This window comes from Schistocerca serialis, chromosome 9 (assembly GCF_023864345.2).
Source record: "Schistocerca serialis cubense isolate TAMUIC-IGC-003099 chromosome 9, iqSchSeri2.2, whole genome shotgun sequence".
In the NCBI taxonomy this organism is placed as follows: domain Eukaryota; kingdom Metazoa; phylum Arthropoda; class Insecta; order Orthoptera; family Acrididae; genus Schistocerca; species Schistocerca serialis.
Genome location: NC_064646.1, coordinates 169651588 through 169723676, shown reverse-complemented (window position 1 = coordinate 169723676; position 72089 = coordinate 169651588).

Sequence of the window (72089 nt, the reverse complement as noted above, 5' to 3'; positions counted from 1 at the left end):
AGTGATACCATACAGATACGAGGAAACGCACAAAATAATGTTTGCAGATGCCATAGAAAACAGAGCCTCTAAAAAGTATCCATACAGTCTATAACGGCCGCTGTATTTTAAATGAAGGTCATTTTCTACTAAATTCTTCTTAATTATTACAGCAACATCGAACGACATGGTGCAGTGATAGAGCACTGGACTTGTATTCTAGAGGACGGCAGATCACATCACCGTTTGCCCATTCACACTCACCGTTAATTATTGTGAATATTTAGAAAAAGAGTCGTTCCTAGTTTATACCCAAAAGGTAGGTGTTAATGCCTCATACACTGTGCTGACGGGAAGTACTTCGATTCTCTGTGGTTGACGTACGTTTGAGTCACGTGCAGTTTACAGCAAGTGAAGATGTTACAGAAATTATTACTTTTTTTCCACATCAAATGACGAAGCACAACGGCGTATCGCACCTTTTAGGGGACCATTGAATTCTTACGTGTGGTTGCTTACACTGAAAATCCTAAGTTACTTTTGAACGACTCATATCTACTGCGGAAACGTTCTTTTTAGCTGTACTTAATTTTGAACAGTGAGTCGGAATTTGAACAACAATCCCATCTATCTTTTTTCCTTGAGCTACTTTAAATGCCTGCAAAGCAAACTACGCAGCCAAAGACAGCACAGTTATCTATTCACACGTTTAGCACGAAAGCGCAAAGATTGAAATATACAGCACGTGAATCCCACAAGTCAGCGTAGTTCTTTCTCTATGAAACCGCCGTTAATGAATGTTAAACCCTAATCTTCCCTTTTTTTTCATTTTCAGTGACGATATTTACAAAACAAGGAATACAATTAAGAAATTAGTATTTTCCAAAATAGTGTTAGACCATATATTGACCCGTATGGTGCAGGGTAACCTAATGTACCAATACATATTTCTCACCTTTCTTATGGGATTTACGGCTGGTGCGCGAGAAGAAAGACTGACGGTACTGCTGTTTACGAGCCCGGGTTTCTCCACTTTCAGCGCCATCATCAGTACGTGGTATTTTGAAGAAAGCAATATGCTTCTCGGATCGTTTTGGAACGGAAGCCAACGAAATTTTGTCTGTAAAGCTCTCGCAATGCACAGAGTAAAGGGCTCATTCTGCATGTTCTTCACGTTTCAGAGTTTACGTCCCATTTTCAAGATTTCTAAAAACGTTGACAGTCCATCTGCGACGAAGACAACGTACAGTTTTATTTAATGTCTACGATATCGATGTCACTCTAAGGGACTACTGTGCGATTAACAATCAGTCCTAACATATCCGTGAAGAGTTGTGAGTGAGGGAAAAAGTCAAACGCCGGAGGAAAAAAGGAAAAGGCTGTCAACAGTCTAAACATAGCCACCAGGGGGACACAAATAATGGCCGTACTTCCTGCACGATAGCGCACACCGATACCACTGTCTTGCTGCCGTCGTCCGGCGAACGTGGCCCCCCGTGCCCAATTTCCGCCGACGGGAGTGCCCGGAAAGTAAAAGCGGAAAACACGATAAAAAGGAACGAGGCGGAACACAACAGTGGCCAGAGTAAGGCGCGTTTTTGCGCGCTGTGTAGATGGTAATCGCTGATGGTATTACAAGACACCTGTAACGCGATATTAATTACGGGCGGCCATTCTTTTTCTTTCTCCTCCTTTCGTTTTAATTTCCGCCGGCCTGTGCGGTCGGCGCTGCGGCCCGGCCGGCTGCAGGTGTGTGTCTTTGCGGGTTGGGATTACCATACAAAAGCGGCCGAGATGCCGCCGCTGCGACAATCACGTGCTGCCCGCGACCGCCTTTTGTTTCCGCGGCGGAACGTCTGCAGTGCTGACAAAACACGGCGATTGTGCTCCGCGCCGGCTGCTACAGCGAAATCTGCAGGCGAGCTGGCGTTCGCTAGCGGAGCGTACCGCCGTGAGGTCGCAGTATATTTCATACAGACGAGCCTCATCCAATATGCAAAAGGATAGTGTCGCGCGATGTAGACATATCGTCGGTTCTGATTTCGATTTCATCATCTATGTCCTCTCATCTGTGGCTGACGATAATCGTCCTCAAACATCGATGTTTTTCACATAGATGTTAAATGGTGAATATTTAGTTTGGCGTAAAAAGCAACAAACAGCTATATCTAATATCCTTTTTTTTTTCCTTCCAAATCTGGCTATGGATGGCGGAGAATTTAAGTTTTCTTGTCCTTCCTTTTCCTCACATCCCAGCAACTCTTCATTCTTCCTCTTCTTTTTTTCTCTCCCCTCCTCGGCAATATAAAGTCTGGATCTTCTTTTTAGTAGGTTCTCTTCAAATTATATTGTAATGTTGACTTTGCTACTGAATATTTCTCTGTTTTGGATGACCTCTATTGTAATACCAGTTCCTTGAGCATCTCTTTTGACCTCTTCTACCTACTTAAAGGTGTGGTTTAATGATGTAATTCAGCCGAAAATCTTTTTGGCCGGTTAGTTTTCGTCCATTCTTACTAGATGTCCATAAAATTCCAAACACCATTTCTGCGTTGTATCCGTGATCTTTTCTATGTGCTTGTAAACCTCCTTGTTTTTGCCGTGAGTAGTCTTCTGGGATCCCAGGATTTTCCGGAGAATCCCCCTTCCTTTCTTTTCAAATTCTTCCAGCTGTTTCTTTTAATTTAAAATAGGACACTGCGAAGCATGAAGTATTTCTGGTTTTATAAGTGAAATACAGTGCCTGATTTTGGGCTAGCACGATATCGCTCGCTTATTGTACAGCCCTGTCATAGCTTTTAGGCAAAGCCTAATTTTCTCCCTTTGACTGCCTCTTTGTCCCGTCCCCTGGGTTTGAATATATTTCCCTAAGAACATGAATTTATCTGTCATTTTAATCTTCAGCAGCGCGGAGTGGCTTCGCGGTTTGAGGCGCCATGTCACAGATTGCGTTGCCCCTCCCGCCGGAGGTTCGAGTACTCCCTCGGGTAAGGATGTGTGTGTTGTTCTTAGCATAAGTTAGTTTAAGTAGTGTGTTAGTCTAGGGACCGATGACCTCCGCAGTTTGGTCCCTTAGAATTCACACACACATATATAATGTTCTCATAGTTTACCCCTAGCATTTCCCTCCTTGGTGTCTGTGTTCCATATATTCTGTATCTTCATATAAAACTTATAGACGCGTTTTCCCAAACATTTCATGCAAGATCTCCATTATTCTTCTGGTTACTGTCCAAAAGGTTAAGACCATCGGTAAAAACTTAACATCTGATTTCTTGGTTGTTTCCTTTCTTCCACTTATTCCTTCGAACTTTAGAGATTATTCGGATGTTTCCATTATTTCCTCCACGATCATATTAAAAAGTGAACAATAATTAGTATTACATATCCCACAATTTTTTGTCTGCAGACTCTAACACTGTTCCTATATGTTGGTAGTTCCAGTGATGATCCAGGAATAAATCGATTCCTTCTGCTCACTGCTCGTTTAAAGTAGCACGTAATTCTATTGTAATAGCCTTCGTAACAAAGTTAGGAAAGAAATAAAGTATCAACAATTCGCTGATATTACATGCTGGCAAATACGACATTTCTACCGTGCCGTGCCATTTCGTAAACTTATTTAATATTAACACAGACCACACAAAATAATTCGAGAAATGACAGAACAGAAATATGTGAGAAACCTTAATTTTTCGAACGTTACTTTCCTTAATATAACATATAATTACAAAGTACATTTAGGAACAGATTACAAAATTTGGAAGGCTTTAAAGTCGAAGGAAGAACAGGAAAAAAAGACAGAAGACCTTGAACAGGAGAAGAAAGGAACTAGTGAACATATAAAACTGTATTGGATGTATTCATTGCCTGCACGCATTCGAGGTGAATGGGCGTCGAACTAGCCTGTTCAACACTCCTTAGTTTCGTAAACCACCTGAGACGAATAGCAGTATGGTTCTGTGAACTAGGCCACAGGTGGTTTCCTTCCCTACCATTGTCTCTTGACAATGATGATTGGTTTGTTGGGCCCCTAACTGCGCGGCTATCAGCGCCCGTACGATTTCCCAAGTTTGCTCAGTCTAAACTCGTCTCTTTCATGAATGATGATGAAATGAAGAGGACAGCACAAACACCCAGTCATTCTCGAGGCACAGGGAAATCCCTCGCCCCGCCGGGAATCGAACCCGGGACCCCATGCTCGGGAAGCGAGAACGCGACCGCGAGACCACGAACTGCGGACACCTTTGTCTGATTCGAGTGTGTACTATACCTGTACTGACCAGCACGTAGACGGGTCGCAATGCGCTAACACCCCTTCAGTCGTTTCTTTGTACATGAACTATGTGGTTAAAATGGTCCAGATGGCTCTGAGCACTACGGGACTTAACAGCTGAGGTCATCAGTCCCCTAGAACTTAGAACTACCGTAGCGGTCGCGCGGTTCCAGACTGAAGCGCCCAGAACCGCTCGGCCACTCCGGCCGGCCATGAACTATGCGGAGGTGGATTATAAGATCGGTAATTTTTTTCTTTGTTACACAACTGAGTTATACAACGTCGACTATTGTTAGGTGGACGAACACAAATATGACAAATATGAATTTTTTTTCTTTGTTACACAACTGAGTTATACAACGTCGACTGTTGTTAGGTGGACGAACGCAAATTGACAAATATGAACACAATATGACAAATATACTCGAATTTATGCTGCTGCAATGGCACGAAAATTGGAAAGAACAATGCATAACAGTACTGCTTTTTTATGAAACTTTTGTCTTTTAACTGTTACGGACACTCTTGTATGACATTTCGTGAAAACAAGAAAAATATATCCTGGCTCTAATTTCATAATTCTTAAAGTAAATGACAAGAAACGGTTTTTTCGACTAATCATTCAAACAGCTCTCTTTTTACACGAAAACGCAACGCGCAGACGATGAAGGACAGCTATTTTACAGAAACCGCACAATATTTAGCAAACCCATTGGATGAAGGACCTCAGCAGAGTTCGATAAGAGTTACATTCGTTATTCACACGCAATCTTGTTCCTCTAGTACGTTCTCTGGCATCATTTGTCCACCTTCCATCAGACCGTCGTCTCGACCTTCTCGGCCTTAACCTTAGGAATCCAGTAAAGACCATCCTTTGTCAAACTAACAGGCATTCCCCAGGATACTTTTCCCGACCACCTCCACGTAGCTTCCATAATAGTTGTAATTGCGTCTTCACCATCTGTCTATCCCTTGATACATTTGTTGTTTCATGCATCTTTCAGTAATTCCTTGCTCCTGTAGTCGATGAACTTTAGCTGCATTGCAGACAACAGAACGGCGTCATTAGATTTCCTTTAAGGTATTTCTCTGTATACGTATATTTATATTTAGAAAAGTGTTTCGCATAAATTTCAGAAAAATCTTCCGTTTGTTTTACCTTCAAATTATATGTATGTCATATCATCACGTACATGCAACAAAAACACTATTTTTAATTACAAATAGGGTCTCTAGTTTTTTCCCATTCCTTTTTTAAGTAGTCCTCCGTTTCGGTGAACTTGTACAGCAGTTCGAATTACAGACAATAGAGACCCACAATCCCATTCAGCTCACTCTTGCTGCTTTACCTACTACTTTTTTTAATCCTCTCGCCGGTCCTCGTTTTATCTTCGCCGAGAGGAGATCTTACTTATCTTCTAACGGCTCATGGCGCTTTCTCTTGCACTTGCCTTCCACATCTCTTCTGCTCCTCAGCACACTTTGAAAAGCTTTCCTGTTCAGGCGGCCAGTGTCCCATATCATGCTTCCTCTGTCTTGCTTCTTTACACGCATGCTGCTGTGTTTATCGCCGTCGATAACGACACAGATATCACGGGACGGTTAACAACAAAGGGGCAAGACCGCAGGAGCGAGCCATTCAGTCGGCCCCGCTGTGATATGAGACAGGTCGGTAGGGAAATAGTTCAACCGACAGAACACGGCTGTACTCAAAAAAAAGAGGAAGGAATACTTCAGGCAGTTGGACACAATGCAAATTGGTGAAATTCACGGAACAGAGGCAAAAAAATTCGTCATGAATTTCGTACTGACGCCATTATCATTTACTTATATCATTCGCTGCTATAAGATGACTTTATCGTAACTCGTATGAGCAAGTAAACAAGAGGCGTTGGTTTATAACTTGCAAACACTCGGTTAGCGTATAGCGAATAAAGTTGATGAGAAAAGACAGCGATCTAGAATTTGTTACGGTGAAGGAACACTATTTATTCTCATTTATTGCAATCTTTGTCTCCAACCGGGTTTACTTACTGACTTCTAATGGTCTTCAAGACGAAAAAGTTTAAACTTCGTACATTTAGCGTGCTAATCAGAGTATTATACATCTGCAATTGTATCAGGTCATCGTTTAAGACAGAACCATCTCGTTTGGCTCCATGCCATGGTTTATTTTCTTTATTCTCTTTTATTTTACCTTTGAAATCGATCGCAAATATACGAAGTTAATAAACAAAGCTGGTTGGAGATAAAAATGAATGTATGCGGTACTAAATGATTTTTATTCTCCTTCACAAGAGATATATCAGCTAACATCTTCATATCTGCTAGAACTATGAAAGCAACAACAGTAATCTACATGTTCCGTTTTCAGTCGTTTATACTTTCGGTCTGTGCAAATTTTCCGAGATGTACTGTGAAAACATATGGGCGTAGCTGAAAAGTAGCCTACAAGACCAGGGCCATACATTAATATCAAACTTCTGCTGGGGCTAGCCTGCACTGACCATGAGAAACTTCTTCGGCCCAGTAAAATCGTTACTCGATTATACAACACAAATAATGTTAATTGCCGATTACGAATGTAACGTCTTGGAAGTTAACTTTCAGTAACACCTTACAAACGAAGGATTTTCGGGCTTATTTTAGTTCCCTTTTTGCATTGTTACGGAGTTAGGAATAGGAAATCAATATTACTAAAAGTAAGTGTATATTCATCCAGTATTTGAGAATGAGAAGAATTTCAAACCTTTTCGAAACTCCCTCCCACCCCCCTCCCCGTCCCCCATCAACTAAAAGATGAAAGGAATAACTTCATTGCTTACTACAGTTTCTCTGTTCATGCATAAGGAATGGCCTTTTAATTTATTTCTTTTTTATTACTAACTATTCTCAAATTATTTTGCAGATGTTATTCAGGAAATCCACTAAATCTACATGAAAATTATTTCATTGTACGTCACATACTTCAGGAGATATGACGGCATAAAACGTTGAGATGCACGGGCAGCTGACTTTTGCTTAAAACAGAGCGTAAATTAACCCACACTATACCGATACAGTGTATTTGCAAAAACAGACATAACGTCTCATAGGATAGCCGCAATCAGTGATTTTACAATGTTACGTCTAATCCATATTGGTTGCACAATTTTTATTCATATTACCGGTTTCGGTTCATCTAGAACCATCCTCAGATCTGTAACGATAATGATAATAATTTACTATTTCACGAATGCAAATCTTTTTCATCCTATCTAACGTTCTGGTACATTTGATGTTGATTAGATAAGATGAAAAAGGTTTGCATTCGTGAAATAGTAAATTAGTATCATTATCGTCACAGGTCTGAAGATGGTTCTAGATGAACCGAAACCAGTCATATGGATAAACATTTTGCAATCAAGATGGATTATAAGTAACCAGTGTTTTTTAATGAGAGACCTTAGCGACTTCGAATCCTGCCTCGGGCATGGGAGTGTGTGATGTCCTTAGGTTAGTTAGGTTTAAGTAGTTCTAAGTTCTAGGGGACTTATGACCTAAGATGTTGAGTCCCATAGTGCTCAGAGCCATTTGAGCCTTAGCGACTTCCAACAAAATTTAAACATAATTTCAAACCGTTTCTAAAGTTCTACTAGCTTCTCTGCTTAACGTGAAAATTTTACACATTAACTCATTTGTAAGGTAATCAGACATTTTATACATGGGAGTTCGATTCTTTAATGACTTGGTGGTGCGAGGAATGTTACTGATTTATACCTCACTCCCAAAGAGTAACGCAGATACAATGGCAATTTATTTTCCATTTAACGCTTTAAGATTACAGTTATCTACCCGACTCACACTGTAGCGCCCAAAGAAGGATTTAGTACACTTTCGCAGCAGCATCAGTTTTTTTACGCTGTCGTGATACGGGATTATGAGAAGGCGAATTATAATTTAAAAAATCAGAAGGTGGAGGCGTGATAAACTCGCACAGTTGAAAATTAACTCAGTTTTACTAAGCGGCGCCTAAACAGGGATTAAACGCCGAACCCCGACCGTGGCTTGTCTGCAAGTCGGACGCAGAGACGTCAGTCAAGAATTCCCCGCGCCTGTCCGGCCGGGGCATTGCGTGCACGCGGACCGGAGCTAAGTGCCGTGAACTTAAAGCCGCTCGCCTGTAACCGGCCTGCGGTTATCTAATAGCCGATAACCACCGGAATCGCCGTAAAAGCGTGTAATTAGCGCACCGAGAGGAAGCCGGCGCATGCGCGGCGACGAGCAGGTTGAAAAAAGCGCGTGGCGCCCGTCTAATTATCGCGGGCAGCGCTAAACGGCGCTACTTAGACGCGGCAAACGGAATGATAAAAAAAGGGGAATCCCCGTATTATGGAAATGAGGTGGCGGCGCCGCAGCGTCAATACTAGGAACTGCGCGGCGCGGCGCGGACACGTCGACTGCTTGTCATCGCGTGCGCGGTTCGACGCCCGAGTTGCCTGCTGTGTTTCTTGCGTTGACCGTTGCAGATTACCATCCTACATTCACGTTCGACACCGGATGTGTTGAACGTCAAAGAGTGAGTAACAGAACTGTTAGCTCTGTGTTTGTCGAAGAAAGAGAAGGGCTCGCTATCAGGCTTGGAGATGAGAACTAAACTGTCGTAATGAAATAGCTTCAATAACTATGAAGGCTAACATTTCAGGTTAGACCCAGTACATCCACACAAATTATGTGGTAATCAACCTTCACTAAATTCTCTGAGTGCAAGGAAACGTCTATTTTCCCGAGCCTACAATCTACAGGTACACTATCGTCACAAGTACAACATTGAGAGCCGGCCAGTGTGGCCGAGCGGTTCTAGGCGCTACAGTCTGGAGCCGCGCGGCCGCTACCGTCGCGGGTTCGAATCCTGCCTCGGGCATGGATGTGTGTGATGTCCTTAAGGTTAGTTAGGTTTAAGTAGTTCTAAGTTCTAGGGGACTGATGACCACAGATGTTAAGTCCCATAGTGCTCAGAGCCATTTGAACCATTTGAAAACACGCAGATAAGTGTAACTATTGTACTCTTCCGCCTCTTCTCGCTATATTTCGATCGTTATTACTGGTCGCAATTTTAATTAAAGACACGCCAATATTATTTGGTTGGGGTGAAGAACTTACACAGAGCTAATGAAACGCAGATTTTAATACAGTTTGATTATACTGGAGAGGCTGGAAATTATTTAGCGCAACAGGCGAATGTTTAAAAAATGACTGCTTCTCTTTTGTGTGTTAAAAACGGACGATCTTTATGTGAGATTTTCTGAGCTACATCTGTCATTGTCTCTCAGTGGTCGCAGGGTGCTTTTCAGAGCAGTATTTGCTTTACGCACTTCACTTTTTACACACATCAAAAAAAGTTATGCATCTCTCCGGTTCCCAGAACACTTGAAGATAGACGTTGGCGGTGGATATTGTATCACAGGCACAGTCCCTTTAACTGTTCAGAGATATCACTAAACCGGTCCAAACATGTAAACAACTATGCATGGGCAGCGCCTATTAGACGGAGGGGGTTCAACAGCCGATCAGTTCCAGTCATTCTACCAGGAAGGAGGTACACGGCTCGTATTGTCTGTAGTTCAACCTTCCCTAGACGGTCAATAGCGCGGTTCGATTGTGTCCGCATTGTTACTTTGTGCCAGGAAGGGTTCTCAACGAGGAAGTGTCTCGGAGTGAACCAAAGCGATTTTGTTCGGACTTGGACGAGATACAGAGAGACAGGAACTGTTGATGACATGCCTCGCTCAAGCCGCCCAAGGGCTACTACTGCAGGGTATGACCACTACCTACGATTATGGCTCAGAGGAACCCTCACAGCAACGCCAACATGTTGAATAATGCGTTTCGTGCAGCCAGAGGACGTCGTGTTACGACTTACACTGTGCGCAATAGGCTACATGATGCACAGCTCCACTCGCGACGTTCATGCGAGGTCCATTTTTGCTAATACGACACTATGCAGTGCGGTACAGATGGGCACAACAACATGCCGAATGGACGGCTCAGGATTGGCATCACGTTCTCTTCAACGATGAGTGTCGCATATGCCTTCAACTAGACAATCGTCGGAGACGTGTTCGGAGGCAACCCGATCAGGCGGAAAGCCTTAGACAAAGTGTCCAGCAAATGCAGCAAGGTGGAGGTTCCCTGCTATTTTGGGGTGGCGTTATGTGGGGCCGATGTACGCCGCTGGTGGTCATGGAAGGCGCTGTAATGGCTGTACGATAAGTGAATGCCATCCTCCGACAGACAGTCCAACCATATCGGCACCATATTGGCGAGGAATTCGTCTTCATGGACGACATTTCTCTCCCCCACGGTGCATATCTTGTGATTGACTTCCTTCAGGATAACGACATCGCTCGACTAGAGTGGCCAGCATGTTCTTCAGACATGAACCGTATCGAACATGCTAGGATAGATTGAAAAGGGTTGTTTATGGACGACGTGACCCATCAACCACTCTGAGGGATCTACGCCGAATCGCCGTTGAGAAGTGGGACAATCTGTACCAACAGTGCCTTGATGAACTTGTGGATAGTATGCCACGACGAATACAGGCATGCATCAATTCAAGAGGACGTGCTACTGGGCAATAAAGGTACCGGTGTGTACAGCCATCTGGACCACCACCACTGATGGTCTCGCTGTATGGTGGTGGAACATGCAATGTGTGGTTTTCATGAGCAATAAAAAGAGCGGAAATGATGTTTATGTTGATCTTAATTCCAATTTTCTGTACAGTTTCCGAAACTCTCGGAATCGAGATGATGCAAAACTGCCGGCCGTTGTGGCCGAGCGGTTCTAGGCGCTTCAGTCCGGAACCGCGCTGCTGCTACGGTCCCTGCCTCGGGCATGGATGTGTGTGATGTCCTTAGGTTTGTTAGGTTTACTAGTTCTAAGTCTATTGAACTGATGACCTCAGATGTTAATTCCCATAGTGCTCAGAGCCATATGAACCATTTTGATGCAAAACTTTTTTTGATGTTTGTATAAACTATAATTAACTCTGGTTATTTAAGCTTATAAAAACTGAAGTAATTGATGCAATAGTTGGGAAGAAAGGGGAAGATTGTGCACTATATAAACACTTCACGTCGTTCTCAGCATGAGAGATTGGTCCTGCCTTGCCATGAATACTATGACAATTACGTTAAATTTCTGTTACACGATAAATTGCAAGAATATAAAATTTGTCGATTCAACTACAGATCTAGGTACCATAATTACAAGCAACGTAAATCGGAGCCATCACACAGAAAATGTTGTAGGGAAGGCGAACCGAAGATTGAGTTTTATTGGCAGAACATTTGAAAGGTGCAACAAATCTACTAAAGAAACTGCCCAGACTATTCCTGTCCAACCTCTTCTGCAGTATTGCTGGATGATATTGTATCCTCATCAAATAGAGTTTGCGGAGGATATCGAAACAGATCAAAGAATGGTAGTTCGTTTTACATTATGACGAAATAGGGCCCATGGTGTCAAGCAGGTGGGATAGCAATCATTAAGATAAAGGCGGATTTCGTTTTGGCGAAATCTCGTCACTAAGTTCCAATTACAAATTTGCTCCTAAGAAGGTACACATATTTTGTTGATTTCCACGTACTTAGTCAGCAACGACTAACACGATAAAATAAATCAGACCTCGCACGGAAAGATTTAGGTCTTAATTCTTTCCCGCTTGTTATTCGAGACTAGAACGATAATGGGAAGTCTGAAAATGGTCTAATGCATCGTCCGCCAAACGTTTACGTATGGATTACAGAGTCATCATGTAGAATTGGATGTAGATCTCCTCATAATTCTTGTTTACATATTTTCTCATATTTATTTTAATTTCTTGTTAGCTTTCCTTTTCATCTTAGTTAAAAGGTAGTAGGGGATACTACATACTCAGCTTCCTCCCGCCTACCTTGAAAATGTAAGCAAGTGGCTATAAGAGAATTTTCTTACGCGGTTCGTCTTAAAATTTTTCAGTTCGACATCAGCCAACTTGAACCATGTATTAAGCTGCGTCCTATTATTTTAAGTCAATTTGCATTCAGGCGTCTACAATAACACCCGTGTAGATGGAGCGATGCTAGTAAAGGTAATTCGAATACAGGGATTTGTAATCCGGCACAATACGGCGCTGCGGTCGGCAAAGCCTGTATAGGACGAAAAGTTTCTGTTGCACATGTTAGATCGGTTACTGCTGCAACAACGGCAGGTTATCAAAATGTAACTGAGTTTGAACGTGGTGTTATAGTAGGCGTACGAGCGATGGGACACAGCGTCTCCGAGGTACCGATGAAGTGGGGATTTTCCCGTACGATCATTGCACGAGTGTACCGTGAATATCACGAATCTGGTACAACATAAAATCTCCAACATCGCTGCGGCGGGGAAAAGATTCTGAAAGAACAGGACCAACGACGACTGAAGAGAACCGTCCAACATGACAGAAGTGCTACCCTTCCACAGCTTGCTGCAGATTTCAATACAGGGCCATCAATAAGTGTCAGCGTGCCAAACATTCGATGAAACATCATCAATATGGGCTTTCGGAGCCAAGGGCGCACTCGTGTACTCTTGATGACTGCGTGACACAGAGCTTTACGCCTCCCCAGGGCCCGTCAACATCGACATGGAACTGGTGATGAGTGGAAACATGTTCCATGGTCGGACGAGTCTCGCTTCAAATTGTATCGAACGGATGGACATGTACGGGTATGAGTACAACCTCATGATCCATGGACCTCGCATGTCAGCAGGGGACTGTTCTAGCTGGTGGAGGATCTGTAATGGTGTGGAGCGAGTGCAGTTAAAATGATATGGGAGTCCTGATACGTCTAGACAGGACTCTGACAGGTGACACGTACGTAAGCTTCGTGTCTGATCACCTGCATTCATCCATGTCCATTGTACATTCCGACGGACTTGCGCAATTCCAGCAGGACAATGCGACACCCCACAAGTCCAGAATTGCTACAGTGTGGCACCAGGAACGCTATTCTGAGTTTAAAATCTTCCGCTGGCCGCCAAATTCCCCGGAGATGAACATTATTGAGCGTATCTGGGAAGCCTCGCAACATGCTGTTCAGAAGAGATCTCCACCCCTTCTTACTGATACAGATTTATGGACAGCCCTGCAGAATTCATTGTGTCAGTTCCCTCCAACACTACTTCAGACATTAGTCGAGTCCACGCCACGCCGTGTTGCGGCACTTCTGCGTGCTCGCCGGGTTCCTACACGGTATTAGACAGGGGTACCAGTTTCTTTGGATCTTCAGTGTAGATAATAATTGAATTGGGCAAGTTGTAGCAGTGGCTAAGGGGGTGAGATCGCATTTTGAGTACTGACTTTTGAATACCCACCCAGTTACTCAGATTTACTTTATCCTTGTTTCCACTAACCTTGTCAAGCGAATGACGGTATTATTGTGTTGAATACACCACTGACGATTTTCTGTGCCATAATCGACCAATAACGAGCGATCTCGCGGCCTTTCTGAGCTCCACTCCACCAGAGTAACAAACACTATTCTGCCGACGTCCGCAGCTTGCCTGCAAGCGTTTTGCTGGAACGAAACGTCTCGATCAGTCGGACTGGGTGACGACGCTCTCAGAGAAGAGTGTCGGACTTAGAGCACGTGCCGGCTGTTCGGCTGAGCTGGCCTCGCGAGCTCATGAATGAGCCGTGGAGGCTGTCCCTCTCATTCATTATGCAAACATAATTTCCTTTTATTAAGCGACATTTGTATACGTGAGGTATTGGCAACTTGTTTTGTGTGTGTGTGTGCGCTTGTGCACAAGGTGTGCAGGGCGAACGTCAAGTGAGAGTCACGAGGCCTCAGAGGTGGCAATAACCTTATCGCAGCTCATTTGCCATCACTTAGTAATGCAGTCACTTTACAACCTCTCGCGGCGAGCGGCGAATGAAAGACGCTGGCTGGACCTGTGAGCGGTGGAACGGAATTCCCACATTACTCGTCCTTTTTTTCCCCCTCTCTGCCTCTCTGTTTCTTCGTCGTCACTCCGCCGCCTTGCTCCCCATCGCGCCTTTCTCTCGGCATAACTGCGGCCGTGTACGAAACAATGGTAGAGGGGAGCCCATAAAGGTGACGGGACACTGTTTAGGACGTTTGGTGTAAAAGCAACAAAGCGCATTGCGCCGCATTCCGATGAAAGTCATTCCGAGAAGCCGCCTGCGGGTCGTAAGCTTTTACGAGCCGGCGAGCGGCGGGGACCCCGTGTCGCCTGTCCGCGCTGACCGCACGTGGCGGCGTACCGTGGCTCGGCGTGGGCCGTCACCGGAGACCCGAGGCTCCCCCTCAGCTTTACTGACTCTCTGGGCCTCCTCCAACGACAGAGATTTCTTAATTCCAGTCTCTGTACCTCATCCCCCCCTCCCCCTCCCCCCCTCCCCCGTCAGACGCGGTATACGACCCCCAAGGGGAGCATACACCCAACGGGTAACTGATCGAGTTGCGCACGATGCTTCAAGTTTCACATGATTATACACTGATGTGCCAAAGAAACTGGTGCACCTGCGCAATAGCGTGTAGGGCCCCTGCGAGCACGCAGAAGTGCCGCAACACGATGTGGCATGGACTCATCTAATGTCTGAAGTCGCGGTGGAGTAATCGACTACACGAATCGTGCAGGGCTGTCAAAAATGGTTCAAATGGCTCTGAGAACTATGGGACTTAACATCTGAGGTCATCAGTCCCATAGAACTTAGAACTAATTAAACCTAACTAACCTAAGGACATCACACACATCCATGCCCGAGGCAGGATTCGAACCTGCAACCGTAGCGGTCGCGCGGTTCCAGACTGAAGCGCAGGGCTGTGCATCAATCCGTAAGAGTCTGACGGAGTAGAGATCTCTTCTGAACAGCACGTTGTAAGGCATCCCAAATACGCTCAGTAATGTTCATGTCTTGGGCGTCTGGTGGCCAGCGGGAGTCTTTAAACTCAAGTGTTCCTGGAGCCACTCTGATGAAACTCTCGAAGTGTCGGATGTCGTATTGTCCTGCTGTAATTGCCCAAGTCCGTTGGAATGAGAATGGATGCAGGTGATCAGACAGGATGCTTACATACGTTTCACCTGTCAGTGCCGTGTCCTAGACGTATCGGGCGTCCAATATCACTCCAACTGCAAACGCCCGCACCATTACAGAACCTCCACTAGCTTGAACAGTCCCCAACTGACATGCAGGGTCCATGGACTCATGAGGTTGTCTACATACCCGTACACGTCCATTCGCTGGATACAATATCAAACGAGAATCGTCCGACCAGGCAACATGTTGCCAGTCATCAACAGTCCACTGTAGGTGTTGAAGGGCCCTGGGGAGGCGTAAAGCTTTGTTTGTGTCGTGCAGTCATCAAGGGTACACGAGTCGGCCTTCGGCTCCAAAAACCCATATCGATGATGTTTCGTTCAATGGTTCGCACGCTGACACTTGTTGATGGTGCAACTTCGAAATCTGCAGGAATTTGCTGAAGGGTTGCACTTCTGTCTTACTGAACGATTCTCTCCAGTGGTCGTTGGTCCCGATCAAAAATGTTCAAATGTGTGTGAAATCTTATGAGACTTAACTGCTAAGGTCATCAGTCCCTAAGCTTACACACTACTTAACCTAAATCTTCCTAAGGACGAACACACACACCCATCCACGAGGGAGGACTCGAACCTCCGCCGGGACCAGCCACACAGTCCATGACTGCAGCGCCTGAGACCGCTCGGGTAAACTCGCGCGGCTTGGTCCTGTTCTTTCAGGATCTTTTCCCGGTCGCAGCGATGTCGGAGATTTGATATTTTACCGGATTCCTGATATTCACGGTACACTCGTGAAATGGTCGTACGGGAAAAATCCGCACTTCATTGCTACCTCGGAGATACAGTGTCCCATCGCTAGTGTGCCGTCTATAACACCACGTTCAAACCCACTTAAATCTTGATAACCTACATTGAGGCTGCAGTAATCGATCTAACAGCTGCGCCAGACACTTGTTGTCATATATCCGTTGCCCACTGCAGCACCGTACTTTGACTGTTTACATAGCTCTGTATATGAATACGCATGCTTATACCAGTGTCTTTGGTACTTCACTGTAATACGTTCACTATCCGATCAAAGGTTTCGGGACTCGCCAGTGAGCTCAGTACTAAACTGGAGAGACTACTACAGGACGCCGAGCCGTGACGCAGTACATCACTGTCGCCGTGACAGGTCGGGACGGGCTGTCAAATTCTTCTATTCAAAAGGAGAAATGCAGTTACTGTTTACTGATTCTACGTGACGATGTCTAGGTTTAGTTTGTGATTCAATGAAATAAAGTCTCGAAAGTCGCAAGCACAAGCAGTAGTAACAACCTGGAATGCCTCTTGCCAATGTCGCGTACCCGGAAAACATCGTCGCAGTTTTCTATCCAAAGACGCCTTGTAGTCTCCCCAGTTTATTCAGCTAACTGTGACTGGCCACTAGATTTCACGAGAGGCGGCCCCGCCGCTATGAAAGCAGGCGCGGAGTAGAGTACTGTCAGCAGTGAAGCAATAACAGCAAACTGGGTTGGTCGGGAGAGTTCAGTGACCTAGTACGTAAACTACTCATTGGATGTCGGCTGAAGTTTGGATCAACCAGGGTGGTCTCAATACTTCTAAAGGTGCGCGAGACTACTGCCGGTGATGTGACTGTGAAATGGAAACGCAAAGTAACAACCACATCATAGGAGAGACCCGACACACTTCTTGTAGTAACGGACAAACACCGTGGAGCACTGCAGAGGGCGATTGTAGAAAGTCGTCTGGAATCAGCGGAAGGAATCACTTTAGAGTTACGAAGAGCTACTAGACAGCAAAATGATCGCGCGTACAGAGTTAAATCGCGAGCAGTGTTGGGGTCAGGTTCCCATATGCCATATATTTCTGTAGTCAGTGCAAAGCGAGGATTGAAGTGGTATAAAGAGCGACATACTGGATACTAGATTACCGGAAAAGGGTGACAAGGACTGCAAAGCGAGGACTGAGGTGGTATAAAGAGCGACATACTGGATACTAGATTACCGGCAAAGAGTGACAAGGACTGGTTCAAAAAATTGCTCTAAGCACTTTAGGACTTAACGTCTGACGTCATCAGTCCCCTAGACTTAGAACTACTTAAACCTAACTAAACTAAGGACATCACGCACATCCATGCTCGAGGCAGGATTCGAACTTACGACCGTAGCAGCAGCGCGGTTCCGACTGAAGTGCCTAGAACCGCTCGGTCACAGCGGCCGGCGACGAGGACTGGTGAATCATGCTATACCCGGAAGCATTCGGATGGAAAGTTGTGTTTCACGAATGCATCGAGGATGTTATGTGCATCATTTACAGAGCAAACAGTGAAGTACAGAGGAGGTGGTTTTACAGCATGGCTGTGTTTATCGTGGTAGTCTGCGGGCCCGCTGTTGCGCTTAAGAAAACGATAAATGCGGAAGGATACGAACGATTTTTTCAGCATTTCTACAGTAGAGGAACATTTCGGAGACAATGATTGTATTAGCTTGACAATGCACCCTTTTAATAAAGCACCATCTGTGAGGCAATGGTTTGTAAATAATAAGAGACTTGAAATGGATTAGCCTGCACTGATTTCCGACCTGAACCAAATGGAACACGTTCGGGACGAGCTAGAGCGTCGATTTTGCTGCAGATTCCAGCGAAACACAGCAGTACCTCTTATCCTGAGGACCAATGGGCTGCCATTACTTTACAGACATTCAGAACAACTCATTGAAAGTGTCCGGAGCAGATCTCCAGCCATCCTAAATTAATGTCCACTGATAGGTATCGGGATACATCTCAACAGATAATGTGTAATAAAAGCATGGACAGCAATAATATAGTACCTCAACCTCTCGTACTCCTCCAAGTGATAGAGCTCTTACCAGCAGATTTTACTTTCCATAAGTTTGTACTTTTTCTGGGCATTGTCCAAGTGCGTCTGAGAAGTGCGAACGGCGATTGGCAGTTCCAACTGGCCGGTCAAGTCACGCACGGGTTTACCTTGCGTAGGCATTTCGACCATGCTCGCGTAAGCTGGCTCTAAGTTTCGTTATTCATTCGTTACTTAGTTCTGTTACGGTTTACTATGAAGTACAGAATGGGCAGAGCGCAGGACATACGTAAATGGTATCGGAACCCAGTTATTATCAGCTCTTTTTATCTTTGAATCCAGCTATTCAGCCCATTACCATAATGGGAAAAACTAACTTTGATGAAGACTATGGTCAGAAACAAAATAACGGAATAAACGGGTGTCTTTGTTGTGAATCTGTCTTTCGATTAATAACGAGATGTCTAACTAACCCGTTTCTACGGGTTATTACGTTGAGAGTGGGAATGGAAATGCTTATTGAGTGTGAAATTAACGTGAGAAGATTAGGGTCGCCACCGACTGTAACCATACAACTAATCAAAGGTTTGGCCGAGTCGGAAAAAAATTAATTTGATCACAGTCCAAAAACTCATAAAAATACGTACGTCGTGGTATCGCTCATAGGGGATGCGATGTAACGGGTATTTCCCGTGCACTGTCCACGAGAATCAACCATTTAAAATAAAATAGTACATGCATGAACACTGTGCAGAAGATCAGCTCCCAGCAACACAGCTGAAAATAAGACTTAATATAAAGCATTTGTTTTAAAATAAAAGGGGAAACTAATCACTGGACCTGTGCGCAAGAAAACCCGTTGGATGTGCTAACAGGAAAGCTACGAGGTGAGTGGCTTAGGTTAAAAAACGTAACCTCGGAATGCAAGAGAAAATTGTGTATAAAATCATTTATTCCTACGATATGGATGTGAGGCATGCACACAATTCCTGATAACATTAATTCCTAAAACATTAAAGAAAAGCACCGAAACATACACCGTTATAATCTACACCTAAAATCATTGGTGTGAATCATTCATACAACTGCTGTTGCCTGATAACTGATCGCAATAACTCGTGAAACGGTACACGATTCGCAGTACACCCGCGTGCCCACGTGGTTCGTGGAGACGCAATTTCTAGGTATCGTGGCCAAGTTGCAACAATGTCTCATCACACAATCATGAGCAGTTAACATTCTTTGAAACAAGCATGAGACCGGACAGTTGGTGATGACGGTAGCCCAACAAACTTTAATGTTCAACCACGTGGTCGGCTCCCCACGGACGAAAGATACATAAAGCAAGGCAAATTTACGAGAAGGCAAAGCTATTAATATTTAGAAAAATGAAAGCTTATACAGGCACAGGTGAAGGCAAACAGACATTCATACAGAAGCGAGTGCTAACTTCTTATCGGCACCTTTGTGTGGCGCTCTTCCGGTGGATCCAAGTCTGCTATAGAAATTATCTAAAAGAAAAATCTGCCAACGTTTTGCATTCCTCGCTGCGACAAGGCAAAACAATCTTTCAGAGTTGAAAAGCGAGACCAAAAGCTAACAGCTCTCCCCTCGCCAAGTAACAAAGCGCCACGCGATCAGTCTAACTCACCCTTCTTCGACTGGAGCACAGCTGTGGACGCTTCCCGTACCGGCGGCAGACTGCCTCCCTTTTACTTCTCCAGCCTCTTCCACGCTCCGCGTGACCCGGAAAACCACAAAGATGCCATTTCCGTCACGAATCTAACACAGGTGGATTTCTCACAAGCAGCGCATACCTCTTTGCCTACTTGACCACTACGAGAGTTGGCTATTCTGTACAACTGCTGCTGAATCTGTATGACTATCGCAGACTTTCTGCAGCAGACTACGCCACCGTCTAGCAACGTGACACACAACCACATTCATTCAATCGCACCATTATGAGAGTTATGAGGAAAGAGAAACAAGGAAAAGAAGGAGAAATGCTAGTGAAAATGGGTTACCGGACTAATGAAAGGTGACTACAGGACCCTTTGACAAGTGCTGAAGGAAGAGCCGCTCATTTGCGCAATAGGAACGTGTCAAAAGAGTGGACGAGTGGCAACTGTGGGAATGAAATAGCGCGGCCGCTTTCGCGGCTGACTTGGCTTTTGGCAGGGGCCCCTCGTGGGCGGCGCTGGTCCCGCGCCAGTTGGACGCCTCCCGGAGAGGAGCGGCAGCGGCAGCGGCGAGCGCTCAGCGCCGTGGCGTCCGCCAGTTACCCATAGCGAGGCGAGTCGGCGCGAACGACGCCGTTGATGTGTTAATGAGCGCCGAACCCCAGTGCGCCGCGTCAGGTAGCGCCGATTTTAATGGCCCACCGCCCAGGTACGGCGCCGGCAGGTGCCACTGTTGAGCAGCCAGCAACCGGCCACGTGCCGCGCGGATTTTGGGCGCAGGCGCGTGCCCGATCCGATACGACCGATCATCCGATCAAAGGGGAGTCGGGCCGGGCAGGGCCTTCTCATTCACCCGCGAGCGCTCCCCGCCAACACAATGGGCCAATGAAGTCGCACTTCTTTCATCCTCCGAGTAGCTGCCGTCACTGTCCGTCTTCCGGGGAAGAGCGAGGAGGCGGGATTGTTAAGACACTACCGTCGCGTTCTGGACGACTGAACTTCACATCCCCGCCAGCAAAACCAGATCAATGTTGTCCGTTGCCAGCACAATTCTTTCTTTCTTTCTTTCTACTGCCTTTATCCCGCAATGTGCACAGGGTCAGCATATTTAAGGACAGGATTGCCATGGCTAATTTTTTAAGGGTTGGCCGGATGCTCTTCCTGCCGCCACCCCATACCCCCTGGGACGGAATCAGCGTACCCCAGCTGTCTGCGTCCAGTGTAAATCGTGGAATAGTGTGAATGTATTTCAAATGTCTGCGAGTCGTGTAACTGAAGCGGGACGTGGGGCCGGCCCGGTATTCACCTAGTAGTACGTGGAAAACCGCCTAAAAACCACATACAGGCTGGCCAGCACACCGGCCGTCGTCGTTAATCCGCCGGGCGGATTCGATCCGGGGCCGGCGCGCCTACCCGAGTCCAGGAAGCAGCGAGTTAGCACTCTCGTCTGTCCTGGCGGGTTCCGTTGCCAGTACAATGAGGTGACAAAATTCGTAGGATGCCTCCTAACATCGTGTCGGACCTACTTTTTCCCAGCGTAGTGCAGGAACTCGACGTGGTATGGACTTAAACGGTCGTTGAAAAACCCCTGAAGAAATATTGAGCCATACTGGCTCTATAGCCGTCCATAACTGCGCAAGTGTTGCTGGTGCAGGATTTTGTGCACGAGCTGAACTCTCGATAACGTCTCATAATTGTTTTATGGGATTCATGTCGGGCGATCTAGGTGGCCACATTATTCGCTCGAATTGTCCAGAAAAATGGTTCAAATGGCTCTGAGCACTATGCGACTTAACTTCTGAGGTCATAAGTCGCCTAGAACTTAGAAATAATTAAACATAACTAATCTAAGGACATCACACACACCCATGCCCGAGGCAGGATTCTAACCTGCGAGGGTAGCGGCTGCTCGGTTCCAGACTGCAGCGCCTAGAACCTCACGGCCATCGAATTGTCCAAAATGTTCTGACGTGGTGCACTACCATCCATAAAAATTTCATCGTTGTTTGGGCACATGAAGTCCGTGAATCGCTACAAACGGTCTCCAAGTAGCCTAACATAACCATTTCCACTCAACTATCGGTTCACTTGGACCAGAGGACACAGTGTATTCCTTGTAAATACAGTCTACATCATTGTGGACCTCCATCAGCTTGCACAGTGCCTTATTGACAACACGGGTCCATGGCTTCGGCCTGCGCCAGTCTCTAACCCTACCATCAGCTTTTACCAACTGAAATCGGGACTAGTCTGACCAGGCCAGGGATCCAGTCGTCTAGGCGCTAACCAATAAGTTCACGAGTCCAGGCGAGGTGCTGCAGGTGATATGCTGCTAGCAAACGCATTCGCGTTTGCCATCTGAAGCCATAGCCCAAAACGCCAAATTTCACCGCACTGTTCTAACGTTCGACATTCATTTCTGCGGTTATTTCACGGAGTGTTGTTTGTCTACAAGCACTGACAACTCTACGCAAACGCCACTGCGTTGTCGATCGTGAGAGGTAATGCCTGAAATTTTGTATTCTCGGCACACTCTTGACACTGTGGATCTCGAAATATGGTATTCCCTAACGATTTCCCAATAGAATGTCCCCAGGTCTAGCTGCGACGACCATTCCGTGTTCAGAGTCTGTTGATTCGCGTCGTGCGGCCATAATCACGTTCGAAATCTTTTCACGTGAATCACCTGAGTACAAATGACAGTTCCACCAACTCACTGCGCGTTTTCACCTACTACCGCTATCCGTATATGTGCATATAGCGATGCCATGACTTTTGTCACCTCAGTGTTAGTCGATTAAGGCTGATGGGATAGGTCATTTGAAGAGGCCGCGGCCAGTTTCTCTCCGTAGTCCTTTCATTTCTGGACAGGTTTTTCGTTCGACTCTGTTTTTTCCTTCCACCCCCACCAAATACAGCAGATACAACAGCACTATGTCACAGAGAACGAGTACCTAGGAAACCATGAAATTAGACCTACACAAACTTCCTTCTCTGTCAGTTTCTGTTCGTCCTTAACACGGGAATCTTCTCACGTTTCGACTGCGGAACATTCTTGTTTGACACCTTTACCCGTATCTCTCCTAAGAGCTATGAGGCGAATATCCTCCGGTGTTTCGGCGAATATTTGCAATTTCGTTTTTACAACATACATTCTGTACCAGTAGTGAGCCCAAACAGACACTACTCACCACGTCTTTCATACGGTGTCCAATGTCGACGGAAAGAGTCGGTTTGTTTCCAAATATTTTTAAAGTTGTCTTCCACATTCCCATTTCATACAGCTGTAACAAATTAGTCTAGTGCCATATTTGTTTCATCCGTATGTATTCACGGGGAGAACAAAACATGAAGAACAATCATTACTCCAGCGGCGACAACACAGCCCTGGGCAGAGTTAACTTGCTACCCCGGTGCAACAGCGCTGCTCAGTCGCTACAGGAGGAGTAGCTAACCTCACATTCTGATGGCTCTGTTATAATACTTATCGACAGAACAAATATCGCTCTAGACTAATTTGGGACTGCTTTAACTAAGGTGCACGCAGATTCCCATTTTACTTTATTTTTTATTGTTATTATTTTTTTAATGCGAAAGAAACCAACGTTTTCCGTCAAAGCTGGAGGCTGTGGCATGAAAGACGTGATGAGCAGTATCTGTTCGGGCTGACTCCACCTACGCATGGCAAAAACGAAACACTGTAGGAGATGCTCGTGACGACTCTTCAGTTGGACACCGTGTATCTCAGTGGTCATCACACACACACACACACACACACACACACACACACACACACACAATTCTAGGATTTTCTCTATTCTCCCCCCCCCCCCCCACCCCTCTCTCTCTCTCTACTGACGGAGATCCGGTATGGGCTGTAATTATCGCATGGCAGCGATAGATGCAAGATGCGCTAATGCGTCAATGCGGAACCGATCTACGGTGGAAACATTAGTTCCAGGTTTGGCCACCAGCTGCAAATCTGGAGCTGTACAGCATCTCGTCAACGTCTCTGGTCCTTACAGTGAATAAATTGTATGTGCCGCCGTTCATAATAAAATCAATATTACGTCTTTATCATTTGTTTGACCTTTTCTGCCCACTCCCCATTCCTAATCTATTTCAGGTGGAAACATTTCTTACCTTCACAGGGCCAGATTTGCACCTGGAGGCCAACATTAGAACAATTTTTTTTTCCTAGACTAAACCGGTTCTGCATTTACACATTAGAATATCTACCAGTTTTCGCTGCCATACGACGATTGCAGCCCTCTCTGGACCTCTGTGAGTAGTTGCACTTTAATTACAACCGCCCCTAGTACAATAGCAGGGGGCAACGGCCTTGCCGCAGTGGATGCACCGGTTCCCGTCAGATCACCGAAGTTAAGCGCTGTCGAGCGTGGCCGGCACTTGACTGGGTCACCATCCATGCCGCAATGTGCTGTTGCCATTTTTCGGGGTGCACTCAGCCTCGTGATGCCAATTGAGGAGCTACTCGACCGATTACTAGCGGCTTCGGTCAAGAATACCATCATAACGACTGGGAGAGCGGTGTGCTGACCCCACGCCCCTCCTATCCGCATCCTCCCCTAAGGGTGACACGGTGGTCGGATGGTCCCGGTAGGCTACTCGTGGCCTGAAGACGGAGTGCTACTACAATAAGGGAGTCCGTCATATACCCAGAGCACTCGTGTTCGATGTAAGAAAAAACGGAGGAGAGAGAGAGAGAGAGAGAGAGAGAGAGAGAGAGAGAGAGAGAGCAAGTAATGGAAACATGAAAACTAGGGAACCAGCACGTAGCTGGCAATGAAGTACAGATTTAGACTATAGAGCAAAGAGCATAAGGAGAAACATTAACTGCAGTGACGTTGAGGAGTAGTTCGTTAGGCTTTAAGAAGTACGGCATATGAGAATTTCTTGCTTCATCAAGCTCGCAACCGCACTACTGTTCTTCGGCGACCTCGGCAACAGAGACTAGTACACCTGAACGGTTTTCCTCAAGTCTGCACCCCAATAGCAAAATTTTCATCTCTTTAACTTGCGTAAATCAGTACAGGTAACTGGGCGGTGAAAACGGGCTGTAATAAAGGGAACGCCCAGGAGTTTCCCATACATGTGAAACAGCAGCGCGCCTCGCCTCGCCTCGCCTCGTTGATGGCAGAGCGTTTGGCGGCGCGGGTGCCCGCGGGCCCAATCACCGGGCGTCAGTCACGGCGCGCCCGCGCCTTAACCAGCCAGCAGCCATAAGACGGTAGCCGGTAGGCAGCTCGCGCGGGCGCCGGTGGCCGCTTGCGGCGCGCCGGGCTCATTTTCATAACAAACGGCAGCGGGCTTTCTCACTGAGCGGCCGTGGCGGGCGGCTATCACTCACCGCGGAGCGCCCGTGAAGCGGCGAATCAGTTAAGCGCGCGCCGCCCGGCGCTCAGTAGCCGGCAGCCTCTGCGAGCGGACGAGCAAAGTGACTGCAATCGACTTCTCGATGCAGTAGCTGAAAAGCATCAGTGCTGCTAGGTAGCGTTTGGAATGGGCCAGTAGATATACAAAGGCCAGCACTCACAGTCACAGATATTTGCTTTATTCGCCGGTAAAGTTCGTGGAGGTGATGAAGTAGAGAGGTGAAGTATTAAGTGAGAAGCCTAAGAATACTTTATCTGACGGAAAGTGTCGGGACAGGCACTACAGGACACTGATATGAGGTGTGTCAACCCTGCGCGTTTACGACGGCCTCAGCTCTCTTGCGGACACTATCAGTCAATTGTTTGTATGTCTTTGATGGAATGGCAGGCCACTCGCCCTCGAGAGCTGAAATAATTGAAGTTACTGATGTTGAACGCTGAGCTCTGTAGCAAAGTCGACGTTCTAATTCAGGGGTCTCCGAACTACGGCCCGCGGTCCGAAACCGGCCCGCGAGAGCCGGCAAACCGGCCCTCGTTAGCTGGCCGGACATCCCCGATATCCGGCCCGCCAGATATTTGAGGTGGTACCTATACTGCCAACAACTGGGTTTTTAGCTGGCGTTTCAGAGACTCATACATTTCTAATCGTCTGCATCCTGTAAACTTGGAGTAATTCTGAGAGTGCTTAGACTCATAATGACGTTTTATATTGTATTCTTTGAAGACTGATATCGCTTCATTGCAAATAATACACATTGTTCGTTGCTTGACTCCAACACGAAATATTGACATCCTCACTGCTCTTTACAAACTCTACATTCACTGTCAACCTTTCGTTTCTTTTCCATATTTGTACAGAAATTCACAAAAGATTGTAACCTGAAAATAAAATTGCGCTATTTAATAGTAATAAAACTAGAGAGTAGTCTGCCTAAACAAAATGCAATGAATTTATTTTAAGGTACTTTAATTACTAAATTAAATACAATTACACTATAGTTCCACTAAAAAATATAGTGAAAAAATACTCAAGTTGTGCTATACTTATTTCGATTTTCAGATTTTCCTTGTCTCTTCGAATTCAAACTTTGAATTGTCCCACACTTGGTCGTCTCACCTACCAGTACACCGCATAAAACACTAAAAAACTCGTTAGACACTCGCAACATAGACACAATCACGCAACAGAACTATCAAATATATGCTTTGGCTCTGCTACTCGCTACAAGACTACATAACTAAACTTATTGTTGCGCCGCTTGAAATAACAATGCGTTGACACACTCTACCTCTGATACGTCTTGCAGTAATAGTGTTGCTAACAATGATTTTTAGATTTCGTTAATTTTGCAGGGCGCTTTTGTGAAGATTGTGCAATGACATACTTTTTTGTCGGTGAAATTCGCCAGATTAAAATACGCTAGAATTTCGGTCAGGTACGTCCACCAATCAAAATTATGTAATTGAATAAAAATCGTAGTTCGTTTCAGTGCTAGCTATTCCCACAACCTTAGATTTTTGCAATTTCATCTTGCCTTTAGCCTTACATTACGGTGATCGTGGAGTGCTAGGGTGCTTTAATCCCACTAAGTAGATCTTGGCCCTTATGACTTCGTGGAGGACTCAATGTGGCCCGCGGACTAAAAAGTTTGGAGACCCCTGTTCTAATTCATACCAAAGGTGTTCCATTCGGTTCAGGTCCGGATCCTGAACAGGCCAAAGCGTTTTCGGAATTGTGAATGAAAACACACGCGGCGCTGGTGTAATATTCCATAACATTTATTATTTATTTCAGGAACAAGTTTTTCGACTGCTACGCCATCATCTATCTACTTGATGAAGGCGTAACAGCCGAAAGCAAGTTAGTAAACTACACACATCAAAAAAGTTTTGCATCACCCTTGTTCCCAGAACTCCTGAAGGGTAGGGGAGCGTATTGCATCCAGTCACAGTTTCTTCTTGAAATTTTTGCTTGTCCTGTAACAGGTTTTCAGGTATCAGTATGATCAATTTCACATGGCAACATTTACAATAGGCTACAGCAGACACATAACGCAGATCACTGCAATAGCTGTACTGGTAAGGAAATTATTTATATTTAGACGGAAACTGCCAGTAAATTAATCACGAAACAGATGGAATAAAGATTAGAAGAAAATGCATAGTTTCAGTTACTTAAAAACGTGAACTATTCGTTACAAACTGTGAAATATTTTAATTCGTAAATTTTTTTTGTGTAACCTTGCCGTTTCTACAACGCGAAAGAAGCAGCGACGCTTCCGGCAAAACTTCTCATAGAAATACACAATTTTCACTACCACTACAACGTTTGCAATCGCCAGTACTTCATTAATGCTGTGAGGTACAGATGCAGTCGGCAAATATTCTAGCTGTAAGGAACAAGCCCACTCTTTACAAAACTCTGGGATAACATATATTTTTGTTTCATAGAGAGAGACAGAAGAATTACTTGCCTCACTACGATAAAACACTACAAGCATAGAATTGAACAGTTAGACCTCTGCGTGTTATTATTTGCATAGCTACTGGTTTATATACTACGCAAAGCAGTATTGCAGATTTATTTAACAATGAATGATGTTTTGAGATGCCTGTGTTACACAGGCTCCCATGCATGTGCTATCCCCGTGTATGTGGCCAAATAATGGCTCACTGACGGCATAATGTAATCTATCCTACTTTAAAAGAAGCACTCGTCCGCTGTGCTTGTGGGTACCATATCGATTCAATAAATTTTGAGTATGTTTGCGTGTATTGTTAGTCAAATTTGTTTGCACGCAATAAGGGGAACGATTTTGTAATTTCCGCGAGTCGCGCTTCAGCTCAAGGGTAGCTGCTACAACAGAAATAATTCATTTCGCGAAGTTGCCACTGGCATTTTGTATTTTTCTTAATCTCGTTTTTTCATCATTATGAATGAAATAAGGTTTCGGCAGACCTCCATTCACTTAATATACAACAGAACCGCTACAGTTCCCCGTCCCCCTGTGGGTTCTACACACAGTTCTATTGGGGTATTTTTTGTCGTTCGGAACGGCGAGATTTCCGTGAGGCGTCTTGCAAAGCGCCGGTGACGTCTGCGCTACTTTAAAAGCACGCTTTCTCTTTCTCGTCATGCGGGCGAGTTTGTCTACGTGACCGGCATTTGTTAGTTCAGCAGTCCACAGGCAGAATCTACTGCAAATAAATCTCTCATATAGTTCCCCAGTAATGAAGAATGAGTCACGATCCACTGTAAGTCTTAGAGTACGAAAATTGTCTTCTGCCTTTACGAACTAATATTTAATTTTACTTTATTTCCACAGCGCGTTTCCTTCTGTGGGTTCTACACATGTTAAACAGTTCTTCATTGTTGCTGTTTCAATAACGTTATGCAACTGCTGACTTGTAGCTATTCGGTGACCATTTTACATTTTACATTGTATCTGTACGACGCTTGCCATTGGCAACCGTCATAACTGTGACTCATGATCTGTACGTGTAGCACATGTTTGTTTCTCACTTGTATGGGTTGGTCAGAAACAGTCTGAAGAAGCTTGTTTGCGCGAGAAAATTCAACCGCCTGCCACAAATAGTATCATCAAACGTGTTCTTCGTTTGGTTTCCTCAAACCGAACAAAACTGGAGGGTGTCAAATAAAACGAATTTCAGCCTTATTTTATTGGGCAACCAGTTTCAGCGTTTTACCACGCCGTCCTCAGGCCCCTGACCAACGTGTAGGAATAATCTACCACGCTTGTGATCAAAACAGGGGCCAGCAATACTGATATTAGTAGATATTTGTTGCAGTGACCACTTCAACCATCACCTGCCGACTGTTAGACACTTGACATAAGTTTGAAAACTGACGGCTAAAAGGCGTTAATTTTACATCCTCTATCAAACAGCTGAGTCCCGCAAACATCGCTAAAAATATGGACATACGGAGAACAAAAGTATTTTCTGCTCATCTGGCTTCAGTTTACGACTCCCACATTTTGACTTGTAATGAGCATTCGAACAAGTAGCAAATCCCGGACCCAAAGTTATCTGCCGATTTTGCATTTTAGCGCGTCCAACGAACTGACTGGCAACTTCAGCGCTAATTGTCTGGAAATGGGGCAACTGACCGATTTTTTTTCTTAACAATTATTCCTCAACACAAATTACCCTGCAACAACCTTTCAAACTTTCGAAGACTGTTTCTAACCACCCTGTATTTAGTATAAGTGAGAATGTTTCACATTTTCATTGGTATGTTTACGCATTCTATCGTTGCGTAGCTAGTAAGTTACCGTAAAGGCCACTACAGAAAAAAGTATCATTATTTGAGGAAACACAAACTTAATCATCAGTTGCAATGACTAGCATAACGTGAAAACTTCTGGTGTTTCACTATCAAGTCGACTCAAGGTTTCCCCTAAGTAATTCTAAGAAACGCTCGTGTGCTTTTGACTCTAGCATTTTTCTGTTCACAGATGTTCGAGAGCAGACATGTTTTTAATGGAATCAGGTGAGTTTCAGAGCTGTTACAAGGAGGAAAGAAACTTGCATAGTGTTTGGCTGATTGACTTCGAGACAACGGAAGACGTAGCAAAGGTTCGGATTGTATAGCCATCGTTCCGTATTTAAAAAATGTCCAGCTGCTTTTATGGAGTGTTTGTCGGCGAACGTTTAACGGTGTTGTGTTCTACACGCAACACTTCAGACGTTACTACATGCACCTGTACGTCGACCCATTAAAAAGAACTTAGTTCTTTCAGTAGCCCAGCATTTAAACAACCACAAGTGTCAGTACACTGCGAAATACAAGACACTTTACGACCAGTCACTTTGCTGAGGCATGGTTGCGGCATCTGAAGCCGTGTACGAAATACATGAACTCTCGAAGTTACGTGGAACTTCGCAATAGAGAAGACTCACTTTTGTTCGAGAGCAATACTTCGCTTGACAGTGGCGCCGAAAATAGGCCGTTAATTTACCTCAGAGGGTTCACCGGCGTCGGAGTTTACAAGGGCAAACAGCGAAGAACACTGTCAACAGCGTGATATATGCGGATTATTTTTGGGAAGATCGCTAAGATTATTAATACTTTCTGGAGGCACTCTCGACGATCTACTTGTGAATTCATGCAAGAAGATTACGCTCACTTGCACATAATGCCTATTTTATCAGGAGATCAAACGAGATGATAATGTGCCTTGTTGCTGAGCTAAATCTATCGGGCTTCATAAAGAATGACACGTAAGAGACCTAACAAAAGTTTGTGGACCACCTCTTCATCGGAGGTTATATGCTACTCTGGCAGCCAATGTATGAAAACGTTTCACGATTGAAGATGCTTCCTACAAAAGTCAGCCCGTTTCTGTCCTATTACATTTGTCTGTCGACTTATGGAAAAAAGAACACTTGGTAATCACCTTAATTTATTCTATCCTGTTATTAAGATCACTGCACGAGGTATGCTTTAGAGTTTATTCCGAACATCAGTCCTCTAAATTTACAGGGTTTTGCGACAACAGAGTCGCCTTTCTTCCTACAGTTTAATTTACTTAGCACCCCTGTTATGGTTTCGTATGGGTTTGAATTCTGTCTACGTCTTCCGTAAAACCAACATGATAAGGTCGCCCAAACATTGCCATCGGACTTTAGAACAGATCGCTGTAGAGGTCTTTATTGTGTCTCCTTAACAGATTGTCTTCCACTCATCTTCCCTACTAGTGACTATACGCGATTGTATTATTTAACATCGCTTTGTAGTATTATCTCTACGTATTTAAACAACAGCTTTCTGAGGTTTTCAGCGAATGCTGTACTGCGGCACTTCATATATGTGGACAGTTGCTTCTATTTATGGTAATGTTCCCTGCGTGTAACCTCTACCAGCTACCTTTCAACAGCTGTTGGAAATATTGCAGGCAGCATGGTCTCTAATACCTGTAGAGACTTGTCAGTACTTGTCTCAGACATTTTCAGCATATGTAGCAACTGTGTAAACAGCAAACGCTGGCTATTCTGGTCACTACGAGGCGGTCGTAATATAGTGCGTTCAGATATAGATGTCGCCGAACGAAATCGATTTCTGCATCTACGCTGGCTGTCTCTCCTACGAGTGGTCAGGCACATTGTGTTTGGTGTTTCGGTAGATATTTGAGGTTTCGATTTTTCACTGTGTAGCTGGAGTCAGCCCAAATAATTGATTCTCATTGCGTCTTTCAAGCGATGACCAGTGAATACAGAAAGCGTCGGTTTATTTCCCATTACAAACAGAATTATTTTTAAATCGGAATTTTAGGTGCCCATTCGATAGAGCGCTCCCACATTAGTCTAAGCCGATAATCGTTTTCTAAGTAGGTATTAAAACGGACAGTAAAACACAAAGAATAAATAGCAATCCAGCAGCGACTCAGCAGAGCTACTGCCGCTACTGGAGTACTGGCTATTCTTCAAGTTTTGCCGTCTGTTGGAATACACATCGAGAAAACGAATACCGAACTAGACTAATTCGGGAGCGCTCTAACGAAAGGGAACGTAAATTTCCGCTGTAAAAAGCATTTCGTTGACAATGGGAAACAAACTCGCTTTCCGCCGACACTGGTCGTCGCATGAAAGATGTGATGAGCATTATTTGTTTGGGCTGACACCACCTACACAAAAACGAAACTGCAAATATCTACTGAAGCACCAGGCAAAACGAACCTGAAGACTCTTAGGAGAGACACCTTGTACGTACTCCGTAAGACACTTCACAGTGTGTGGTGGAGGCTGCTTCTGGTACCACTATCCTTTCCCCCTTCCCTAACCCATGCGCGAATGGTGCGTCGAAAAAAATGACTGTCGATAAAACTCCGTATGAGCTCTAATCTCTCCGATTTTCTTGTCATGGTCGTATATGGTAGCACGTTATACGTTGTCCTAGTCTTCTTGGTACGGACGTCCTCGCCATTTCAGCAGCGAGGCTCTCCGTGATGCACAACGCTTCTCTTCCGTCTGCCGCTTGGGTTCGTTGCGCATCGGAGTAACGCTCCCCCGTCGAGTAAACGATCTCGTGGCTAGACGCGCAGCTCTTCGTTGGATTTTCTCTATCTCTTCTATTAATCAAACTTGATAAGCGTCCCCGACTGATGTGTAATACTCTAGGAGCGGTTGGTCAAGTGTTTTGTTAGCCTCTTCTTTCGTGCCTGTACCACATTTGCGTAACCATATGTCGTCCATGTTGCACCGTTTTGAAGAACTACGCCTGGTTGTGACAATAAAAGTTCAAATTAAACAATTATATGCGTCGGTCACTCTCTTTATTTCATCCCACCACGCGTTTAGAGAGTTTACACTCTCATTTGCAGGTAGAACATTCATATTATGCTTCATTTTTGCTAGCTGGGTGCAATCAGTTGTTTGTTGTGGTATCATTTTGCTACAAAAACGTATAAGAGACAGTTGTTTGCACAATATGGTACTAAAAATATAAATTTTAAAAGCTGATAGAGTTACTTACAAACTGTTCCTGCGCACAGATCCCTGCGTTTCGTCATAACTATAATTTGTAACTTGTCTCGTAGAACACGAAGAAATAACATAAACACGTCCAAGATTATAGCGATGTAAACATACAGTGCCTTGCCTTAAAGATCATTACTACTAACTTACCTTATGGATCATAGATACATGGAACAATTATAAAATTGTTTCAGTCTTAACAACAGCTTGTTAAAAGTAATACTGTTACACAGTAAAGACACAAATAAAAATAAAAGATATAAAAAATGTAAAACTTTCAGGCTTAGTATCGACTTCTTGTTATTTCTGTACGATGTTCTTGTTATTGCTGTACGGTGCTTTAAGAATTACTTTTTTTATTAAGGTCACTCAGGAAGGAGAAGTGGGACGTGTTATAGTGCGTCATCTAGTATATCGTCGAAGGTCTCAAAGGCAGTGCCAATGAGCTTCTTCAAGAGCTTTGCAGATATACTAGATGATGCAGTATAGCTCAATGTCATCCCAGGTACGCTAGGTGATGCACTATAATTCTTCCCACTTTCTACTTCCTTAATTACCTTAATAAAAGGTAATTACCAAAGCACTGTAAAGAAACGATAAGAAGTTGTTTGCGTTGATACCAAGTCTGCAAGTTTTAAATTTTTTAAATTTCTTTATTTTATTTTTATCTTTGTCATTACTGTCATCTATTTTAAAATAATAATACTTTTAACAAGTTGTTGTAAAGACTGAAATAATTTTATAAAGCTTATATGTATCTATGATCCACAGTCTAAGCTAGTAATGAATGATCTCTGAGGCAAGCCACTATATCTTTACATCGTTATAATCTTTGGCTTGTTTACGTTATTGGATCGTGCTCTGCGAGACAAATTAATTTAACACGTATGCTTATGACGAACAGCACGGTTGTGTGCACTCGATTGTAACTAACTCTGTCAGAATTTAAAATGTGTGATCTTAATTCCGTATTTCGCTAACAAGTGCCTGTTATACGTGTCTGCAGCAAAATGAAAGCATGACAAATAACTGGCTGCATCCAGCTAGTAAAAATGTGGCATAACACCATTGATTCACCTGAAGATGAGAGTGTAAACTCTCGAAACGCATTGTGGGACGAATTAAAAAGAGTGACTTACGCAAATAATTGTTTCATTTGAACTATTATTACATTTCCGAAAGACCATCCAAATGACTCTCAACCTAGTATTTTTGTTTCGCATAATTTGTTTCTTTTTTGGTCGTTCCACTTCAAGGTGCACCGGATGCTATCTCCTGCTTATTTCACGATAGATAACGTTTCCAGGGTTTTGCCCCCGATAGTGTTATCGAACAGTAGTGCATCCCTTCACATATCTATGCGCAATAGGTTATTTGCTGAAAAGACACTCATACGTCTATTTTCATCGCGGACGGCGGCAGGCCGGCTGTCTAGCCAGTAGGTTCCGTATTCTGGAAATTCATTTAGGCATTCGCCACGAGTCACGGCCGTTCGGTTTGCCGTCGTAGCGGGCGGGGCCGCTACGTGTGCCTAATTGATCTACCCGTGACTGCCGCCCACGCGATGACGTCGGCAGCTGCGCGGACATCTGAAGCTACAGCTGGCCGGCTCCGACACTCTCCCTCTCTAGTCGGCGCCAGGGCTCACAGGAGAGGTAGCCCAGCCCAGCGAACAGCGCAAGCCGTTTACGACTTGACGCTTCGAGCTCAGCCGTGACAAGGGCCACGCCGTGAAACAAATGTAATGAAAGCAGGTCGCAAATTGAGTGATAATATGGTAAAACGTATTCAGAATTAATTATAACTCTGCAGTGGCGTCTGCGCTTCCTGGAAGATTAAAACTGTGTGTCTGATTGGAACTCAAACCTGAGACCTTTGCCTTCTGCTGGCGAGTGCTCAAGTTCCGACCCGGAATACGGTTTTAATCTGTCAGGAACCACCAGATCAGCCCTAGCTACACTGCATCATACTCCTCAAGCCACCTAATGGTGTGTGGTGGAGGTTACTTCCGGTACCACTATCTGATCCCTCCAACCCTGTTCCACTCACCTATAGTGCGTGGGAATAATGATTGTCGGTAAGCCCCTGTATTGGCTCAAATTTCTCGAATTTTCTCCTCGTGGTCAATACGCGAGATGCATGTGTGAAGCTGTAAAAGTGCTGTCCCGAAATTTCAATAGTTAATCTCTCCGTGATGACAACGTCTCTCTTGTATAGTCTGCCAGTGGAGTTTGTTCAGCATCTCCGTAACGCTCTCTCACCAGCCAAACGATCCCGTGACGAAACGCGCCGCTCTTCGTTGGATCTTCCCTATCTCCTCTATCAGTCCTACCTGATAGGGATCCCAGACAGATGAACAATACTCAAAAATAGGGGGAGCAAGCGCCTTATAAGCCACTGCAAGGTAATAATTAATTCTAGAAACACTCCCCCAGGCTGGGATCAGCTACGTCTCCGCAGCATCCTTTCTTCCATGAGTGCTAGCGCCGCAAGGTATGCAGGAGAACTTCAGTGAAGCTTGGAAGGGAGGAGATAACTTACTGGCATGAGCTGCGAGGGCGAGTCGCGAGACGCGCTTCGATGTCTCAGTCGGTAAGGACGTACCTGCGAAAGGCAGATGTCTCAGGTTCGATTCCCAGTCCGGCACACAGTTTTAATCTACCAAAAGATTCCGTAGTAAAGTGAAGCTTGAAGTTCAAAGTTTCAGACTCTCTTTTTCTTACTCAAGTGGTGGAGTGAGATGCTGGGCATCCAACCCTATCTAGTGCCACAGTTCCTTGGCTCTTCCAGTAGTTGAACTGAGAGCTTCCCAAGTGGGAATGTGCAGGACGAGATTACCAGATATAGAATTTTCTTTACAACCATGGGCAATCTCACGGATATCTTGGTCGGACGCGAGGAATTTGAACTATTTTAAATTTATTTCTGGGAGAATTTTGTCCATTGCCTCAGACAAAAGTAAAACGTGTGTGTATGTGTGTGTGTGTGTGTGTGTGTGTGTGTGTTAGTGACAACTCTGTCTTAAGTTTCAGCGACAAAAAGTACAAGCTAACAGTCGCTATATTGGTTTTCGTATGATCTCAGAGTTTAGTATCGTCTGCGAAACGAACTAATCATCTATCCCTCCTAAAACACATACCAGAAATAATCGGACTGAAGAATGTGTTTTATATGACTCTGGCGCCCAGGAAGATTAAGTAAGACGCTTTTTTAATGCTGATCAGGAACTCCATTATCAAAATGGAGTTCCTGATCAGCATTAGAAAAGCGTCTTACTTAATCTTCCTAGGCACCAGTGTCATATAAAACGCTAACTTCTTCAAATATTCTTTATCTTGTAGATAAGAACAAATGTTATTCGTAATAACATTTATTCTTAATTACAAGATAAATAGCATGAACGTAACAAATGAGGAAAATGATATAAAAGGATAATTCCTTCAAATACAGTTTATGCTGTAAGTATAAATAGTACTCGGAATAACATGCATTGTTATCTAAAAGCAAACAACACAGCAACAGCAACCGAGGAAGGGTAGCTGCAGATATTAATCATACAACCCTACAAATACCTTCAAGAATTGATAACACTGGTGAGGACCTTGCAGCGACAAACACAGGTATCAGAATGGAGAGAACTGATCATGTAAGCTCTAGCATGTCCAAGTTTAGATCCCTTTCACTCAAACTTAGACACTGCAGCATTGCAATAAGATGGTACTGGATTGCACGACGGTAGTTCTCAGTCGGCAGATGGATCCTTAGAAATTAATAATTTGTATTGCCTTTTTATCCTGTAAGATTTTACATCCTGTACTCAGTCGATATACACGTGATACCATTACATGAGTGCAGAATTGATGAACCAAAGTACTGTGGCACTACAGGGGCCGTACTAAGACGCAGGATAGCACAGTATTTTCTGAATAACCAGTCAGGACGCGTGGGAGAGAGGCCATAAGACTGCATTCCCTCTCTGGCTGCAGAGAGACTGTTCCGAATTATGCTGTCTGGTTTTAGCTCTCTGCAGTGCAAAAGGCTTACGCCATCTGCCACTGCTCTCTTGGAACTTGAGTCTGTCACTGTTTCTTTTCTAAATGCGACTGTCCTCTCTGCTGTTCTGCTTTCGCCCCTGAATATCACCGGTCCTTTCTAACATATTTTAACTTGCGGCCACTCAACACAGTTGCCTATGCGACTGACGTGTTGTACAACTACATCCTTGCTGTAGGCTATCAATGTAAACCCTAACATACATTAAACCAAGACATTGTTTCCGTGTATTCATGACTTTAAGTCGCCGTTGACAAACCATCTCCACTATTCCGCCACGCCCCACTCGCCGTCCTGTACAGGATGTACAGATTCCTCAAAGATGCCCGAAACGGCCATCTCGAGATACTGGAAATAGTTAAAGACCCTGGAAAAGAGTTATCATTCCGCTTTAGATAGGAGGTACACATCCTGCTCTATTATAAACAACAAGGAGCTCTAGAGACAAATAGGGAGCAGCACAACAGCTGAAAGAAACGAGAAACAAATGTTTAATTGTCATTTAACGTGAACTGCCTGAGAATCCCCTCTAGAATCTTCAACAGTCTCCGAATTGATTAATCGAACGCTGAGTGTACAAAATCAGTTAGAAAAGACTTATAACACTGAAGCATCGACTCTAGTGATCCTGCAACGCAAGTGCATACATAACTTGGATCAGAATATACGGCCCCTTTTAGTCAGTAACAGCTGAAACATCAGGTCAAAGACAGAGTAGGAGTGAAATGGACTTAAAAAAGAATACAACGAGCACGTGTTCCGTAGATGTATTGTGGAGTTTCAGCGATACAGTCCGATGTATTGCCAGAGACCTTTACGAATATGTGCTACATCTGGAAACTTCAAACAGCACACAAGAGAATCCACGGAATCGTTCGTACGTAAGCCTAAGATCGATTTTATCGTTTCCCACTCTGAAATGCTCTGCCTGTATTTAACTTAGAATCGACAACATACCAAGTATAGAAAAGAAGGATAAAGAGAAAAGAAGTATGCAGATTGAAAGTGGGGGTAAGTCAGAGGGATACGGACAGAGAGAGAGAGAGAGAGAGAGAGAGAGAGAGAGAGAGAGAGAGAGAAAGGGAAAGAGAGAGAGAGAGACATCTGCCAAACTCGCTTTGTAGCAGTTACAGCGTCTGCTTGAAGTGTTCATTACTATGTACTAAACGTTAAAACGAGTGTAATCTCATTCAGGTGGCCATATCTGTGAGCTGGAATGGAGACCGCATACTTTCATTGAACTAAGTTCGGTAAGTAGTTACTGAAAGTCAAGAAAATTTTATGATTTATTATCAAACCTGGTATTTAAAACTGCCACGAGCTCTTGTCCGAGCGCAAGCCAGCCGTTGTCGGGCAATAACTGAACTCCGTGTGGTGAATGGTACGATCCTTACAAAGATGACGTCATTTAATCACATGGTACTCAGTTTCTCCTCGGCAATGACACAGTGGACTTCGTCGAGAGTTCGCCGTTATTTCAAACACTTGATGCGACTTGAAGCCAGGTATGTTTCTATAGAATTGCACCGTCACGAGGCTTTACATTCGACAGTTTCGGAAACTGATTCTCAACAACTAGAAATCACAGGAAGGGGAGATGTAAAAAGAAAGACAACACGATAATGTTTGAGGAGAAATTGTGTAAACCACAGCAGTGCGACGGGAAAAAAAAAGCTGTAAAACTTATAAGGCTGGAAGGCTTCGGCTTGTAACTTTCAGAGACATTGCTACCATGTTGTAAAAGCACGTCCGTTTCTTATGTGGCTAGCAACGTAACAACTATCTTGAAGTTACGAACAAAGAAGTTGGCAGTTTTTATATCACACGATATGAAACAGTGTAACTCATGAAAAACGAGCTCTCGGTACGTTATTATGACACATAGTGGTTACTAGTATGTCTACAGATAGACAGACAGATTATAAAAGCAGGTCACGATACAAAGGGAGACCACCTTTTTCGCAGCATTTATCTATTACACGATTTGATGAGTTAAAGGTTATAGTGGGCACGATGGGGAAATCGATGTGCATCTTACGTGAAGCGTCACAGGTACCGAGACTAGCAAAGGCGACTACTTCTACTTTCACTTTTATTGATGTCTGAAAGTAAAATGGCAGTGCAACGATATTCGACTACGTAATGCTGCTGTGCGTCCCAAAGTCAGGATGCAAAATCAATTCTATAAAAGTTAATAAGAAAAGGACATATTACGGGAAGAATGGCCGAGAGTAGACAGTAAAAGTTCCACGTGTTGTCGATTCACAAACGTTTATCTGTTTACGTGGGAATCTACTGTTTCTCACACTAACACCTCTTCGTTTACGAGATTTGTCATTAACAAAATGTACTTGTTTAACAGCAACAGCAGCATCTACTCGTGAACGCAAGACGGACAAGACAACTTTTATACTGCGAGCGAGTACATCGTAAGTGCTCATCAGAATAAATATACTCCGCTATGAAACATATGTTTCAGAGGGCTTTGGAAAAAATTTAAGACTGTACGAAAGAACCACGTTTGCATCCAGTTTGATATCGATTCTTTTGCTGAACTTCTTGTACACCCTGTGTCCGTAACGTAGCTATGTCACAGAGTCGAGAAGTTTTTCCTTTGCTAGATAAGACTAACGAAAATGAATAGAAAGTAGAAAAATATTTTTCACGTATGAATATCTTAAGTGAAATGTGTTGTGTTGCAACATTTTTAGCTCACTAAAATTCCATGGTTGCTCAAATTTTTTCAGCTGAATACTGGGGTAGTCTTCACTGGTAGGCCATGATCGACACTTTTCCTTTCTCATGGCCATTTTTAAGCTTTGCAAAATTATTTACCTAGTTGTACCGAATGTTTATTATTGTCCCCATAACATTTGTTTTAAATTTTTAGAGCTCAGTGAGTCGATATTTGTCTTTCTTTTCCTTCATTTAAATATTTATAGGTATGTAATGAGTAGTTACATAATCATATGTCTCTGACACAGACTACCAACAGGCCAGAAGTAAAACAAATAAATGAATACATCTCTGGTAAGCAGCGCATCTGGGGAACGTTCTCGTCATCAGCCTTTTGATGAGTTTGATGCTGTCTAGCTTTCTCTAATCTTTTCATCTCTGGACATGTACTAATACACTCTATAAACTATTGTGTATTATACTGTTTCTTTGTATGCCCATATAAAGTTTCTCTGTCACTGCTCCTTCGAGTGCCAAGATAGTAGTGGATGAGAAGGAAACTAAGACAGTTTAAGGCCATGCTTAATTACCCTCTACCTGTTTGCACCCTCTCTTCCAATCCCAGATGGTGGACCTAGCCTCTAGCCGCTATTAAAAATTCTGGGAATCGAACTCGTAACATTCTAATTATACCTACACTATTCCTGAATCGCACCAGAATAAATGAGCCGGATCCACCAGCTTGGGGCAGGGGGAGGGGTGACAGAAAGTAATTAAGGGCGGCCATAACTGTCCTGGTTCCACTCTCTGTCCACTACTCATGTTAACGATTCCTGGGTACTGTAGAAGACATCTGAATAACCTATCCCTTTTTCTGGCAAGGATTATCTAATAGACTTTTCATTCCATATCTTAGCTGTCCGCTAGTAAACTTAAGAAACAAAATAATAAACGTTCTGTAAGGCCCAGCCCTTAGTGAAACATTGATTCCTTAAAAAAAAAAGAAGAAAAGTGATATGTGGAAGAACAATACAGAATCGAAATTAGGATACCACATGACGACAATACATTTGTCTGTTATTTCAACAGACAGTTCACTTACTTGGCTGTATTATTGCAAGGACAAACCTACCTAATACGATAAGCGGCCAGAAATCATGGGAATGCTAAGGGAAGCGAGTGGGTCGTGGGATGCTGAAACTCATGTAGTGCATTAGCCTCTGTAGTCATGGTGGAAATCGTATCAACACACACCGCATTCTTCCTGTTTGAGTCACGAATGGTTCTATGGAAGAACAGTTGCTAGTAAGCCCCGTGTGAGCTAGAACCACTCTAATTTTACTTTCATGTTCTTTTAGTAATATGTATACATAAGAGGAAGCATTCTATTGGTTGACTCTTCTAGGGACGTACGCTCTCGGAACTTTAACAGTATATCACAGCGTTATAGAGAACACCTCTCCTGCAGTGTCTTATACTGGAGTTGGCTGGGTATCGCCGCAACGCTTTCATACTTACTAAATGATTCTGTAACGAAACGCGCTGCTCTTCTTTGGATCTTCTCTACTTCCTCCGTCAATCCTATCTGGTACTGATCGTACTGTACGGCTCTTTCCAGGCGACGTGACTTCCTTTCGTCAGACTATTATGATAGTCCTGTGCGGTAGTTTATACGTATGGAAACACTGTCTCTGCAATACTGAAGACCCATTAAGGCACTTTGGTCTCGGAAATCTGAGTTCCCTTCGATCTCCGACGTGCTACGATCCATGCGTCTTGCTAAAGTTATCACTCCGCCTTTAAAGTGTGTTGACTCGTGGCACACTGCCGTGATGGTACAGCTGTTTGTAACAGATTGCTTACAAGGAACACCTTGAGTGCGAGGTCTCAAGTTTAGTCTTTAGTAGGGCTCATTTGAAAATGTTAACAATTATGACAGGAAAAATATTAGTTGCTAATGACTCAGCATCAGGAGGGCGACAGAAAATGATTGTCCGGAATGTGTAGAGATCTACCTTCAATGTTATGCAGGCATTACACTTCACAAAATGGACAGCATTGACTTTACACAAATGTTCAAACAAAACTATAATTTCCATCACGAACATCGGATGACAAATGGCACGCCAAAGTGATCTAAAAGGTTGGCACCATGAAGATGGAAGTCGAACTGGTTGGGGTTACAAACCTTGGAGGACGTTCAGCTAGATACACACTCTTAAAGAATGCCTATGGAATCAAATAGGTGTAACGGGATGCTGAGAACTGCAACCGAACGCCAAACAGTCTGTAGTGGAGCTTATTGTGAAACTGGCTATCTTTTGAAGTGCAGCTGCAGACTGTACAATGATATGTTTTATAGGTATGCAAAGAAACATCCAGGGACTGAATTTGTCCCGTGGTTCCCGTTGGTATGAATTGCAATGTCACACACTTTTCAGGAATCCAGAATGGTCGGGGTTGAAATCAAATTCCTTACTGAACAACGGGATGAGTTTGATTATCTCATCCGCAAATTTTCGGACCGATTCCGCAGTTTACTGTCCATCGTCAAGTTGACGCTTTGTTTGAAATGTCGTTATCTTATGTCTTTCAATTCTGTAGCACTGTTTGAAGTTATACAACCATCCACTGCTTCCCGTGAAATCACTCTAATCTGCGTCGCGCGCAATTTGATGTGGATAACGTAATAGGTCAGGCACATTCTGCAAATTGTATCGAGCATCCTTGAAAAGTGCAAACACCAGTTCTTGTAACAAGTGCGTCTCGGTCTCCCTTGAATATCCATAGTTTTCCTTATGGATTACACGGTCATGTCGCTGCAGACATATTCGAAATCTGTTAAGTTTTCTTTACTGTGTTGGGGATGATTTTCCATGTACGTAAGTACGTTTAGTACCCGCTCCTCGGACAACGATTGTTCTTTACTACGTTTTACTTCAGACGGGATTTGCAGCTCTCTGCCCAACATGGATGATGAGCTACATGACTCGCCACCTGTTTGAATATCAGTTTCACTTGTTAAGTACGTATCGTCATTATTGTACTCCTAATGTACACTGCTTGAACAGTCGAACGCATACGACAGCACGCATCCCACTGTCTTATCTTGCAGAAACGTTAATAAATGGCCCTGAGCACTGTGGGACTTAACTTCTGAGGTCATCAGTCCCCTAGAACTTAGAACTACTTAAACCTAACTAACCTAAGGACATCACACACATCCATGCCCGAGGCGGGATTCGAACCTGAGACCGTAGCGTTCGCGCGGTTCCAGACTGAAGCGCCCAGAACCGCTCGGCCACACCGGCCGGCAAACGTTAATATTTCATCTGCTACTTCTTTCTCAATCTGAGAAATTCTTTGGGTTCTTTCTGGCGAAATGTTAATTTCGGCAACTGTAGATATATTTTAATGTTTGCTTTGTTTTTCGTTGCTACGGGTCTGTTTTGCGCCAACACCTCTAGCACTGTAGTGAGTTCTCGTCGACTAAGTAGTTCAACTACGCTCCGTAGCCTCATGCCACATTCAGCATTGGATACCTGCAGTCCCGCCTCTTGTTGCTATTAGCAGCTAGTATTGTAGTTGCATGGTAGACAATATGCGGGGCTACAGTCTGGAACCGCGCGACCGCTACGGTCGCAGGTTCGAGTCCTGCCTCGGGCATGGATGTGTGTGATGTCCTTAGGTTATTTAGGTTTAAGTAGTTCTAAGTTCTAGGGGACTTATAACCTAAGAAGTTAAGTCCCATAGTGCTCAGAGCCATTTGAACAATTTGAAAAAAATACGTGGGGCGACAAATCTTGTAAACATCATTGGCCTTTGGCGACCTTGCAGTCGAGGAGTTCCAAGTTAGATGTTGTGCCTACCATCCGCGTCGTATGCTGCATATAGCCGCTGCATTCAGGTGTCGTTCGTGGCACATCTTCAAATGGGACAACCCGTCTCTTGACTTCTGACCTCTCAGTTCAAATGAGCTCCGTCAGTGAAAACTGTTTCGGGGAACGCGAGGGCGCAGCTAGCGCCAGGGGGGAGGCGTGGTGTCTTGACCAGAGTGTCAGCCCGGTTGGTGCCCGACGTGGGGTCGGCGGCGCGGTCGGTGCGCCACAGGCAGCCGTGCGCCGCGGCGGCTGTGAAAACAGAGGGCAGATTACCGATCGCATTTCAATGACAAAGGCCGCGCGCGCGGGAGGACGGGTCGCGCACCGCTCGCCCCACCCCCTCGGCTAATGCGCCAAAAATAATATTTATTGTTTCCGTGTACACACGTGCCGGCGACGCCGGCCGGCGACCGACGGGCTATTAGGTGCGTCGCGTCGGGACAGCCACTGTCGGCAGGAGTGCTCTTCAGCCGCCACCGTCACCACAGCACAGTACGGCGCATCACCCGAGTGCCTTCCGGCAGAGGGGTCAGGGCACTGCGTGTAGCTTTGTCCGTCCCGCCCGGCTCGCAGCTTCCAAACAAGGGAGCGCAAGGGGAAAGAGCAGCGCGTTTCGTCACTGGTTCGTGTAGTAGGGACGAAAGCGTCACCCAGATGCGCATCCAACTACAGCGGCAGACGCTACAGGAGAGGCATCGCGTGTCATCGAATGGTGCACTGAAGACCTCCAAGACCGTACATTCCCAGAAGAGTCAGTCGATATATTGCTGCCTTCCACTTATACAGGATGCATAAAAAAAAAGTTCAAATGTGTGTGAAATCTTATGGCACTTAACTGCTAAGGTCATCAGTCCCTAAGCTTACACACTACTTAACCTAAATTATCCTAAGGACAATCACACACACCCATGCCCGAGGGAGGACTCGAACCTCCGCCGGGACCAGCCGCAGAGTCCACAGTCCATGACTGTAGCCCTTAGACCGCTCGGCTAATCCCGCGCGGAAAAAAAGGAGGTAGTTCTGGTTAACATTGAAGAAAAGTTCCTACAATCATATGTCCGGAAACCAATACCTGTTGAGATTGCCAATCTATCGTCCCGTACCCATCTGTCAGTTACGTAGAAAGAGGAACTATAGACAGTGTTGTAGGCGGTTATGACGCATCCTGACAGTACTTTTTTGAACTGAATCACGACCTCTCTCAGATACGAGTGTGGATCAAAAAGTAATGCCTCCTGTGTCATAAAAAATTCAGCAATATATATAATTCTATATAAAGACAAGTGTTACTAAAAATCTAAGTAGCTAAACCCTTTTGTCGTTGATGGAACACATATGTCCCACTAAAGTAAATATGCAGTTTTGAGTGTGGGGATGTCTATATCTCATATTTCTCTAGTGTTACGGTGTAGCGAGATGCTTTCAGAACACGCAGAAAAATACTACGGATCACATGATGAATGTATATTGAAGGCTGTGAGAGATCAAATTTTTCACGAAAATCAGACCAAATCACCTTCTTCTGCAGTCCGAAAATGTCTGAAGTATCTAATAGTGTTTTCTTATAATCGTAGACGTTATTTTGAAATATAACTACGCACCTCAGTAATTCAGGTAATTTGTACATAATTCGTAAGTAGAGCGACATGTATTCCCCACAAAATTTCACAGAATGGAGAAAGCAATATTGTGTCGTGTCAAAGCCATCTTAAATGTTATGTTGTAAATCTGTGTGTAATATTTTCATTGCCAGGAGAATAGGTGTGTTTTGGTACTGATTTGTTGTATTTTTCCCATAAATACCACTATGATTGTTCCGTCTTTAAACTAAAAATTTCACTCTGAAAATCCTAGGTTCACATGAAAACATGAATGTAGTTAGGTTCATAGGACACATCTACCCCATTTCACAGATTTTCAGAATTCGTCAGCTAAAAATGTTTTTGTAGTGACTGTTGTTTATCAAATATGAATACAGTTTCTAAACTTTTAATTTCCAAATATCTGTAAAATAAATTTTAACCATAAAAGCGTTAACATTGTTAGCAAAAGTCTCGGATACTATTTGATTAATTTTCTTCACATTCTTACGTGATACACTAATTAAAATTCGTACGGACATAATCTATATGTTTTTTGTTTTATATACAATATATTAACATATATGTAGCACATAAAGAGGAAAAAGAGGAGAAGTAGTTACTAAAAGTCTCTAACAGTTCATCATCGATTTACTTCAAATTTTAACGCGGTACACTACTTATCCGATTTAGGTCAAATGTTAATGCGGTACCATCTTCAACTTTTTAGTGCTGTCTTCTTCAGTTGCTTGTAATATTACGGTATGTTCATAATTTTTACTTTTTGGGCCGTCTGACTACAACTGAGTGAAGCACAATTTTCGTGCCATATGCGTTTTGCCTTTATTCTCTGCAAGGCATCTTCAGTAGCCTGCAATATGTACATATTTTTATTATTTAGTTTACAGTTTGGGGCAATGTACCTATAAGTTATAAGCAGTTCTGTTGGACGGTTTTTGCTATCATGTAGTAATATTTTAAATTCTACTCACACGCTGGGTGGACGATTTTCTACATATTACGTTTCTGTTCCATTTTTACAGGTTCAATGAGGTTAAAAGAGCTTTAAAATCATGGGTTAACAAGAAAAACCCTTGATCTTTCCAAACTGTCTTTGATGGTTGGGTCTAATGATGGTGCCAATGCGTACAAATGTATGGTGACTGTGTTTAGCGGTGGTCTTGTGTATAGGACAGCATCTGTACTAATTCCACTGTTATATGTTCATTATAAATTTTTGTCCCATTAGAAGTGCGTTATGTGCATTGGTCACATGCTCCTGCGACATCTGTATATTGTCGATGGATTGGCCATACACAAACGCCTGCAAATGTTCCCATTAATCCAGTAAACGTCGGAAAATTAGGGGGCAAAATTCATGAAGTTGCAGGGTTTTTATAGTTGTAGGGGGGAGTGTAATGAATAAAATCCCGACTAGAGCGGGGTGAGCGAAGGAGTAGGGAAGGAGGCATTTAAATATCACTTTATTATCCATTTCTTGACTGTCTAGAAAACAGTGGCTTCTAGCGGAAGTGTGTCTCAGTAAAAAGTTAAACTAGATTCAATATCCTACAAAAAATCTCCTATTTATTTCTTTCTCTGGGAATACAGTAATAGTTTCCTCGTTGCAGGTAATGTAAAAACCGCTGATTATTAAAAGTAGTGTTTTAATGTTGTACATTTATTGTTACATGAAGTGGGCAAAGAACAAACTTAATGTGGGTTCCACACCTAAGAGCAATAGAGCCGTTTTAAGAGATAAATTGTGTTCTGAGAATGTAACATGGTTGAAAGGCGGGGTTCGAGGTTAGAAGCGTGAGGGAAAGTAGTTCGCATGATTGTAGTCATGCATTTCCCTCCTTCATAGGTCTGTAAAATGAAGAGCGAGCAGGGAATTCCCCATTCTCTCTACTGCACTACGTCACAAAACGCAACTACAAGGTGTTTCACAAAGTTATAGCTACCCTTCCGCAGCTCGCCTTCTGAATCACTGGGCTTCCAAATACATGATTATGGAAATATGATTCTGCCTTGAGCAAACTCTAATTCTTCTTGTTTCACCATCGTCAGTGGGTTCATTTATTTTCCTAATGTCACATACTGATGTTTATGCGCCTGTCTGATATTTGCAGTACAGTTGATACTTTACTCCAGCTTGTCATATTTTGTTTGCACACCCTATAGAGGCATGAAAAAGCGGAGGCAGGAAAAAAATGGCAAACTGGAGCAAAATACCACCGTATTGGAAATTACAAACAGGCACATTATTTCAGTAGGTGATACCAAGAAAATAAATAAATAAGCCCACTGACTATGAAGAAACTCCACTGAAACATGTTTGGTTGTTAAACATGAAGAATTTGTGTTTGCTCAAGGAATAATTGTACTTCCATATTTATACACATGTTACTCTTACATCATTTGAAACAAGAAATTTCTCTGTGTTAGTTTGTACCTATTCTTTTCTTCAGATTCTTCAACCACGGCTGTCAGACGTATTAAGTTCACATTTAAATACCCGACCAATGACGTAGTCAGTACAAGAAAGCTTAACTTGGTCTTTACAAGGCAATGAGTGTAGTGAAAGAATAGAGGGACAAGACAGTCACTTCGCTCTTCTGCAGTTTAGCGATGGGTAAGTATCTTCCTTCAATACTTATTTATTTATGCAGTTTTTACACAATCTGCGAGATCTAATTCTTGAAGAAAAGTGAAACTATCTGTAAACAGAACTATTAATTGAATGATATCTTATTAGCAGAACATGCTCACTCATACAGTAGCACCATACAGGTCAGGTTCTTGCCCATTCAAAGCTGCTGGACATTATTTATTCCCCCGCTATTGAAATTACTCCGACTTCTAATGCGGCTCTAGACACCAGTATGCAAATCACACAGTGTGCGAGGAGGATTCCTCGGCGGAAGGGAGCGCATGGCAGAACGTGCAGTCGTCATTAAGTTACTCCCCAACAGCAACGGCGTCTACGAACCTGACACCGAGCAATAACTGACTCGAAAGCAAGAAAAGCGACCAGTAGAATACCGTACCTTCCACTTCGAGGTATAACATGCAGCGAAGAGCTCCGTTTAATATGCGCTCATGCACTCGCACATGATGTCGGCTATTACGCCATAAATAAGGAATAATCGCTTAGCCTTATGCGGCAGTAGGGACTAAGAATTTGTTCCCTGAGATTGTCTCTAATTTACCCTAACACCACTCGAAGATCTAATTTACAGTTGCCCACATCTGCGGTACAACCTAGTTGACCTGGTGTTGCATTGCTGAACCAACCGGATGGAGTGCTTTTCGATCGATTCGGGTCTCTGCTCGACGTCGTGAGGTAAAAAAGTACTACGCACCAAACGAGTAAAGAGAGTCGTCTATGTAGTAGCGGAAACAACGTAAATCGCGGTAATTTCAGTGGACATCTTTATTTTTTCTACGCTGTCAGAAATATTCATTTACCTGAAGGTGGAGCTTCGAACATTTCTTTCTTGTATACGAGGCATGTTCAAAAAAATAAGCGTACTGTGTCCATAACGGGTTGTGATTTTTTTTTATTTTTTGAGGGTTAGCAACACTGAGTGGTATATGGGGATCCCATGACTACAGCGAGCATCGTAGGAACATGACAGTACGTGGACTCACGTTGTAGTGTCCAGTCGCGTGAAAGATGTCGGTAAGAAATACCTCCAAGTGCGGGCCACGTGCTCTAATTCGCTTCCTATTCGCGGAATAAATAACAGCTACCGAATTTGTTTCGTTAATCAGAAAGGTTAACGGCAAAGGATTATGAGCAGAACAAGTATTTTTAAATGGTGTACCGAATTTAGTGGAGCCAAAACAAATTTTCAGGACGAGCAGAGGAGTGGAAGATCTTCCGTTTTGACAGATGAGTTAGTGCAAAATGTCGAGGAAACTGTTCTTGAAGACCACCGATTGACAGTGGATGAAATTTCTGTGATGTTTCTACAACTCTACAGAAATCTCTGATACGAGACACTCACAGAAATGCTCTGATACAGGGAACTGTGCGCGAGATGGGTCCCGAAACAGCTGACAGAGCAGCACACGAAGATTCGTGTCAGCAGCAACCACGCCTTGAATTTTCTGTGTTCTGTTTTAAGTGAAGATGTTACGCTGATGGCTCATTAAACGCCTGAGACAAAAAGACAGCCTTCACAGCAATTCCCCTTCTGCCAAACAAATTCAAACCCACAATTCGGGGCAAGAACATCATGGCATCGGTGTTTTGGGAACGAAAAGGCATCGCATTGGTCGAATTTCTGCCTGAGAAGGAGACTGTCAATGGACAACGATATTGTGAGACCCTAAAAACATCAAAAGGAGCGTTCAAAACAAAAGGATGGGCATACTGACGAGAGGAGTGTGTTCATTGCACGACAGAGCCCATCCTCACACAGCCTTAGCCAACAAGGCGCATTTGGAGCCATGTGGTTGGGATGTTTGGACCACCCTCCCGTATTCCTCTGACCTGGCGCCTTCACTTTATCATTTTCACACCTCCCTGAAGGTACACCATAGTGGAATTAAATTTTCAGCTGACGAGCAGGTGCAGAGAGAGTTTCGGAAGTGCAGGAAGGTGTTGGCGGGAGAGTTCTTCGAGGAGGGCTTAAAAAAGCAGCTTATGCCAGGCACCGAACAGGATGGCGATTATTAGGAGAAACGGTCGACAAGTGTATCAAAAACTCCTGTAATTTGTTCCAGTTCTCTTTTTTCTTATTTTCTGACTATGCTTCGTGTAACTCATCGACCTCTCGAATGACTTGATGTTGCCCTCCATCTCTTCCTATCTTGCACTTGGATCTTCATCTCCTACGTACCAACTACAACCAACATCTTCCATTACTTGTTTACTATATTTTAGTCATTGATAGCAGCTACAATTTGTTTTCTCTTCCACTGCTCCGTAGAAAATCAAGTTAATTATTCCGAAACGCTTTAGCAGATTTCACCAACTGCAACATAGTCGCGTATACAAACAGTGATTCAGTACCGTCAAATGTTTTTTATTCCAGTCTCTGATCACGATATCAGTTCTTTAGATGATTACCGGTTTCAGTCCGTAATGACCATCCTCAGATCTAAAATATACAAATATATACATCTTGTGAACAGTGTGTCTTTCGATATAAAACAGCAATATGTATCACAATATACTGTCATACAACCAGGGAAATGTACAGATAAAATACGGTAAAACGTACCTTTTCTACACCATGTCCTAAAGTGATAAGGCCGTAATGGCATCGTCAAAACATATAAATATAATCAGTACAGCATCGTCACATAGATCTAAAATAAGATGTACAATAGGCCACATCGTCCACACGGTGATTGTTGCAACTGGCTACTGAAGTACAGTAGCGACCAGAAGCCTGTTTGCCTACACACTCCCTAGATGTCGCTACTGTGGGCTTAGATATAGTCATCATTTACGCAAAAAACATAATCTGATAAAAACACATTAGGTAAAATGCATGTAGCAGACTTATTAAAGTTGATGACTATCATAGAAACCAACTGTGATACATTAAAAGGTGAATGCATTGGGTCAGCCGGGGAGCGTACCAAGGCTGTCCACACAGTTGCGATAGACACCGCGTCAGGATGGGGTAATGGTTAACGAAACTGCCTAGTAAGCAGAAGATTTTGGGTTCGAGTCCTGATTCGGCACGCATTTCCACTTGTTGCCGCTGATTCCGCACAGGGCATCAATGCAGCTGGTGTTATTAGTTCCTTTGTCTTCCTTTTCTTTCTCTCATCTCGACTTTGAATTACATAACTTATATCACAGCTGCAGATCCCACGTGGTGTCTGCTCTTTCCACGCATTCATACGTTGTTGTTGAGGTTTTCAGTCCTGAGACTGGTTTGATGCAGCTCTCCATGCTACTCTATCCTGTGCAAGCTTCTTCATCTCCCCGTACCTACTGCAACCTACTACCTTCTGAATCTGCTTAGTGTATTCATCTCTTGGTTTCCCTCTACGATTTTTACCCTCCACGCTGCCCTCCAGTATTAAATTGGTGATCCCTTGATGCCTAAAAACATGTTCTACCAACCGATCCCTTCTTCTAGTCAAGTTGTGCCACACACTCCTCTTCTTCCCAATTCCATTCAATACCTCCTCATTAGTTATGTGATCTACCCATCTAATCTTCAGCATTCTTCTGTAACACCAAATTTCGAAAGCTTCTATTCTCTTCTTGTCTAAACTATTTATCGTCCATGTTTCACTTCCATACGTGGCTACACTCCATACAAATACTTTCAGAAACGGCTTCCTGACACTTAAATCTATACTCGATGTTAACAAATGTCTCTTCTTCAGAAACGCTTTCCTTGCCACTGCCAGTTTACATTTTATATCCTCTCTACTGCTCCGCAAATAGCAAAACTCCTTTACTACTTTAAGTGTCTCATTTCCTAATCTAATTCCCTCAGCATCACCCTACTTAATTCAACTACATTCCACTATCCTTGTTTTGCGTTTGCTGATGTTTATCTTATATCCCCCTTTCAAGACACTGCCCATTCCGTTCAACTGCTCTTCCAAGTCCTTTGCTGTCTCTGACAGAATTACAATGTTATCGGCGAACCTCAAAGTTTTTATTTCTTCTCCATGGATTTCAATACCTACTCCGAATTTTTCTTTTGTTTCCTTTACTGCTTGCTCAATATACAGATTGAATAACATCGGGGAGAGGCTACAACCCTGTCTCACTCCCTTCCCTACCACTGCTTCCCTTTCATGTCCCTCGACTCTTATAACTGCCATCTGGTTTCTGCACAAATTGTAAATAACCTTTCACTCCCTGTGTTTTATCCCTGTCACCTTTAGAATTTGAAAGAGAGTATTCCAGTCAACATTGTCAAAAGCTTTCTCTAAGTTCAAATGGTTCAAATGGCTCTGAGCACTATGGGACTCAACTGCTAACTGCTGTGGTCATAAGTCCCCTAGAACTTAGAACTATTTAAACCTAACTAACCTAAGGACATCACACACATCCATGCCCGAGGCAGGATTCGAACCTGCGACCGTAGTGGTCGTGCTTTCTCTAAGTCTACAAATGCTAGGAACATAGGTTTGCCTTTCTTTAATCTTTCTTCCAATATTTCTACTGAATCGAAACTGATCTTCCCCGAGGTCGGCTTCTACCAGTTTTCCATTCGTCTATAATTAATTCGCGTTAGTATTTTGCAGCCGTGACTTATTACACTGATAGTTCGGTAATTTTCACATCTGTCAACACCTGCTTTCTTTGGGATTGCAATTATTATGTACTGATGTAAAAAACTGGAAAAATCGTGAACAAAATGTGACACGGAGCGACCCGGACTGAAAATTACAAGTAAAGTGAAGTTAAAAATCATCGCGTATTAATTGACTTTGTCGTGTATGTTTGGATGGGGTACCTGGTGATTGGGATTCGCCCCGGCAGCTGGCGGCTCTGGACAGCCCTGGCGGTGGACGCGCCGGTAGCCAGTAGCCGGTAGCTGGGCGCAAGTATTTCATTACGAGCCGGCAGCCGCTCGGCCCGGTAATTATTGCTGATGCTGCAGCGCGGGGCGAGCCGGCCACATCGGGGAAAAACCGAGAAAAACGAGCGCACCGGCCGCAGCAAAAAGGAAGAAACTGGGGCTCATCGGCGCCCGGACCGCCGGCGACGGCGGCGGCGACGCCACCCTCCGGTTCGCGCCAAAAACTCGGCTTTTGTGAGCAGCGCGTTCTCTGCCCGGCTATTTTAAAGCCCGAAAGGAAGCCGGGAGGTAGAAACATTCGGACTACGGCGAACTTATTGGAGATGCCAACGTGGTCTTGGCAGAGATAGGGTTGTAAATCAATGGCGGAAAAGTTTTATTAACGTAATATAGGCATAGATTTGCACTTCCTATTAATCGACTTCAGGTAAATCTTTGACAGCATAAGTCGACATAATTATGTAGAGTGCTAAAAGAAGGTGGTGTACACAGTACTTCAACTGCCCCTACCGATTCGATTTATGCAACCACACATGACAGCTGTGGAGATGTGAAGCATATTGTCAAAATGCCACAGAATAACTAGCGAAGTTCAAAAATGGTTCAAATGGCTCTGAGCACTATGGGACTCAACTGCTGAGGTCATTAGTCCCCTAGAACTTAGAACTAGTTAAACCTAACTAACCTAAGGACATCACAAACATCCATGGCCGAGGCAGGATTCGAACCTGCGACCGTAGCGGTCTTGCGGTTCCAGACTGCAGCGCCTTTAACCGCACGGCCACTACGGTCGGCAACTATCGAAGTATAGGAAGATATCTTATACGTATTGCACAAATTTTGTTCATGAAACTACTAAAGCACATTATTGTCGCAAGTCATATATTAATCTTTCCACTAGATTATATACTAGTAAGCTGTGACTACTACGTTTTGCATTTTGGTATCTCCTGTTAATTTCGTTGCTCCGAATGTAAACGCACTTTACAAGCCAACGTTTATGAAGCATTTACGAAAGGTTGAGTACTATAAACGGAATAAACTTACAGAGACATGCAAAACCAGCATGAATACTCCGCTAATTACATAAAGAAAGACTGCTGACACTTAGATAAATATGGCAGAAGTCAAGTATATCTTAGTCCAAAAATACCGTGTAACACATGACCAGTCCTCACTTGTATTTTTTACAGTATGATTCCGTATGCTAAAAGTCGATCAAACCTCTGAGGGGGAACTTATATCGATTACTTGGCTGTTACGTCTATTGATACCATTCCTGATACCGTTATAGTTCAGGTTGCATAAAACGTCACGGGCAGGGACGTCTGGATCACCCTGTATTTGCTAAACTAATAAATCTAATGAGAATGTCAGTGAAAAGAGAGTAGCAAAAGTAAATATGTTCAGTAGTCAAGTGAAAGCTTTGTCTTTAATAAAGGAGTGAAGCAAGGTGACAACCTCTCCACTGCCTTATTCGATATAACCCTACACAGCGAAGTAAATTTAATCAATGAAAGAGACATGTTCATAAAAACTAGCCAGGAATGTGTATGTGTTGATGACATTGCTATATAGGAAGAATTGCCAGCACACTAAAAGAAACCCACCCGGCAATGAAAACACAAGCATTAAAAACCGGCATATTAGAAAATCAAAATAAAAAAAAGTGGTATTGTGAGACTCTGAGGCCGGAAAAACCCCTAAGGATCTGAAAATTCTACATAGCTAATAGACTGCGTTTGGAGTTCTATCAAATATTAGATCCATAAAAGCGTTACTGTCCTACACGTGCATCGAAGTTACCGGACTATATTCGTATTGTAAATTAATGTATCGTATCCGTCAGGAAAGAAAGTGTACAATGAAAGTGTGAACGAATGATGACAGGCTGGTTGGACTGGGTGGGAAAGTGTAACAAATATGGAGGCTCCTGATGAAAGACACCTACCATCTCACGGAAACACTTTCCAAAAATCCGAGAATCGCGTGTAAGCAGAGCAGATAATGTGCCATCCGTCTCACGTTTTATTAGCTTTTTTGAACAAATTCATGGGCGTTGTTATTCGTAATTCACCTTATTTTGGGTTCTCCCAGTCTACATTTTCTGTGACATCAGTGTAAACGTCATATATTTCTGCGGTATAAAAATATGTAATGTTGTTGTCTTATCGTGTAGTGATATCACGGATCTGTGTACGTATCATTAGTGGAAAATTTTCTTCATAGCCGTATTTTTAGAGCCGCGTTCTAGAGAAGAGCAAGTATTAGCTCCATTAATAATTTCCGCTATAGAAGTCTGTTGCAAAAAGTTTGACGTCTACCAGTCGATCGCTAGAATTTCATTACTGACGGACAAAATACTAGCTTCTTGCAACATGTGACCGCATTGCCCGTGTAGTATTAACTGCATGAGCTACGGGACAGAGAAATTTCGCAATGGAATGGACAATATCAGTATTCCATATTCTGATGGAAGTGAATACAGTAAATAAACTGCTATTTCTTCAAATTATCTGCTACTTGTGTGAAAAAAATTCGCTATGTGTTGACTGCAATCAGTTCACAAGCACAGTGTGACGCGTAACCTATAAATACATCTCACGATCGCTTGTTTTACATTTGCCACGTGTTTGTCGCAAGAAGTCACTATTTGTCATTGTCAGCCACTGTCACTAAGGTGCTGGCCTTGCACTAACCAAGATAGGCAGCAAACAACCCTACGGCAGTTTGCTGGTCTGTATATTTTTAAGAATTCAGTGTAAGTAGATAAACATGCAAGAACGCCCGACATCCACTAGGAATGGCCTATTTCTTGCCACATTAATTTCTTACACTTGGACGCCTAATGTAACAATGTCAAAAGACTCTTATTGTGTTAACAGCTATTAGTAGTAGGGGCCTAATAAAAATTTATTATGAGAAAAGTGCTTGTCTTAAAAGGATTTCCGGAAAATGAGGGCAATGCTATCGACTTTCCATAGTTAGAAGTTCGAAGCTTCAAGAGGTTGTTCAGCGACACACTAACTAAACCAGTTTACGTAAGAAAACATTGTGCTTAGTGCTAGTAATCAGTTGTGTACATGAGGGACAAAAATAGAAACGGACATGCAAGTACGAAAACTGAGCAATATTGGAGAGAGTAAAATTCAGCGAACGTAGTTGTTTGTTTGAAATTTGGACTTTTTTAGTAGTTTACAGATGCAGTCCTGCATGTAGTTGTAGCTGATAGTTGGGGGTGGTCGGAAGATGGAGGGGGGGGGGGGGAGGGTTGGCGAGTGAAGGTTGTGAGCCACAAAACAGTAGTCCAGTATTATAAGCTTGGCTTCACGAAGTCTATGGTAGCAAGTAATTTATTGTAAATCTGAGCATCTCACATTGACACAGACAATGAAGAAATTAAAGGAAAACGAAACTTGTACCAGAAACGCGTTTGTCAATTTTCCATTCAAATCTATGGAACTGAGCCTGGAAAAATCATTGGCTATCCTCGATGTATTGGACGTATGTGTTCTTCTCGTGACAGCTAATGACAGTCATCCAGAGATATAGGAAGATGGTTATAAGTCTTATTGCCAAAGCGTCAAAACTGCCGAAAAGTTACGTCCGACTGCACATCTGAGGATCACAGGTGATTTACTATTATTTAATACGGAATGCAGAATTAATTTTTCTGATATTCCTCACAATAGAAAGCTGTAAACTGTTGCGTGCAGCGTCAGAAATAGTTTTCTGAGCTATTAGGCGCTACGTGTATTACGGGAGAGAGAAAAAATACGGCGTCTGAATGGGGAGAAAATCATTAAAAAGCTCTTTCCGTGTTGCAGTTCCCGCAACAAAGAACACAAGACATTTTCCAATCAAGAAAAGTGTTCTTATTTTGTAATTGGATCAGTGAGGAAGGATGTCATAATTACATGCGATATGTGTTGGAGTACCAGTAGTAGCAATAACAATAAACGGCAGTAGTAATATAGTGGTAAGAAAGTAAGGCAAATGTTTTATTGGTTGTCAGGTACGCAGTTTTAAGCTAACTTAGAACACGACTGTTTGCAGATGACCAGGCACAAGACCAGTGTGTCAGCTGCACGCTACACCAAAACTGTACGACATGGAGGGATCCTTTAATGAAACCAGAGCTATGGCTCTTATCAGGAAAGAGCACAAGAGCGACAAGATTTCAGTAAACACCGCAACCCTCGAGCAATACCTAAGGTACAACCTCAGCTACATTCAAGAAAACGAATGCAATACAAAATCACAAATTTCTCAAAAGCCAAAGGACTAATAAATAAAACCTTCTGACCACCTCTTCCCCAGCGGCACAGTAGGCGTGACTGCAGAACACCCTGGCTAAAACTATCCTCATGTACACAACGATGTTCAGGCACTCAGTAGAGATAACGAACGGAAGTTAATAAGTGCAGGGATGCGGGTATTAAGGAGAACATCTGGCTACACACTATTGGACTGGAGAATATCTGACGACATCCTTATGGCTCTCAAAGCAAAACCAAGTCTAAACGTAGTACAGAATTACGGAATATATTGGGAAGACCATGAACTGCGGATGAAGACCGGCCGGAATCCCCGGGAAAAAAAAAAAAAAAAAAAAAAAAAAAAAGAAACAGACACCAACCCAGAGGAAGAAGAGATGTAGGAAGACCAGCAAGAAGATGAATAGAGAGCTAGTCTAAATACTTGATAGGAAGAGGAAGAAAGAGAAGGAGAAGTCTGTAACGGACAAACGTCGTGTCTTCAATGTAGGGTACTCGGAGGTGAATAATAAATATTGAAGAACTTCGTAATATCAGTAATGTGGGATAGAACATTTATCCAGGTCTCAGTCTTACGGTGTAGCCGACAACCAGTTGATATACTTTTATACTTTGTCTTACAAAACCGATCTACGTGACACATGTATGTAAAGATTCCGGAAAATGAGCTTCTCTAATTTCCTGGAAGGTTTCGCTTGAATCTTCTCAGGCGTCAGAGCTATAAATACTGGTTCGCCCGTCCTAATTTCAATTTTTCGCGGCCTCCTTCGAATATTTTAGGACAGTGCCGTGATTGTTGTTTAAACGGACCATGACTGCTTCATTCCCCCTACTTATCTACTGTGCCACCTCTGTAACTACGCGCTCAACGAGATGTTGAACTTCAATCTCACCTCCATCTTCCCTGCCGTCCTTTCTCCTTTTCTGTATATTCCTGTCGTGAGCTGACAAGCAGACTATATCTAGCATTCCCCGAATGATCGATGAGACCCGGCTGTGTACTTCATTGGCCTTCAGCCTCCACAGATCTTCCTTTTGTTTATGAGTAGGAGAGATGAGAGATATCTATAAAATAAAAGCGGCAGGTGACTTGAGCTCCCGCCATGAACTTTACTGCATTCAAGAGCTAACGTGAAGACAACCATGAAGAACATAAACTGATAAAATATGACCTGAAGAAACTTACTGGAGTGTGCGGAGACATTTTCCAAAATTTAATATCAAATCATTTGTTTTTGAGACCGTAGCTTCAAGCGTAAGATTTTTCCATCATCCTAACAACTTTCAGATGCACGTCCTTATAAAGCTGCCACCAGTCAAAAGAATAATTTCATTTTAAATTGTGTTCTGTGGCATTTGTGTCATGAAACAGTTCCAGAAACAGACATAGAGGTACAACGTCAAATAGTTTAATCAAAATACTTAAATAAAGGAAGGTACAGGATATTAACATCACATTATGGACATTTAATATTTATTCGTGTATTTAATCTACAGTAATGGCTTCAAATGGCTCTGAACACTATGGGACTCAACATCTGAGGTCATCAGTCCCCTAGAACTTAGAACCACTTAAAACTAACTAACCTAAGGACATCACACACATCCATGCCCGAGGCAGGATTCTAGCCTGCGTCCGTAGCAGTCACGCGGTTCCGGACTGAAGTGCCTAGAACCGCACGGCCACCACGGCCGGCCAATGTACAGTAATGTTATTACCGTATTATGATGTGCAATCTCCTGTATTACCATCTCAGACTGATGCAAGAAACCTTAAAAAAAGGATATACTAGAAGCCGTGAGTGCCAGGGCATCTGAAGATGAATTCACAGGGTGTTAAATAATTTAAAACGAAGTTATTTTTATGATTAAGGTTTGAATTAATGTACAGACACTTTTGAATTAATACAGGCTATGTAATGGAAGAGATTAAGTTCAAAGATACTTTTTAAGCTTAGCAATAGTGCAGTTGTAACCCCACACTTATTGAAAACTAAGAAAAAGAAAGGAAGTTGGAGGTTTAAAGTCTTTTGAATGACGAGGCTGAAGCGGATCACATAAGTTAGGGCAAGCCAAAGATAAGAACGGAAATCGGCCCGTTGTTTCGGAAGGATTCATGCCAATAGCATGGAACGAGGTACCGAACACCTCTATTCGCCATTCATTATTTAGAAAAAATGAAATAGTAAGCAAAGGATAAGCTGTTTGTAAGAATTTTTCACTTAAAATTCTCCATTTCACAACCTCCTGAAATATTTACTAATCCACCCACACCATTTTTATCTCTTAAAAAGGTACAGATAATTCTTGCCATTAGTGTAAGCGTACTTTGTCAGTGAACAAAATTTACACATTCATGTATTTTTACCTTTGCCTTCACGCATATCTGTTAATATAATGTTTTCGCTATCTCCTACGGGTGCTCGCTGAGTGTCTTGGTAAAATTAGCCACTGCCTTGTGTTGACAGCGTGAAAGACAATATTTTTACACCTTGCTATCTACAGCGCAAAACTCTCGTTACTTTTCGGCGTTTTATCCTAGTGTGAATGGTTTTCTCGTATCATTTTGTCAAGCAATTGCTTTTCGTGCTTTGCGTGCATCTAATTAAGTTTCCTAAAGCATTCAAACGTCACTTTACCACTTTTTGCTTCGTTTCGTGCACTACTAGCATCTTCTTCACATCTGTAGCAGTAACAGTGTACGCCATAAATTAAAAACGTTTCGAGGCTGTATTAAAAAAAAAAAAAAAAAAAAAAAAAAAAAAACATGGTTCAAATGGCTCTGAGCACTATGGGACTTAACATCTGTGGTCATCAGTCCCCTAGAACTTAGAACTACTTAAACCTAACTAACCTAAGGAGATCACACACATCCATGCCCGAGGCAGGATTCGAACCTGCGACCGTAGCGTTCACGCGGCTCCAGACTGAAGCGCCTAGAATCACACGGCCACACCAGCCTGCTTGTATTTAAAAAATGGAGAAAATTTAATATGATGGTTTTAATGCTTCATGTATTTTACATAGTCTCCACCCATTAGAGTACAACGCACAGAAAGTTTATAAAACCACGCGAAATGCCGAAAAGTCGTTGGCTGAGATTTTGAACTCGCGCGCCACAATGGCTTGAATGTCGGTCATTCGACAAAGCGTTGACGCTACATGTGAACTTCTGCACTGTAGTGTTTTGTGGAAGGTTCGTATTAATAACACCAAGTCTCATCACCGTGATGGCTTTTTCCAGAAAAGTATGTCAGCGTTTTTCATTTCATTCAGATCTCGGCAGGCGTCCACTCATTGCTGTATTTGTTCGGGAGTGAAGGTAGACGCAACAAACTTTGCAAACACTCTTCTCTTCTTCAAAACGTAATAGAGAACGTCTTGAATACTTTACTTAGACCTATCCAATTCGTTGCTCCATTACGATTGGCGAGACATCAAAATGACACACTACGATCGCACGTCCACTTCTTGCAACTGCGTGTTCACAATTCACTGATCGAAAGCGCATCTGTTGTTTACTGTTGTTAGTTGAAGCTGCCACGGTGGGTACGCCGTTGGCGTGTCCTATACGCCAGAAATAAAATCAATATCAGTACTTTACGGACGGCAGGTGTATTAACAAGCTGTAAAGTGACATTTTGTCGATCCATAAGGAAAGAAAATTACATGTGAATAATGCTTATGTTTTATTAAAGATGATCTATTTCGCAAATGATAGTGAAAGATGTAAGCCAACAAGGAAAACTGGCCGTTGTTGCCAAAAACTGTAGATGAAAAGGCTCTGGAACTATCAACACAAGGCAGTGGCTATTTTTATCTGGGACAACATGTAGCCAACTGTTAAAGATGACACATAAAGAATCAAAATTCGTAACGATTAAAGACATAATAGAAATATATGTGTTTCCTGCTCCGATAAGGCCCCTAATTCCATTGTCATAAGTTGAGAGCTCAAGTAGATGGTAATCAGGTTAACCAGTTGGAAGCGACTAAGGAGCACGTACAAGGAATGAACTTTGCATAAGACTTCAGAAGAAACCGTCTACTGCTTTCAACACGAGTGACGTAGCACCAATCCACACAGAAACTCAAATTGAATTCTGTTCTGATATTGTCAGAAGGACAGAAAAATAACAAAGTAAATTCACGAGATTTTGGGAAGTAAGTAACGTCAAAAGTGTAAACACTTCACATCTTAACAAGCGCACTTTACATGGGCAAATCATTGTTTACTGGACAAAGCGTAAAGGAACGCTGTCTTTGCGTGACATCCCATCTTTGAATGACACCCCATTGACATCATTCACCATACAAGTCCACAGAAAAGTTCAGTTTGTTTTGGAAACCAAATATACGCTACACACTATCATGTATGTTTTAAACTTATCGTGTTCAACCCCTGTACATCACACAGACAGTAGACCAAGAATCAATCCATGAGCAACCCCCTGTTTTGTACCTCCTAGTCGTAAAGCTCTTATCGTGTACGTAGAAATAGTTGTGACCACGGAGTCGTACACTCAGACACTGTTTCCCTCTTTCTGCCTTTCCAGTTGTCATAGTTTTTACGTTTTGCGGACGTGACCTTCAGCGAGCGTGGACAATTTTTGTGGCAGACTGTGGCATTCAATACATTTAGGATACCAAAAGTACACTACAAACTATAAATATGTTTTAGTTTTATTTTGTTCGTCCTCTGCACATCATGAAAAACAATGGACCAAGACTCAATTTTTGAGGATCTCGCTATTTTACACTATCGTCGGAAAGGTTTTAGGGTGTATGTGAAGACTGTTCTGAAGACAACAACGTGCACGCAGTGTTCCCTTCTTTTGGCTTTCCCATTTTTATAATTTAGTTTTTCTTAGATACGTTTTTCCGTGAGCGAGGACAATTTTTGTTGCCCTCTGTAGCATTCAACCTGTTTTGGATAACAAATGTGCGCTACACACTATCAAATGCTTTTTAATCAGATTTTGTTCGTCCCCTACACATCATGAAAAATAGGAGGCCAAGGAGCAACGTCTGAGGAACTCTTTATTTTATACCTCGTAGTCCCAAAATTTTTAGGAAGTACGTGTAAATAGATCTGAATGCGACGACGTACAATCTGGGTTTCTCTCTTTCTGGGTTTTCAGTTGTCATACTTTTATTTATTTTTGAATATCTCCTTCAGCAAGTGAGAACAATTTTTGTGGCAGTCTATGGCATTTAGTCTGTTCTGTATAAAAAATGTGCGCTGCAATTTGTAAGTGTGTTTTAATACCATTTTGTTCAACTCCTGCACATCATGAAAAACACTGGACTAAGAATAAGTCCCTGAGGAACCTTCTGCTTCACACTTGCCTGATCAGAAAGCTTTTAGTGTATATTCAAGATATTTCTGAACACGACAACGCGCATTCAGTGTTTCCTTCTTTCTGGCTTTCCCATTTTTAATACTTTTACTTTATTCGGGTATGCCTCTCAATGAGCGAGCACAATTATTGTGACAGTATGTGGCATTCAGTCCGTTTTGGATAAGACATGTGTGCTGCAAGCTGTAAATGAATTTTAATATCATTTCGATCGATCGCTGCACATCATGAAAAACTGGACCAAGAATACGTCTCTGAGGTAGTTTCTATTTTACACCCCCCTCATCAGAAAGCTTTTAGGCTGTCTGTAAGATAGTTCTGAACACGACGACACGCATACAGTGTTTCCTTCTTTCTGGCTTTCCCATTTTTAATACTTTTAATTTATTCAGGTATGCCTCTCAATGAGCGAGCACAATTATTGTGACAGTATGTGGCATTAAGTCTGTTTTGGATACCAAATGTGCGCTGCCAACCATAAGTGTGTTTTAGTGTTAATTTGTTCGAGCTCAACACATTCTAAAAGAAACATTGGACCAAGAATCGATCCCTGAGGAACTCTCTATTTTACACCTCCGTAGTTTTCGTTGATATAGTTCTGAACAAGACGACGTACACCTGCACAGTGCGTCCCTCTCTATGGCTTTCCCATTTTCATATTTTATTTATTTTTTTCGGATACGTCCTTCAGCGAACGAGGACAATTTTTGTGGCGCGCACCCGCCGGCGCGGCCTGTCTCCGGCGCGGCTCGTCGGCGCCCGGCGCTGATTGGGAAGTTCACCCCCGTGTCCGAGCTTCCGGCTGGGAATCACATTATGCCGGAGATTGAACGGCGCGCCGCGATAAATTACTCTCCGCCCGCCACCCGATCTGTATGATTTGTGTGCGGCGCGGTGCGCACCACGCTTTGTTCCGCGGCGCACCAGACGGGAACCAAGGAATTTCCAGGGATAAACAAACGCCCGCTCCCGACCTACAGGTGGTCGCCGTTCTGTTCCCGAGGCGCTGAGTCTCGTCTCGTTGACGACCGGCTCCTCACCGTCCAGCCTGCTAGAGAATACTCACTTACGCTAAAAGTCTACGCCCGTCTGCAAAACCCTAGAAATCGCAGTTTTGTTTTATTTACATTGTACTGCAATTCCTTTTTACGCTTCATCGGGAGAAATACTATAGGAGGAATGATTGGTGTGTATTAAAAAAAAAAGTGTCATATACTCCTACAGTAGATACTAATGGTCAAAACTAGAAATTGTAAATTTGTGGTAAGTTCCTATGGGACCAAACTGCTAAGGTCATCAGTCCCTAGGCTTACACAATACTTAATGTTACTTAAACTAACTTACGCTAACGACACCATACACACCCATGCCCGAGGGAGCACTTGAACCTCCGACGGGGGTAGCCGCGCGAGCCTTGAGCCTTGGCAAGGCACCTATGATCGCACGGCTACCCCGCGTGGCGGTCAAAACTAGACGAAAAGTTGTTATAACCATATGTCCTTGTTGGATATGGACCAACCTGGCCTCTCATTGTCATTTTAATAGAAGCAGACACTACAGGCAGTGCAGTATGCCATTACCACTCATCCTTACACATCCTTCAGTCCTTCTTCGCAGTGAATCAAGCACTCTTACAAAAACACCTGTCTCCATTGGTATTACGTCAGATGGATTTGTCACGTGCTCCTCTAACGTCTGCACATTATCGAAGGGTTGGAGCATACACCAATGCCTTTAAATAACCGCATAGCCCGAAATCCTACGGATTCAGTTCCAGTGAAAGGGGAAGCCATGCTGCTGGACATACTCGACAATCTCATGAAATGTTGCGTCGTGTTATGTCGTTCCTTCTATACAGAAGAGGTGCTGCCAGTCGTGCATAAACCAAGATGGCTGTCTTTATTTTATATATATTTTCTTATTTTACACGTCTCTTTCCGTAGGACCAAACTAGGGAGCAATTCTCCAAGGTCATGGAACATGTCAGTACATGAAATTACAACAGAAAAACGTTTATAAATCCAAAAAACAGAAAACAAAACGACAAGTGATAAGTTTGTGTAAAAGCAATCAACAATATAACACATGAATCAGCTTAATTTTTGAGGGAACTCTTCGACAGAATAGAAGGAGTGACAAACGAGGAAAGGCTTCAGTTTAGATCTGAAAGCGTGTACTAAGATTTTTAATTGCTGCGGTAGCTTACTGAAAGTGGATGCAGCAGTGTACTGTAGTCCTTTCTGCACAAGAGTGAAGGAAGCGCGATCCGAACGTAGATTGGCTGTCTGCCTAGTATTAGCTAAGAGAAAGCTACTAATTGTTGGGAATACGCTGATACTGTTAAAAAGAAACGACAGTAGTGATATACATATTGAGAGCCCAATGTCAAAATACTCAGACTAATGAACAGAGTTCGACAAGAGGTTCGCGAACTTGCACCACGTATTCCCAAACCGCCCGTTTCCGAGCGAATAATACTCTATCAGATTGGGAAGAGTTACCCCACTTTTTACTTTACTTTTCGTGTAGAACTATCAAAAGTATTGTTCTCCAAAAGCGACGGTAATTCATCACACAAAAATCGGTGATACACAATACCTGTTAGTCTGTTAGGTAAAATGTATGGTTCCATGAGTATGTCACCGACAATTCCTGCTCAGAAATTCTTTCTATATCGATACTGACGCCTGACGTCCATGACCGCCTGAGAATTTGTATCTGCTCACACGTGCGTATTGTGGTAATTCACTATGCCTTCACATGTGACTCCTGCCTCATCTACATCTATATAATGATAAAACTGTAAAACCGCCCTACCTGTATGATTGAACTCTAAACTAATTTAAAGTTTTATCAAAAATCGGCATGTTTGTTTATTTGTCTGTTTGAACACGCTACTGTCCAAAAGTACTACACGAATTTTCATGGAATTTCCACAGGTAACTTTAGCGTAGCTTCGGGAAACGTATAGGCTTTACTTCATCAAAATCGAATCATCACAAAAACTGACAATAGTGGTTTTTCTTTCGTCAGTGACAGAATTATTTTCAGAATGTTTCGTCAGTGACACAATGCAGCGCCGAAATCTTATCATTACGACTACAAACCACCACTGAATTTACTGGGCTAGGATACAAGGATATACTGATTTCGCTTTGTGTATTAAAAACTTAACAAAACTTCATTGCTTCTAGGAAAAACGAATTTATTGACAAAGTGACCTAATAAGAGTTGCATCTTTACCAACTGAGGTACAGAACCCTGCAAAGCGACGCTATGCAGTGGCGACTTTTTTTTTAAACATCCTGTATGTTCTAGGTGAGCTGTTTTGAGTATTATTTTATCTTTTCTGTCACTGGTGGAAGGATTTCTAGGGAATTTCGTCATTCAGACATAATCAGACATGAGGGCCTTCTCTTGGAATTATCACAGTGTGCCTGTACTATTAGGCATCTTTTCTCGGATATCTGACACCTTATAAGCTCGATGCTAGTACATTGTTATCACTATGCAATTATTTTTGCCGTTCTTATTGTTTAACTGATAGTAGAGCACAGAACCCTTGGTCGTATTCGTTTCTCAGTTATGACTGCGTCACCTAGACAACACGACCACGCTAAAAGTCGTTTTTGAGAGTATGAACTCTTAATGACTGGAAAACTTTTGAATGATAACAGTTCAAGTTAAGTTCAACACCATTTTTGAACTTATCGTCAGATATCATTCAAATGGTTTCTAGATCTTCCTCTCACGCTGTCTAAATCGTAAATCAACCTTTCATAGACTATAGTCCACTTCCGGTTATATCGTACAACCAGTGTGAAATTAATTCTGCATAAATCTCTCATGATATCATTTCGTCTCTTTCCTATTAACTAACTGCAGACCGGTTACATCTATTTTAATGTCACGTAAGGACTCCTAGCTTCGAGTCCACATTCCACACCCCACATTCGACAGATTCTGCAACGCTGCTTCAAACATGCAATTGTGCTGACAATTTATTAAGCTACTGACCACGAGACTGTGTAAATTAAACTGTAGAAGCCATCCTGCAGTATTGTAACTCAGCACACTACAAAAAATCCTAAACCTAGGCATTTTCAATGACTGCTTAACTAGAAGATGAAAACTAATTCCAAAGAATGGTAGTGCCTTTCTCAAAATAGTGTTAAAGAACAACATAAAAATATCAAACGAAGAATTAAGGAAGCAGTTATCACGAAAATTACTATATTGAACACAATAATTTGTTGATGATAGCTGTAATTTCTTGTTCAGTGCTAATAAACTATTACATATAGAGACAGTATTTTTAATAGAAGTTTGTCACAAAACAGAAAATCAGAACAACACACACTCTTTCGATTCTTGCTATATATGAATTTAGAAAGTAAACAAAATTACAGACACTCTGCGATGACTTCTCTAAAATACGTTCACGAAATGGAAGACTACCATGTATTCCTGGAAGCACTACTTTTAGTAACAAACTTTAATCTTCATTAACTGAGCGGAATTCTCAACTGATAAAATCTGAAGGTAAACTAGTGAAGCAGTGCTCGTACCTTTCCATGAACTCGTAGAGAAAAACAGTTTTATGACCACATTTTTTTGCGGATTGAGATCCTTATTAACGGCCCAGCTTGATTCCAGAGGCAAGGGTAAAGCCTTTTCAATAGCTAACCAGGTATTTCACTTGTGGGCAGTCAAGGTAACTATGATGTGTGAGCTTCACTCTACAAGCTATTCACGTTTCTCTTCGCTCACGTATAGATTTATAGGAAAAGCTTTTCCTGTCACAAATGTATTCATCCCCACTTACTGGAATGTAACATCTGAAAAGATAGCAACTACTTGATGGAAAGTGTGTCATGATGAGGCTATTCGTAAGCTTAATGTTAATTTTGAGTCGCTACCGCATTGGGCCTAGGATCACAGATATGCGACAGCATATCATTAACAACGTTGCCGAAAGTACCGGTGGCTGCATAACGAAACTGTTGATAAGGCATAGACCCCAACATCTCAAGCAAATGTTGCAGACAAGAGTTTGTATTGCCTTGATTAAGTGGTCATGACTTCTATCTCTTTTAAAATGGAAATTTTGTGTTGTGTCGACTAAGCGACCAAGTTCGCAAAATTTCTGTCTCACCGAAAGGCAAAATACCAATGAAAGTCACCTTCCCACTATTGAACCAGAGAGTAAACAGTGCTACAGACTGAGATAACTATGCGCGCTCACAGAAATGAAGAAGGATAGTATAGCTCAAGAAAGGGGCGAAACAGCAAAAATTAAGAATATCCGCAAGAAACGAGCGTTCTTTTTCCCTGTTTTGTGCGCTCCGGTAATGGAAGATGCTCAAGGCAATGGTTGTACAGTTTAATTTGCCAGCCTACAGTTTAGCAAGGAAATGAGGAAGGTGGATTCGACTGTGACAAGCATGTTAGTCATCAATGAAAAGCTATTGGAACTGGAAGGGATACTCAGGTGAATATGTTTGCTACACATTGTATAAACCTACACACATGCGTAATATAACTGCCTGTCTTGATCGTTGTTTATATTTATACATATTGTTTTACTTTTTAACTGCCTCTCTTCATCGCTATTTATATTTATATATATTGTTTTATTTTTTTTTAAATGTACACCTAAACGCGTTCAGGGCACAGTCATAATCAGAATCACATCTAAGACTTTGGTACACTGTATCTTGCCAGTTCACGTGTACGCTTGTACCGTATGCTCACATTTATACTTTATATGTACACGTAGCTGTATATAGAAAGCAGAGGTTGAAAATACCGCTTCAGTTGTAAATTACTTTATTTTCACACGACCGGTATCGGACTGTTATAAGCCCATCCTCAGGTGTCGTAGCTGTGCTGTGGTCCCCGAGCGGCGCGCGTACCAGGTCTGGTACATGCGGCGTTCGGGCATCACAGCACAGCTACGACACCTGAGGATGGGCTTATAACAGTCCGAAACCGGTCGTGTGAAAATAAAGTAATTTACAACTGAAGCGGTATTTTCAACCTCTGCTATAATGCTCAGTTTCGGATGTTTGTAAATAGAAAGCTCATTTAGCTAAAGTCGCTGTGCCTTTCTCTGCATATACCTTTCAGAAAACCAGTGCACAGACAAACAGTTTGGAAACAGGAACAAATAACCTAAGTTTACTTACATTGTCAAGTATATAGAATGCCACTATATCCAGTTTGATTAGAAAAAATGAAGCAATCCGAAGTAGCATCACTGAAAGAACCACTTCAATAAATTTTGTTCAGTTAGTCAGCTACTTGCCCGCACAGAGTAAAGTGCAGTGCTCTAGCTTGCGAAGACAGGAAGACGAGGCAATCCCGGATCAAAACGGAGCGTCGTATTAACGGCCATTACTGGTGCACCGGCCATTGTGAGCGAGTTCTTTAGACGGTTTTCTCCTCTCGTTTAGGAAAATGCTGAGCTTATACCCGATTACCGCCTCAGTACATACAACACAAACAGTTAAAATTCGATCTCTCATAGAATAACTTTTACACACATTACAGAGATGTTGCGCACAGGACTTGCCTCATTTGGGGCACCTGGCCGCAAAATAAACTAAAAAAAAGTTACCAAACCTTGAATACGGCAGAGCACGTATTAGACGGAGTGAACGATAACGAAAAGTCGAAGAACACTTAGGCAGGGAACTATATACGGGTTCATGTTACCGGCACCCTTGCATTTCGCTATAGGCTGTTAGTTCTGCACGTGCAAAATTTTCTACTTCACCGCACAGCATCATATTTACCAATAGTAAAGAGAATCCTACGTTAAAACAAACAACCCTGTATTTTCTGAACGATTTTAAAATTCCTTAGATATTTCTGTAGAAGTGGTGCGAGTTTTATATATGGGTCGTAACAACAGAATGGTCACAGTCTGTGGGACTACCGTACCGTTGAAAGCGCACAGTCCTGACACAGATCCGCCCGGCCTCTCAAAATAATCTCTTAAAACTCCGGAAGTATCGATCACAGCTTCGAGCTCGGTCACCCCACCGGCTCTCCTTAAGCCACCCGCAGAGACTAGCGGCGCTGGGAAACCTGCGGCGGTTCAACTTCAGATTCAATTTCCCGGAAAGTGAAGCCCATTAAACGAAGTGCTGAAACACATGTCCAAGTCCGCCTTCTCTTTTTTTATTTTCCTCCTTTTCCTTTTCCCTCCAACCTTTCGTTCCCTTTCTTCTGCCGCTACCTGGAAGGCGGCTTTCCCGGAATCGTCGCGTGGCCATCTATAAGGACGAGGTGCGCCTGTCAAATCCGCCATCTCCCAAGCCACTCACGTGGCGGCCGTCTCGCAGAGAACACGCGCGCCGGACGCATTCCTGGCGGGAGGCGCGTAGCGGGACACACGCGGCGCTGCGAAGTGCACAGACGCACGCACCTGCGCACTCACTCGACAAAAATTTGGCGATCAAAATGTCTTTCAAACTTCAAAATGCATTTCTCGGCGTTAAAAAAATCTGAAACAGAGCTTAAAAGTCAACTCCTTAAGTCTGAGACTCCTCCAGGAAATGCCAACACACTACAAAATGATGGAGAAGACGACCTCTCCTAATTCGTATAATGCTGGAAACAACAAACGTACTGAAGCTTTCCTGGCAGATTAAAACCGTGTGCCGGACCGAGACTCGAACTCGGGACCTTTGCCTTTCGCGGACAACTGCTCTTGGAAGGTAGGAGACGAGGTACTGACAGAAGTAAAGCTGTGAGGACGGCGCGTGAGTCGTGCTTGGGTAGCTCAGTTGGTAGAGCACTTGCCCGCGAAAGGCAAAGGTCCCGAGTTCGAGGCTCGGTCCGGCACACAGTTTTAATCTGCCAGGAAAGTTTCATATCAGCGCACACTCCGCTGCAGAGTGAAAATCTCATTCTGGAAACAAACGTACGGTCCGAAACTGCTGTTCAGATCTAGATTGTGATATGTGTTTCAATATTAGTTAAAATGAGGACAGTCGAAGAAGATTAAGCGGTTCTCAATGCCAGAAACTCGCGAAAGATAAGGCAACGAAGGAAGTGGACATTGCGAGAAAGAGTGCAATAATTGATGTGCTGGTTCCAGATCGAGTTCCTGTCTATAAACATTACAGTGTAACAGTGTGGTGAACAGTATCGGAAACAACGCAGTGCGTGCCTTGTTTGTTTTGTATCCCGCCTGGAAGCCGGCGCGTGGGTCTGCTCCTGTAAACTGAAGAGTAGGTCGAATGTAGGAAATGAATAGGAGCAGGAAAAAGTGAAAATCTCTCGGTACTGCTCTTAGAAATGGTTTTACTACAGCACAATATTAACTGAATACATAATAACGTGAATACCGAACATTGCACTGAGGAGCACGTAGGTACGAAGCCTTAGACCCGTCGTAAGCAGTGCAAAGTCTCTATATGAAGCGAAGTGTCCCGGCCGTTTGCTCTCGAGCAAAACTGGCTGAATCTGGAGCGAAGCTCGTAGAGCTGAACAGCGCCTGCTAGAGGGCGCTGTCGTCGGCGTCGGTGTCGTAGTGCCCACTTATGAACTTGCACCTACGCCGTAGTATCGTAGCTATCGATACCACAGTTTGAGATTACAAAGAATAGTAATGGCGCGGAAACAATCATTTCAGGGGACCCAAATGGAGCATATAAAGCGAATGATGACAGTGACTCACTTTCTGCCGATCCTGCGAAGTGGATAACAAATGAAACTTCCTGGCAGATTGAAACTATGTGCCGGACCGAAACTCGAACTCGATACTTTTTCCTTTCGAGGACAAGTGCTCTACCGACTGAGATACTCAAGCACGACCAGCTTCAACGTCGTCAGTACCTCGTCTCCTACCTTTCATACTTTACAGAAGCTCTACTGCGAAACTTGCAGAACTAGCACTCCTGGAAGTATGGAAGGTAGGAGACGAGATACTGGCGTAATTGAGGCTGTGAGGACGAGGCTGAGTCGTGCTTGGGCACCTCAGTCGGTAGAGCACTGACCCGCGAAAGGCAAAAGTCCCGAGTTCGAGTCTCGGTCCGACACACAGCTTTAATCTGCCAGGAAGTTTCGTATCTGCGCACACTGCGCTGCAGAGTGAAAATTTCATTCTGGATAATAAATGAATTCCTTCGCAATTATGTCGCTTAGTTAAGTCATGTGGCACAGAATATGGATTGTGATTTCCATAATTCACGCAGGCAACATACTGGTCTTCCGAGGTACTTAAATAAAACTTTGTTTTTCAGAATCATGTGACTGGGCGAGAAACAAAGCAAGGATAGTGTATTTTGTATCCTATGTTTATTTTTTAACGGAACATCACAGTCTGCTAAACCTAATGAGGGGTTTAATCACTGAAAAATAGTCATTCCCGATTAAATGCCCATAAAAAGTCAGCTGAGCTTAGGAAATGTGTGTTTACTTCAAAAGCTAGAGGACAAATCACGAAAACAACTGATAAGATTGAGACTGAAACAACTTATTGAACAGACCTTTTAAAATCGAGGAGTACGTCAATCATATAGCTTTCCACCTACACTTCTCGATGCTTAACTAGATCATAAAGTTGCTTTAGATAACAAGACAAAAGCAAATATCCAGCAAATGCTAACACCACCTCCAAACTGAAGTTCAGAGAAGAGGTGTTTGATGCCTTTGAAACCAGGACAGGAGTGAGACAAGATGATGGACTGTTGGACGCTGATCTTGAGCTATGTTTTAGAAAACGTCATCCGAAAATTTCATAAAGAAATGAACACTTCAGGACTAGAAAGTGTGGTAAGGCTATGCTACAAGCATGTGAGTCTTACACTCGGCTGTCTAGAATTTACAGATGATTTACTGATCCTTGCAGACACCATAGATGCAGAAGCAAAACAGCTCAACCAACTAAAGACACAGGCACCGAAGGCTGGCTTTCAAATCTCCTTCGAGAAGATACACTTCGTGACAAAGATAAAATCAGCGCCAAGGGAACTGAAGGTCGGACTAGGAAAAATTAAGCAAGCAGAAATATTTAAAT